At 36.8% G+C, this 72089-nt stretch overlaps 1 non-coding gene across 1 annotated transcript; it reads right to left on the bottom strand.

Annotated features, from left to right (window-relative positions):
- Window positions 1-42939: 42939 nt before the first annotated feature.
- On the bottom strand, window positions 42940-43046 carry LOC112654901 (U6 spliceosomal RNA). The gene has a single exon (XR_003133453.1). It is a non-coding gene; the product is annotated as a U6 spliceosomal RNA (small nuclear RNA).
- Window positions 43047-72089: the final 29043 nt, after the last annotated feature.

Here is a 72089-nt window from a genome sequence, read left to right as displayed (position 1 = left end):
CAGAAAGGAGTTCTTTCAAAAAAAAAAAAAAAAGCTAGCCTACAAATTTTAAAATAGAACAGATGGGCAGAAAAAAGTACATTATGACCAAGTGAGAAAAGAGAGAAATTTGCACACTGACTTTTGCAATTCCAGCGACACACTTAGTTGCACTTCTTATGATGGATTTCGTGAGATTTTCCTGTATCCTGATAGCCAGCACCCCCTCGCTAGAACCTCCTTCAGTGTTCTGTTCACTGAAACCAAATGACCTCTGCCCTTGAAATGGGTCTCCTTGGCCTTCTCCCTCAGATCATCTAGTCACCTAGAATCCTTGAGTTTAGTGTTTCTTACGTCCATTGTACTGTTGCCTTCATCCTTAGAGACTAGAGCCAGAGAACGCTAGCACTGGACAGGGCCTTTCTCTCACCCATGTTACCCCTCTCATTTTGCAAAGGCACAAACAGACCCATAGGACTGGAGCGACACAACATCCGTGAAAGATGACAGTGCCGTGGGTAGACATTTCAACCTTAGAATTGTTTACTCTGCCAACCGCATGACTATCTCATGGATATTTGACTTTTTTTCTGGAAAGCTAGTGTGTAGTGCAGTCCCTTCCTCACAGGCCTTGGGCCATCGGCAGAGGGGGTCACCCTCCACTGTTGGCAGCGCTGTGCCTCTGTCTGAGTCACCTCAGGGAGGTGGAGTCTCTCTGAGAGCTGCCTCCCTGCTTGTGATGCCATCACTTCCAAGCTGACGCATTGCTGGAGACTGTGCTGCTCTTAAAGCATTGCCTTTGTTGTCTTACTCTGTTGGCTTAGGGTGTGGTTGCTTGCCCTGAACAGCTTCTGTTTGGTGTGTGCTATTGTCGCTTCTGTCCCCCCACATGACTGGACTAGGAGAAATGAAGCTTACCGGTTGAACTGATCTTATTAGTTCTGTTCCCCCACGATCAGGATGTACTGATCCATTGGGTAAGGATGGTTAAGCTTGGTTATTATCTAAGACCTTTTGTTGAGTTTGGATTTAGTAAATAGTGAGCAAAGTGTCTGAATGTCTTTAGCATCATCAGTGTTTGAAGAGAACTATAGCACCAATTGGAAATAGGTTCTGTGTTTGGAACAAATATCCAGAGACCAGAGCATCCTGCCATCGGTGCCCCAGCAAGGCACTCTCATGGAAGGGGCTGTCCCGGACTCGTGACCACTTGGTGGGTCATCTCTAACGTCCCTCAATGTAGAATTGCGCCACCCCGACACTGAGCATTTGACCCATTATAATAAAGGGACATCTTAGTGAGGAGACTTGAGCACAAACCACCAAAACAGCCCTGTACCTGTGCCCCTGAGCAACGTGTGCCAACCGTAGGCACTTAAAGGAGCTAGAGGACCTGGGGGTGGCGCTCCCCATCATGGCTTCAGTTCAGTCACCAATATGGCTCCTGAAAGAGCCTCCAGGGGACTCCTGAAGGATGCCTACCACAGACCCCACTGAGGAACTGCCTGACTGCTGACGGGGGTCATCTGGCCTCAGCTCCTGCTACGGTGATTTGGTCAATACGTCATCTCGTACTCAGATCACATAAAACCGATCAGAGACAACTTGCATTCACATGAAATGTACAAAATTAGGCATCTACAGTTTTTCTTCAGGATTCTGGTAACTTAATTTCCCTCGTCAGGATACAGTACTGACATATCTGGACCACCTGGACATCCCACAGAACGTCACACTGGTTTGCTACCTTGACAACTCTGAGATAATGAAGCTGATGAGCAAGAAGCGGCTGGCAAACTAGGGAGCCCTGGTGAGCATGTACATTCTGGATGTAAGAATGAGAGATAAGCCAACCCCACAAGGATTTGAGGAGTAGCCCAACACATCATTTAATCACTAGCCATCTAGTGCCCAGGATCTGCAAGGACAGTTCATATCATTACTAATCTGTGAAGAACTAAAGCCTTACAGATTTGGTATCTATTATCGACCAGATTGGCAAAGTGAGAGTCTGCAGCTGAATGTCCCAACTGGCAGCAAGAGAAACCAATGCTTGCACCCTAAGTGGAACTAGTTATCAAGGAAACCAACCAGCCATTCGATGGTGAGTTGAATAAATCAGGTTGGTCCCTTTCAACCTGGAAAGAACAAAGACTTGCTTTAATAGAAATGAATATATATCATGAGGGAGATTTTTCAGTCCTGTTCACAGGACCTTACCAGTACAACTATCCAAGAGTGGATGTAGTGCCTAATCCTCTGGTACGGGATCCCACATAGCACTGGTCAGATCAGAAGACCTAGCAAAGGAAGCGTGGGAGTGGATCCGTGATCATATGACCCAATGGTTGTATCACATAGGTGCTTGAAAGAGCATTAGAAAGTACAATCAACTAGCCTAGAAGCCCTATTCTACGAAGAGCAGGCTTCAACCTCCAAGATGCATCTACACATTGCATCAACAACTCTATACAGTATCATGTAGGAAGAAGACTTACATCTGAGAACCAAGGAGTAGAGACATGGGAAGCTCCACTAATTATCAGCTTTCATGACCCACTGGGGTTTTTATGTCTCCCATCCCCACAAGCTCTACATGGCTGGAAGCCCTAATCCCCAAAGGGTGCAAAGTCTTGCCAAGGGAAAACAATGAGAATCCTATGGAGCTATAAGTTATGGTTGACACTTGGGCACTCAGGCTCTTTGTACCCAAAAACTGCAGGAAAGGAGGAGTCATAATCTTGACAGGAAGAACTGACAACAATCACTAAGAGGTAGTAGGGTTTCTGTCACACAGTGGCAGCAAGTGATCCACCTGGGTGTCTACTGCTACTCACATGTCCAATTGTAATGATAAATTAAAAAGGGCAGCAACCACAATGTGAAAAGGTTATGATAACCAAGGGTTCAGGGTCTTTGGGGATGGTCCAGATCATCATACCACCAAACAAACCATCAAGACCCTCAATGGTGGTCTGAGGAGGAGGTGAATCCACAATGGACAGCTGAGGAAGAAGATTATGGGTATTAGAAGGGGTTTCAAGACCAACTGCAATAGGAGGGCTATAGTTCATACTACTAACCTCCCTCTTCTGTGATTCCCTTAAAAAGAGAGGCCCCTGGGATGCCTGGGTGGCTCAGTGGTTGAGCATCTGCCTTTGGCTCAGGTTATGGTCCTGGGGTCCTCATTCTCCCTCTGCCTATGCCTCTGCCTCTCTCTGTGTGTCTTTCATGAATAAATAAATGAGATGATAAAAAAGAGAGAGAGAGAGGGGCCCCCTATAGTCCTGGACTAACTTCTCCCTCAAATGTCTTTGAGGAAGCCAAGACAATCAGTTCAAGAGATAGACTATTATGTACATGGAGATGTACCACTGCCCAGAACCCACACAAAAGAAAGACTTGTTGCTCCAACACATGTGTGTGTTAGTCTTTATGAATTTGTCTCAGCTTCGGAGAGCTGTGTAATTGAGGAAAGGGCATGATCTTCCCAGGGTGGCCCACTCCCATGACTGATCAGGAAGGAATTATGAAGGCCTGGCCCTTTCCTTACTGTAAGATGTCGCCTCATTACAAGTCACACATCCTTCAGAGTACCCTGTGGGGCTAGCTGAGGCCGTGTTGTATCTGTTCTTGTTTGACTTCTCTCTCTGCCCCGTGCTGTTTTCTCCATCTCCACCACAACCACGGAGGCCTTATAATAGGGTTTCCACTTCTAATGTCTATTTTTTTACATTCCTAACGATATTCCAGTAAAACTTCCTTTCCAAAATAGTCATCTTTTATGCAAAAGCCTGAAATTGCCACTTCGTGAAAGCCAACTATCAGAATTGGAATCCTCCTTTCTTAGGAGAGAATTTAAGATTTAATCTGTGGCTTAACTAGAAGACAATAAAACAAAGCACTGTCTATGGAAAAAAAAAATTTGACCGTGTCAAATGATAGGAAAATCCCATTATTTTTCCACTTGAGCTCAAGTTCTTATTTTATTTCACTTTTTAAAAGATTCGTATTTATTTATTTGAGAAAGAGAGCACAAAGGGAGAGTGAGAAGGAGAGGGAGAAGCAGACTCCCTGCCGAGCGGAGAGCCTGATGTGGGTCTTGGTCCTGAGATCTTGACCTGGGATCATGACCTGAGCTGAAGGCAGATGCTTAACTGACTGAGCCACCCAGGCATCCCTCAAATTCTTATTTTCAAAATCAGTCAATCAATAAATACAGTTTGCCTCTGGTAGGGATTTTGATTCCCCAAGGGAATATACTTCATTAGCAGTAAATTCAAAAAATTATTCAAAGGTAGCCAGGGTGTGATTACTGTCCTGGGAAATCATAATTCCTGGTTATTTACAATCTATTTATTGTATTTTTGTGTGGCAATATTGAATGTACTACAGTTGCATGCCTCCTAGAGTTTTTATGAGAGACAGATTGAAGATAAGTAGATTGCTATTTCAGTTTAGCTTTTGATTCTGTTTTCTTTTAAACTGATCTTGTGATGACAATAGCATTTCTCAAATGGCTGCAGTTAAATATTTACATATATTTGTTGTTTTTCCTCTCCCTGTAATCATGAAAAGACATCTATATATTTTATATATAAATTAAGTAGTTTCCACAAGGGCAGCCCCGGAGGCCCAAGTGGTTTAACGCTGCCTTCAGCCCAGGGCCTGATCCTGGGGTCCCGGGATCAAGTCCCACGTCAGGCTCCCTGCATGGAGCCTGCTCCTCCCTCTGCCTGTGTGTTTGTCTGTCTGTCTTTCTCTCTCTCTCTCTCTGTCTGTCATGAATAAATAAATAAAATCTTAAAAAAAAAGTAGTTTCCATAGAATCCAAAATTGATTAATGATTCATTTATTCTGTTTCAACAATATTTACTAGGTTCCCATGAGGTGTCAGACCCTTGGCCAGGTATTAGGGATGTAGTTGAATAAGATATGGGAATTCCCTTAAGGAAACTATTCCCAAAGAAAACATAGTGTGGTTTCTTAAATGGGTTTTACTCTTCTGCTTCCATCATTGTCTTAAATTCAGTCTGTCAGCATTAGGGACTGAACCGTGTCTCTCCAAAAAGTGTATGTTGAAGCTTTAATTCCCAACATGACTGTGTTTGGACACTGGGCATTTAAAGAGGCAATTAAAGTTAAATAAGCTCATAAGGCAAGGGCCCTGATTCAGCAGATTGGTGTCCCTAGAAGAGGAAGAAACACCAATAATGTGTGCACACAGAGAAAGGGGCCTTGTAAAGACAGAGAGGGTGGCCATCACAGGCTAAGGTGAGAGGCCTCCAGAGAAACTAAACCTGCCAGCACTTTGGTCTCAGTCATCCAGCCTCCAGAACTATGAGAAAAATTAACTTATGTTGTCTAAATCACCTCATTTGTGGTATTTTGTTAGGAAAGCCCCAGCCCACTAATACAGTCAGATAATCCTTTTTTTTTTTTTTTTGCAAATTGACCAATAATTTATCCTGGTAAGGTGTGATGATATGTGGTCATTTTACCACTAAGAACATCCTCGTTTTAAAGCATTGAAAATACAATCCCAGTCCCCCCAAAATATTTGACTTAAATATTCTTCTCCGTCACTTCCTTCTCTAGCACAGGTCACAGGGCAGCAGCAGGGAGGGAAAGAGGTGTGTTCAGTCTTCTGCTCCTCCTCTACCTGAGCCTCCACTTTGCTCTGATTCTTATGATCCATCTTGGGTTGGGGCCAGAAAAGGGGAGATGAAAGAGGGAGAAATGTTGCATGTCCCTTTCTATGGCATCCCATAGTTGAGGCCCTCTTTCCTGGTGCTGTAAGGAATGGCACTGCTGGGATCTTTGGAGCAACTCAGAACCTGCCCTGGGAACCTCCCACCTCCCTCGTCGTGGCCACTGGTGATGGGCTTTCACTCTGACCTCTGTCCACTTCTCTCATGCCTCTCCAAGCAGGCATGTTCTTGGACAGTGTTCTTTCAACAGGATCTGGTCCTTAACATTCTGTATAGGGTCACTTAACTCAGGCAAACTCACATACCTGGATCCACCCCTCTATGAATACATGGGCCCCTCTGCTCCGTCTATGGTCATCCCCTTCTCCCTCATGGACACCCCAGCCAGCAACCATCTTCAGAACCCACCCAATGAGATGCTGACATTGGGCTTTCTCCTCATCTGTGCCTCCAATCTCTGGGGAAATATTCCAGGTTCTTTCTGCCAAGAACCTTCACGCAGTACCAATAGCAGCACTGGGCAGACCCCCTTGTCTCTGCTGCTCATCAAGTCTCACCTGAAGAGTGAGATGTTAGCCAGTCCCTCATTATGCAGAACACCTATCTCTACAAGTGACTCTTGCTGCTGCCCAAACCTTATGTGACTTGAAGTGGTAGGTGAAGCACTTTCCTCTTCATAAGAAAGGGGGGGAATCGATATCATAGTGTTTCTACTCCAATGAATTTCCTTCAAAGACTCCCCAGAATGAATCTCTAACCTTCTCTGATATGAGTTGGAGATTTCACTCGGGGATCGCTAGCATAGGGACCATTTGGGCTGCCTCTTGGTAAGACCTGCGTAGACATGTCCAGAATCTCTCTTCAGAATGTGGATGTCCTTAACCCCTTCCCCCACCATTGTCTTCCATTTCTATGGCTTAACTAAAATTACATAATGAGAAGACCCATTTCACATCCTGCTACAATCTAGTTTCAAAAACCATCATACATTATTCTAACATAAAATGTAGCTATAATTCCATTTACACATATAATCTTTAAACTTTGTAGTCACCTTGAAAGAAGCAAGCGATGAAGGGAAGTGAGGCACATACTGAATTTATGATAATTTCTATGTACCAAAATCTTTATTTTAAAAATATCAGCTGTGGGAAGTTTTCAGGGAAATGTATATGCTTTTCCTTCATGCTATAGAATAATAAATATTTTTTAAGTAGCCATCTCTTAAGCTTTTTATTATTATTTTCTTTGTTTTACATCTCAAAAGGTCTCTCATCCTTTTCGTCTACTTAGGGCAATTGTTTTCCTCTCCTTTCCCTCAGTTCAGCTTTAATATGAATCTCATGTCCCCAAAGCCCTCCCTCCTTGTTCCCGCAGAAGGCAAGCACACTCTCAGCTGTGTCCTAAGAGTACCCCGTTAACGACTATGTGGAGCAACCAATCAAGACAATGGTTGCAGACAAGCTCTTAGATTTTTTTCTGACAGCGAAGGCTTCTGTTGTATGGAGCTCGGTTCCCCTCCGATAACCTAACTGAACCATTTCTTAGACTTCTGACCTCTGCCTTTATCCCAAAAATGAACCTCATGCAAAACAAAAAACAAAAAACAAAACAACAATAATAGAAAACACTTTCTCAAATCCTCCATCTTCCCAAGGAAAGGGCATAGTCCTTGTGCAGCCTTCCATGAACTTGGGAGAACACAGAAGAGAGAGCCAGGCTGTAGAGTGGGTCAGCTCTGGGAATTCCTAGTTATAGAAACTTAGGCAAATAGCCCAATCATCTGAGTCTCCTCACTTCCTTAGCCCTGAAAATGGGGATGATAACATCTACCTCTCTGTGTTGTGAGGATTAAATGGGATAATAAGTAAAGCTCCTCGATCATGGTATGTAAGTCATAAACATCTGGTTATTGACTTCAACCCCTCATAAAAATTGAGCTGTTCCTCACCTCGTAGGCAGATACAATTAAGGTGTAACACAGGTGTCTACTCACTAGTGTCCATTTCAGACTTCCCCAGGCTACCAACCCCTGGTTTCCTGTGCTTTGGCCCAGTCCAGGAATGAACCCTCTTGGCATTTCAGCAACCCAGCTGAGAACCCCAGATCTGCTCCTGAAGCAGTGGGAGTAGATTTGTAAAAGTTCTAAGTATGGAGCCAGAGGCTTGATGTTGAACCCTCTATCGCTTCTCAAAACGTTGTGTGTGAGAGTTAGTTGATTTCTATGAGCTCTTAGACCTCACCTGTGAATACAACATGGAGGGTACAGGTAATTAAACAATTACATATATACAGGGTATGATTAGTAGCACACACTAGCTTTGTAATCTCAGTAAATAATTTAACCTCTCTGGGCCTGTCTCTGTACCTATTAAATAAGGAAAGTGAACTTGATGATCTTGAGATTATTTTCTACGATAATATTTTATCATTACCCGAAAGGCTACTTTTATGAATACCTATTTTGCTTTGTAACTGTAAGCAAGCGAATGCCATTCGTGGTTTATTCAGATTATACAGCATTGCCTAGGTATTTTCTACTTTCAAAGATACAAGTTGGGATGCTCAGTTTAAATTTTTGGTTCATTTGATAGTAATTACTACTACTAAATTTTTTATGTATATGGTAATAGTATATACATTTTTAGTATAGAGTATATAAAGTTGGAAAATCTGCAAATACATGTTTCCACAAAAATTTGATGACTCAATTCAGTAAATACTTCTCTTTACTCTTTGTATCTTATCATTTGGGGAAAAAAATCTAGAGCACACTATTAATTGGATAGCAATTATTTCTAGTTTATCATTTAGAAATGTGTGGATATGATTTACTAGTTTATAGGGGGAAATTTTGCCACACAAATTAAGATTTCAAGTATGGAATATAGATATCTCTTCAAGATTCTGATTTCAATTATGTTGGATAAAGCCCTGACATGGGATTGCTGGATTTTATGGTAGTCCTGCTTTTAATCTGTTCAGGAGGTTCCATATGGTTTTTCATAGTAGCTCTACCATTCTATATTCCCACCAACAGTGTATAAGGATTCCTTTTTCTCCACATCCTCGCTAACATTCATCTTTTTCCTCCCAGTTTTATTAAGAAATAATTGACATACATCATATCTGAGTTTAAGGCATGCAGCGTGATGGTTTGATTTACATATTTTGTGACATGATTACCACAATGGGTTCAGCTAACATCCATCTTCTCATGTAGATACAATTTTTTTTTTAAAAAAAGAAGAAAAAAGGAAAAAATTTCTCTTTGTGATGAGAACTCTTAGGATTTACTCTTAACTTTCCCATATATCACAGAACAGTGTTAGTTATAGTCATGCTGGACATTGCATCTTTATTTCTCTTATTACTGGAAGTTAGTACTTTTTGATCACCTTCCTTCACCACCACCCTTCCCCCCGCCACCTCCGTCCCTTCATTATACCTTGCACTAATCTCCAGTGGGGGCTTCATCTCCTGTTCTATTTCTTTACCTCTCTCTGTACATAACGCTTTTACATTCATCACTTCGTGGTGCTACTGTTCTTCTTTGGCCCAGTTTTCAAAAACTTTGGTGATGTTTCAGACATTTACATTCTTCTTACGTCTCAAGAAAGCTAGACCCCTCAGGTTTTCAGTTACTACTTGCTGAAAGGAGTAGGAATCAATTAATAAAACACTAGATGGATCAGGGTATTTAGTGTTTGTAGCTCAATACTCTCTTTCTGTTGCACAGTGACCAGCAAGCAACTGATGCACTACTACAAAATGCATCTGTGGGAAGCAGGCCTGAGAAGTAAGTGTTTTGCTTCTTTGCTTTTTCATATACAGCTATAAATTGGGCATAAGGCAAGGGGATTACTTAAATCCTTTGCATTCCAGTATAACTGTTCTGCTCAGTAACACAGCAAAGGTTAAACATGGTTATAATATCCCTTTGGAAGAGGAGTTAGATGTTCAGATTTAAAATAAGACATAAAATGGAAAGGATGAGATGAAGTTACAAATAAAATGTATTATTGATAATAAACCTCCCTAAACAATCTAGAACATTGAAATGTATTCGTTTTGTCTTGAAGACTATTGAAATGAAGAACATTGGAAAATTTACATGGCTAATTCCAATTCCTTAAACAAAATTTTGACATGGCAAAGGGATATTTTTTCTTTTTGATATTGAGGTCATGAAATAGCTATATGAAGCCAAATAGTATATTGATTTTGTTAAAATAGATGGCAGACTTTTCAGAAAGAAATTAAAATTTAATTATCTGCTGTGGGATTATTACTGTAGAGTGGAAAAGTATTTTTTTTCTATTTATTCTTGAGTTTTTATTCATATACAGATCCAGAAACATGAACAAACACAGCTGTTCACCACATTAACCACAGACTTATTAGAGTAATGAGACATTTTCAAGCCAAATGTTATATTAGTAGAATGAGAAGTGTTGTGAAAATTGAGTTCCTTGAGCTGGATCGGAGATCTTTGGATTATGTGACAAGCTCTACTGGGAACACACAGTTTTCATGGAAAGATGTGAGAAATTAATTTCAACAGATACAGCGAGTTAATGTCAAACAAAATTTTTTAAAGGCAAACAAATTTTTGATCAACAGAACAAGGTGATAGAGGCAGAGCAGAAAAAACTTTTTAAATCAGGAACAAATAAGAAAATTGGATAAAAATGCAATTCCTTAAGTTCTTTTTTCTTGCCTTTTGCTTTTTTTTTTTACAGAAATCCATCAGTTTAGCTTTATTTTTAGTTACTAAAAATTTTAAATATTATTAGTCATTTGGGTATAAGATGTACTTAGTTATGATTACAGTGCTGTAAAATTTTTGAAATCCTGGCAATTTAGACTGTGTGGCAACAGCACATCACTATGGATTACTACATCCTGAGAAATTTTAATAAGGACATGAAAGGGAAATTTTTAGTTTCCTCACTAAATGAAACACAAAATTAAAATCACTCTACTCCATTTCTAATGATGGCCTTGTAGAACATTTTCTTCTTAGGGAGTTTAAAATGCTCATTTCTATATCTGGCCATGGAAGGTATTCTTTATATCCTCAAATATATATTATATATGTATATATAATATATAATTGTAATATATTACAATTATATATGATTGTATATAATTATATATAATATAATTATAATAATATATATTATAAAGTATAAATAAGGGGAAAGTAGTATTAATAATACTCCTTGGGCACCTGGCTGGCTCAGTCAGAAGAACTTGTGACTCTTGATCTCCAGGTTCAAGATTCCCGGTGGGTGTAGAGATTACTTAATAAGTAAATAAACCTAAATCAATCTTTAATTGATTAAAAAAAAAGTTAAAAAGAGAATGTTCCTCATATGGACATTTTTTTTGAATAGACGAGACTTTTAAAATTTAATTGACTGCAATGTAATTACTTGAAGCATAATACCTGGCATAAAGGAGGTATTTTGTATCTATTTATACCTATCTACTTTATATTTTATATGATATATACTTACACTGTAATATATACAAAAGGTACTTTTAATATATTTTTCAAATATATATTTTAATAATTTATATAAATAGAGAAAGCATCTTTGTGGTGACAATGCATTGAGATTGGGCAGTTATTTCAATGTGTTTTTTGTGTCACTATAAAATTGTCAAAATAACTGTGAATCTCATAAAGACAAGTTGTGTTGGTTTGCTATGCATCTCTGAAAGGACATGTGGATTTAGGGGGGGTTTGTCTCAAATTCTCTCAATCTTTTGATCTTTCTAAATCATTATTCAGATATTAGTTTATAACTCTTTAATTTAAAAACAAACTAAGGAAGGCCAAAATCCATATTAAATTGCAGCAGTTTTCAATGAAAACGTTCAGGGAAACACCTGCAGTCGAACATAAGAGGGAGGGCAGCCCGGGTGGCTCAGCGGTTTAGCACCACCTTCAGCCTGGGGTGTGATCCTGGAGACCCGGGATCGAGTCCCACGTTGGGTTCCCTGCATGGAGCCTACCTCTCTCTCTCTCTCTCTCTCTGCCATGAATAAATAAATAAAATCTTAAAAAAAAAAAAGAACATAAGAGGGAATAAAAGTGATCAACATGATGTAGTGTCTAGTATGGGCAAGGCAGGATGCTCCACCAAAATGACCTCATATACTCTTCACAGGTCTTTGAGGTAGACACTCTTCTTATTCTAAATGAGGAAATTATATCTTAGGGAGGCAAAATATCCAAAGTCACTCACTGAGGATTTAAACCTAGGTTTGTTCAGCTCCAGAGACAGCACTCACTCACATACTCCTTCAGAAATGAAAGATGCAATCCTTTAAAGGAAATCCCTTAAGGAAAATCCTTAAGATCTTTCATCTACAAGAGCCAAAAATAATTTTTCTAATTCATAGCTTTTCAAAGTTTCAATTCTTTACCTTGTCACCTTCCTTATTAGGGTTAGGGTGTGTTTTCAAACGTATTTGCTGTCTATTTTAAAATAAAAGAGAAAAGAAAGAAAAGAAAAATGTATTTTTAAAAACGTCTTCATGAATTTTTCCTCTTTTCACTTGTTCTAATTCCTTATCAAGAGAAAATGATTCAGCCTCTCTTGGCCTTGGAATTGACATAATGTGGAGTCCTGGGAAATAAATATCTATACCTCTGCTTCAAACTCTACAATGTTTTTTTGTTTGTTTTTGGCTTTTTTGTAGCAATGTACTATTGTTGAAAACCTAAACAGGAGATTAATATGTATGTAAAGAGTGTATCTAGGTTGATGTAACTATATATGTGTATATACATATTTTCTGTTGATCGCAGAGAATTATGTAGCTGAGATTTCTAAAAAATGTTATTTTCAGTTTTTCTCTTAGAACCAAAGATAATCCTTGGCTACACCGAAGGTTGTATTAAGAATTTCAAGGCCCTGAGTTCAGATAAAATTAATGGCTGCGCTTTAGTCACCTGACGAAGTTCATTACTTATAGCTAATGATTAGGTCAAACTCATGGAATTTGAAAGTCTTAGGTTTAACTTTTGGCTCTGCCTCTTACCAGCTGTGTGACTTTTGGTAAGTCATCAAACCATTACCCATCTGTAAAACTGTATAACATCATTTGCTGTAGGGGTGTTTTCATATTTAAGTGACATAATACAAGAAAATCACTCGACACTGTCCCTAAAATGTTGTGAGCACTCACTGCAAACCTGCTTCTGCAATTACATCCATCCCTTATCTTTTGTCCATCTCTTCTCACTGTCGTTATTATTTAAACATCCTGTAAACCCTCCCACCTGTAGCCCCAACATCTACATCTGATGTTGTAGGCTGGGCCCCAGAGGGGGTCCTGCAGGACCAGCCAAGAAGTCCCTGGCTGCATGCAGTATAGAAAACAAATGTGAGCCAGCAGGAGGCAAAAGCAGAGTATATTGAAGGCATAGAAAGAGTCCAGGTACAGAGCAACTGGGAGACTCAGAAAGAAAAGGAGGAGGTCTCATCTCGGTTTGGGGTTTTTCCTGAGTGCTCTATGTGTCCCTTCAGGAGAACTAGTTAGAACAAAGACACAGACCCAGGTGTTGTTCCTTCCATCCAAGCGACCTTAGGGTCGACATGTCTAACACTGGTGTTCTGGAAGGTGCTTATCACCTGGTCCTTCCTTAGATGTTTTCTATTCTAAAGAAATCATGAACTGCCTGTCCCATACAAGTAGCACAAGCACCATTTGCATTCTGAGGCATGTGTTAAGTGGGGGTGCAGGTCGTAGCCTGAATAGAAGCAGGAAAAGGAGCAAAATGCAGGTTTTTAGGGAGTCTTCCAGTTTTCCTCTCACATCTCCACCCCTTTCTAGGCCTGTGTGGCAATCTCTTATAATAAAGCTCATCATAAGTATCACTTAAAACGTGGTTTCTTTTTTTTCCCCCTCCCATTTTCTTTAGCAGACATTTCAATCAGGATTTCATCCCCATTTCCCTTCTGAAACACTAATGCCAAGGTTACCGGTGACCTTTATTTGACAGAAGCAATGACCAATTTTTAGTCCTCGTTTCACCGGACTAACAAGCCCTAATTAACAAATGTATTCTTTCCTTCTAAGAAATGACTTCTTTCCTTGGTTTTCCTCCTACCTCACTGGAAGCTCCTTCAGTCACCTTTCTGAATGTTGTACTTGGCCCTCAGATGCTTCTCGTCTCTATCTGTCCTTGTGGTCCTGAAACGTTAGGAGAATTGATGTGCTGACTGCTTCCATGGGCCATCTCATTTCCTGCCCTTTCTCTCTCTGTTTTCCTGTCTTCTCTGTCTACTCCTGCGTGTGTGTGTGTGTGTGGGTGTGTAGACCTCTGTTTTCTCTCACATCACATGTCTAGCTTTTCAGCACATCTTGTTTGTACTTTCAATATATATATATATATTCAGAATTCACCCACTTCTCACCACTTCAGATGCTCCCAAGCCACTGTTATCTCTTACAGGTCTCCTGAAATAGCTCTCTGCTTGTTTTCTCTGTTCAATGGTCAAGGCAATGAAAGAATGAAAAATAAGTAGCATTTCTCATTACTACGTTTTTATGTACTAACATCTAAGCCTAAAGATGGATAGTTTCCAATATCGTGGAAGCCTGTCCTCTGAACCTCTTGTGGGGTTATTTCTTCCTAGTTGTAAGTGACATTGATTTATTCATTGAATCAATAAACCCTTATCAAATACTTACTATGCAGGAAGATCTATACTCAGGAACAAAAAGATGAATAATTCACATTCCCTATCCTCTGGGACAATGGCCTCTAGTAGATGGTATAGGGATGGTTAGAGCATGCATAAAACATGAGACAGGAGGGCTTCATTTTTGTTTTGTTTTGTTTTGTTTTTAATGTCGATGAATGTGACTAAGACCTAAAGCTGCTGTATAAGACCCACTGCACCTGTGATTACAGATTATAACCTTTAGACATTGGTGATTCCGCTTTAAATATTCAACAGCATGTGAGAAATTCTGAAATGGTTGGAAGCAGCACAAACATTGTCAGCTTAGCTACAAGAGCACAATGTTGGATATTTGTTTGTTTAGTGAGGGGGTCATTTCCTGTGAGCAGGACACAGTCCCTAGGCTACAGAACACAGCCAGATCCAAAATCAGACCATTTGTACGGAGTGTTGGTCATCAGCAGACGACGTTGGCACTCAGTCAGGGACAGATAGCTAGTTAAACATCTTGCCCCTGAGGCAAATTGATAGCAATGGGAAGTAATACTTTCAGAGGCAGCAATTTCAAGCTCGGCAGGCAATGCCATGTTACTTATTTTCAAGGATGTAATTCAGAAGAAACGATTGTGCCATTTTAGATGCCACAACTTTGGTTTTCTTTATAAGCACTTCATTTCTTTTCATTGTATGAAACCTTTTCATTTTGTTAGTCAGTTCTTTGGGGTATTCCGATGTGGTATTTGGAGGCGGTGGTTTCTGCTGCACACTCACAATTAGGAGAATAAACAGCAGGTGCAGTAGAGCTTTGTGAACTGTCAAATCGGGTGTCTTAAGAAAATGGGAATGATTTCACTGAACACCAGCAACTGGTCTCTGTACCCTGGATGACTCACTGTATTCCCACTCCCGAGATATTATGTTGTTAGATGTGTCCCAAACAAATTTTAGGTTGGAAAACTAATTGACAGTTTAAGATGTTCAGTCTAGAAGTTAATAGTATGCTCTGTCATGTGTCAACTCAATTATTTTAACTTCTGAGGACAGCATAGTGGACGACTAATGATTTTCTGCTCACTTTCCATCCCTTTAGTTAATAAATCTATCTCCATTGTGCTTTCGATCATGTGATTCTGATAGAAGCTACTGTGGCTATGGATTGGTCCAGAAGGCAGTACCTGACCCAGGTTGACTCCTTATGATATTCCACTCCCTGACTACTATTATTTGCCCAAAGATGGCCAATTTATTCTATTTGTGCCGATAGGATTTTTAGAATTAACATTAGCCATCAAGCATATCCATTCTTTTTTAGAACCGAAGATTAGAGACATTAATAGGATCTTTGGTTTTCTTGCTTCTAAATCAGTGGAAGAAATCAGATCGATTGAATAAAGTGGATGCATGAAGAGCAGAGAGAGTGGACCGGGGCAATTTTCAAGTCCTTTGACCCTATGGCCCACAAACACCCTTACCCTTGACAAAAGTTGGTTACATATGTCAGTAAATCCTTTGTAGGAAAATGAGTTAGTTCAGGTGGGTTTCTGTGTTTGCAGTTAAAATACGATCGATAATATGGCAAAATGATTTTTTCTTATATTTGCATTCTTTCTCTACATTGAGATATAATCCTATGCTCCTCAGTGTTGTCCCAAAATACCCTTTATACATTTTGGAATTTTTTTTGAAAATTTGTCACATGCTTTTCCAATTTTAAATAGACCAAATAATAACCTTCATCTAGGCTGAAATGTGCCAAATGAAGCATACTTTTAAAATGTGGGTAAATAAAGTCAGACAATGTAGATGTCAGGCACACAGCTTACTTATTTTCATTGGTACATTTAAGACAATAACTTTAAGTAGAGGTGAAAACATGATCTGTCTAAATGCTCAATGTTCTAGACAACTTCTTAATTAGGCTGAAACCATTTATAAATGAAGTATCACTTAATAAACAAAACAGAAGACTACCATAAAAGAACAATATTTTTAGGTAGTACATCTGTGCCATGCTCTCATTAGTACTAGATATCTGGTATCATTTGTTTTGCTAATATGCACGTAGAATTAAAAATAGGGGATTTTCTAAAACTGAATTTTGTTTAAATATTAATCTCTATCAAAGATATTCAGGGTTTCTCAGAGAAACAGAACTACATGTATAGAGGAGCCCTCATCAACCTATCACCCACATGCATCTTCTTAAACCATACTTAATCTCTGAGTGAAGATAATAGCAAGGTCATAATTTCACTTAACATGATAAAATTAGCATGTATACAACTGAAAATGCACTAATCTTCCCCAGAAGAGGAACTAAAGTCCTTGAGTCATGTTTACGCTTCTTCTTGATATCCTGAAACCTAAATGCTATGATGCAAACTGATAAAACCTATAAAGTCAGGACAGCTGATGTTCCATGATAATGACTAAGAAAGGAAATAAAACAGATAATTTATGCATACATACAAATATCTTTGTAACAAAATAAGGAGGAAAAGCTCATAAAAAATTACAGTTCTCATTTCTATAAATGGTCATGTAGTTATAGCTCATAAATACCTTCTTCTACTACCCATTCTGTATTCCCTTTACCTTGAGCAAGCTTATCAATGGTTGTGATTCTTTACCTAGGAGGGCTACCCAAACCTTCATTCCTGAAGAGTCAGGGCCACTATTAGTCCTGCCTGGATTGAATTGTTGTATTCTATTAACCTTAATCACAGGGCATGATAGTACTAGGAGACAACCTAAGAGATCATCTGCATTCCAGACATAGTCTTTCTTACAACCATTGTAGAGACATACTCAAATTTCCCCTTGATAGTCAAAATCAGTTGCCCCAGCCAGCACAGCAAATCACTTTTTTGTCCGGTAATTCAGAGGCATGGGGGAGTCTAAATGGCCAGATGGCAGTTTTAATTTCTAGTCCAATGGAATCATTATTGTCTCTCCTGGTAGAAGCACTTCTCCCTCTAGAACTAAGACCTCTAGACCAGGAGGGCATGAATTGTGAGAACATGAAGCAAAAATTTTGCTGGTGGATCACTAGTGGTAAAAAGTGAGTGGTGTCACTCCCACTTCTACCTCTTGATTTCTGGACCTATGAATCTTGGTGGAAGATGCAGCAGCATATATTGGATGCTAACTCAGAGCTTATATAACCTTCGAGAGAATCTATGCCCAGCTCCATAAGGTATCACCACCTAGCTAGCACTGTACCTGAGACTTCAAAGGGCCACTCCACCATTTTATCAAGTTACCTGCTTCAGAATGGTGAGGAACATTTGCCAGATCAATAGCTACATATCAGGTACCAGGATTGTGTTCATTTGCTTGAGAAATGAAACCTGAAATGCATCTGCTACAGCAGCTGCAACTGAAGTCAAACACCTGGTTAAGCTTGTGACAATCTACTGTCATTCTCCAAGATCTATCTGACTTCTACAGAGGACAAACAGGGGAGCTCAATGGAGATGCAGTAGAATTCACCTCCCTGGCATCCTTCAAGTCCATAATGGTAAGTGTTGATTTTTCGCAATCCCTCCAAGGATTTAGTATTGCATTTAGTTTACTATTTTTTTAGGTAGAGGCAATTCTAATGGCTTCCACTTGGTCTTTTGCACAATAGCTCTCATTCCACAGTTCAGAGAACCTAGGTGGGGAGAATATGCATTGGAGAATATGCATTCCAATATGCATTGGAATGCATGGAATATACTCTATTCCAATTATGCATTCCAGAAATAGGGAAATAACCACAGATGGGTTCAAGGACTTACTAGGCCTACTATAAGGTGGACCTGAGTTAAAATTCCATTGATCACCTGACTTCATAAGCCCCTATTATAACTATTGGGCCTCAGTGTCATTTGGAGTACAATGACACTTGTAATTAGTGTTAGTATTCAGTAGTTCTCAAAGTGTCTGACTATTTCCTTTTCTTCAATGTACAATTAACCTTGTAAAAAAAAATGTAGGTCCCTTTGGAGAAGGCTGGGATAAAGATTAACAGTATAAATTTAGTAGTGTACTGGAGTTCTCCCAGGGGAACAGCCGTCCCTTCACTCAAGGGATTCTGGGTCTGTAAACTAGCTGAAGTCTGGGAATTGATTGAGGAGCCATGACTACATTTATCATTCAGGTTAGACTGTTCACTTGACCTATGAAATAAGATCAAATAAGGCTTTTGTATACTTTCTATTTAATTTCTAGAATCACAATGACCAATTCGCCAATGCCATAGTCTGTTCAAATCAGACTATTCTAATTGCTGCTTTGACCCTTCTGCCCAGTAGAGTAACCATGCCTGCCTTACCTTTGGCAATTGAGTGTCACCACTTGGCCCCTGTCACACTGGGAGTCAATTACTACCATTGTATTTAGGTTTCCCAAATCAGTGACTGTAGTTCCCACCATAAGATCTGGCTGACAGAGAAGCCAATCACAGAGCTCTGTGAGGATGCCAGGGCTCCCTGGGCAAATTTGTCTCACAATGAAAGTTATGTGTTCTGGACCATCCCAGGATGGGTGAGTAGGTCTTCAATGACAAATCCACTCTAACACATCTCCCCAAACCTTTGAATACCTTCCTGTACATTAAACAAAGGCAGGTCCTCCATTTCCAATTCACTTACCGTGGGCCACCTTTTGGTTCATGGTTTAGCCAACTAATCAAACTGTTAGACACACCCTTTCTTTTTTTACTCCTCAGGTTGTAACATTAAATGTAGAATCTCTGTTTTGTGAGCCTATATCAATAAATTTAGCCTGATCCAATTTCTGTTCTTTCCACCATTATCCTACACCCTTAGCATCCATTCCTACAAATATTTCCCAGATTTCTGTCTGTATAAATTTTTTAAATTCAAGTAGTTTCTTTGAAACCTACTCATGAGTCACACTTTGTACCTTACCTTTTAAGGGCCTGCTGGGACTTGAGACTAATCACAGGTGTAGGAGCAAAAAGAGGAGGTGGAGATGGGTCCTGAGGGGAATCAGCATTGTCTTCACTGGCAAATGGCTCAGGGGAGACCATTACCACTTCCTTAGGGAATGCAGGGTTAATATCCTCATATGGGGGTGGAGAGGCTACCAGTGGGTGTGTAAAGACCTCTTCCACTGACCAAGAAAAGACTTATCATATTTTGGTGCTCTAAGACTCCAGTTCATTAAGATTTTCCCACAATTCCCATCCGAGTTTATAGGATCTCATTTTTTTTTTTCCCAGTCAATACCCTCATTTTAACAGTGGACGCCCTGTGAGCCTGGGAGTTTATTTGGCTTTGTAATTCAGCCAGTTGTAAGATGAGACTCGGGCTTTGATTTTCAGGGGTGTCAGTCAGCCCTGCAGCTACTGTGTGTCCTCCAGAGTACACAGAGCTTTTATGTCATTTATGTAGCACTTGGGCTAATAATTCAAATTCCTGAGCTCATCCTTTTCTTTCACTATTTTGTTCAGTGCTATCGACCTTATTATATTTGTTTATTTTCCAAAATTATTTGGAAGTGTCATATGTATATTCTCCCAGCTTCTTGCTTTTTTTTTCTTAAGATTTTATTTATTTATTCATGAGAGACACACAGAGAGAGGGGCAGAGACCCAGGCAGAGGGAGAAGCAGACTCCATGCAGGGAACTCTTTATAAGAGCTTTCATCCAAAAGGATGTTTTAATTGCTTCTCACTATAGGCTGATGATCCCACTTGAAATAATAAGGTAATTTTAATCGCCTTCTCTTTTTTGGTACCTCTCCTGTAACAGCTAAATTTTTGCATTTTCTATCATAGACATTTTTGAACATATGTGGGACTCAATCCCTGGACTCCAAGATCATGCCCTGCACTGAAGGCAGATGCCCAACCACCAAGCCACCCAGGCGTCCCAGCTTCTTGCTTTTTATAAGTGGTTCATTAGGAATATCCAACAGGGATAGTTTGCATATCTCTATTACCAGGTCATGTCAGATACCAGTGCTCTCTTTATTAGTAGGAATAGAGGCAATATCATCTTCAAATATAATCAGATTAGAAGGCCAATTCCAGAGCCACAGAACTAATTCAGAAAACTCATCCCTAAAATTCTGTTCTCTACAACCACTTTCCTTACCAAAATCGATGTCAGGGTTCTTTATATAGAGAACAAAAGTACGTAATATGTATATTACAGGCTTGTCAATATGGAGATCGAAAGGTCCTTACTCTGTTGTCTACAAACTGGAGACCCAGGAAAGCTTAGCTTATAGTTCTAATTTAAATTTATTAAACTGGGACTAGGAGAACTGATGGTGTAAATCCCAATCCAAGTCCAAAGGCTAGGAATGCTGGTGGTGTAAGTCCCAGTGCAAGAGCAGATGCTGATGTCTAAGCTCACACTGCCAGGTAGAAAAAGAGTTCTCCCTTTCTCCTCTTTTTCATTCTATTCAGACTCTGAACAGATTGGATGATAGCCATTCACGTTGGGGTGGATACCCTGCTTTGCTCAGTCTACCAATTCAAATGCCAATCTCTCCTTGAAACACCTGCACGGATGCAGCCAAAATGTTTAACTAGATATCTGTGTATTCCATGGCCCAGTCAAGGTGATGCATAAAATTAACCACCACAGTAAATGTCAGTGAATTCATCCAAAAGGATGTTTTAATTGCTTCTCACTATAGGCTGATGATCCCACTTGAAATAATAAGGTAATTTTAATCGCCTTCTCTTTTTTGGTACCTCTCCTGGAACAGCTAAATTTTTGCGTTTTCTATCATAGACATTTTTGAACATATTTCACTTTTTCTTTCTTGACCATAGAGTCTTTAGGGTAGAATCCAGGTTCGTATTCCTACAGATGAGGAAAAAAGTTCTATAAATAAGTGTATAATAGACATTCGGCAAATGAAGAAATCTTAGACTTACACAACGTATTTAGCAAGTAAAGCATATTCAAATTTAATCAGAGGGTTCAGATGGGAAACAAGACCTGCTTATAATTGTGTTTACCACAGAGTAGGGTTCTGTGTGTGCATGCGTGCGTGTGTTGGAGAGAAGAACAGGCATTGGGCTATGTCAATAAAAAAGAGTAACAGAAACAAAAATAAATGTTAACATGAAATAAATGAATTTTTTCTCTTCTTCTTTTAGTCCTCTGTGGCTTAATAATTAAGTACACTGGGATTAATCTTCTGTGTGAGTTCTCCTCTATCACCTCTACTCTAGGTGATAGAAGTATAGTATCACCTATAATCACCCAGGGAAACTGTTAATGCACAAAACATTTTAGAACTGTCTTTGCAATTAATACCTTCCAAATTTGTACCACTTTTTAAAAAGCCTTAATCATCATTTTTCTTTTTTAGAATAGAACTGATTTTTTTTGGAAAATATAAAAAGTCAGTATTATTTTATGTTTTTCCAAAAAGACTAATATTAGCCAAGGAATGATAAATCTTTCAAGCTAAGCAATATCATTTAGGGTAAAAAAAAAAAATAAGGTACGGCTAAACACAAGTTAGATTTCTTTATATGGCTTGCAAAATGCTCAAAGGAGATAAAAAATGAGACTTCAAAAATGTTGTGATTAAGGGCAGTCACTGGGAGATGTGCTTACAGTTTGTGTGTTTTGGATATTTATTGGATACTTATGTTACAGTTTATTTTTTTAGCTATGTACCTCACATACTTTCAAGTAGAATTTGAAACACTGATTTTATGTATCTTTGTTTTTAATATTTAAGCATTATCAGAGCAAAATGTTTATGTTCCACTGACATTTTACTTTAATTTTCTTCTCCTGTGTTCTAACCAAAAGATTTCCTATCATGAAAATATATCCTACAATTAGTAGACTGAGAATTAGCTCCTAAAAATCTCTCCTCCGATGGCAGTTTTTCCTTCCTTGAGATAGTCCCAGATTGCTGATTTAGTCAAGTCAAAATTGTTTTGCTTTTTAATATCATGCAAGTGCTCTCTCAGAGATGTTTTCAGAACTCCCTGAGGGAGGCCCACAATTTCCTAGGGCAATTTATGCTGTAAAGGGACATCGAGGAGATGTTGCTTGTTTTCTCAGGGTATGATAGGATTAATGGTATTTCCTGATTTTATTCTAAAAGCCAAAAATACTGCTGCTGTGTCTGGAAAATATCTGCTTTTTTTTTTTTTTTTAATTTACTCCTTTGGGTTTTTGCTAAAATAATAAGCTAAACTGCTTCAAGGTGTACAGTATGTGCAGAACATAGAAGAGCTTTATATTTCTTCCAGAAAACCACATAGAAATTCTGAACTAATTTTATGTTGTAAATAAGGGGTTATAGATAATATTTATAACTTAAATACACTTAATTTAGAGACACAGGCTTAGTTATCATCTACTATCCTTCTACCAGTTGCGACCAGAAACAGCAGTGTGTCCCCTCATCCTCTTGCATGCCTCTGAGAATAAGATCTTGTCACATTTAAGTCCCCAGAAGTGGATAATTGGAAGAGACTCATAGAAAGCTTTAGGTAGACTATTTGGATTATAAGAAACAGAACAAAAAAAAAAAAAAAAAAAAGAAACAGAACAGACGTGCAGTCTACAAGCATACCTCGTATCTCATTTTATTGCGCTTCACTTTATTGCGTTTATAGTGTATTTTTTACAAATAAAAAGTTCAAGACTTGAGTGAAAGAAGTAACTGGAGCTGTAGTGGAAATAGCAAGAGAGCCAGAGTTAGAAGGGGAGCCCCAACATGTGACTGAATTTCTGAAAACTCATGATCAAACTTGAACGGATGTGGTTCAAACAAAGTGGTTACTTGAGATGAATCTACTCCAGGTGCAGATGCTGTGAAGGTTGTCGAAATAATGACAAAGGATTTAGAATATGACACAAACTTAGTTGATAAGGCATGAGCAGGGTTTCAAGAGGACTGACTCTAATCTTGAAAGAAGTTCTACATGAGTAAAATGCATCACAACGCTACGGAGAAACTGTTCATGAAATGAACTGTCAATCAGTGTAGCAAACTTCATTGCTGTCTTATTTTAAGCAATTTCCACAGCCACCCTGACCTTTAGCAACCACCGCCCTGATCGGTCGGCAGGACATCAGCATGGAGAAAGGACCCTCCACCAGCAAAAAGATTACAATTTGCTGAAAGCCCAGATGACTGTTAGCGCTTTGAGCAATAAAGTGCCTTTAAGTGAAGGTATGTGCATTTTTTTAGACATACATTAATGCCATTACACACTTAATAGACTGTAGGGTAGTGGAAACATCACCTTTGCATTCACTGGGAAACCAAAAAAAAAAATTCATTCTGACTTGCTTCATGGTGGTATTTACTTTATTGTGGTGGTCTGGCCTGAACTCCACAGTATCTCTGAGGAATGAACTTCTAAAAGAAGTTTGTAGAACTTCTCCAATTTTCTAGAATTAGAAAGCGTCAGCCTTGGTAAATGCTCTTGTTTTCTTTCCCATTCTCTTTGAAGGCTGTCATGGGCTCCATTTTTCCCTCCTGCTGATTGGCTTCCTCAACTTATTTATATAATTTGCTCTTATAAGTATATTTGAGGGGCGCCTGGGTGGCTTAGTTGGTTAGTTGGTTAATCCAATTCTTGATTTTAGCTCAGGTCATGATCTCAGGGTCATGGGATGGAACCCCAAGCCAGGCTCCACATTCAGCAGGGGGTCTGCTTGAGATTCTTTTTTTTTTTTTTTTTTTTTTTTTTTTTAAATTTTTATTTATTTATTTATGATAGTCACACAGAGAGAGAGAGAGGCAGAGACATAGGCAGAGGGAGAAGCAGGCTCCATGCACCAGGAGCCCGATGTGGGATTTGATCCCGGGTCTCCAGGATTGCGCCCTGGGCCAAAGGCAGGCGCCAAACCACTGCGCCACCCAGGGATCCCTCTGCTTGAGATTCTATCCCTCTGCTCCTCTCCTGACTTTCTCTCTCTCTCTCTTTCTCTCTCAAACTAATAGATCTTTTTAACTGTATTTGGGACTTGCCCTTCTAGCTCCAGCTTTCTCTCTTAACCAAATTGATTGTCTGGAATCGCTTAGCTGACATTCCAAGGGAGGGAACCTGGGTCAGTTCGTATTTTAGAGCCAAGCTGTAGATTACAATTAGCCATGGATGAAGGGACTGGGTATGGGGAGTCCTATGTGAGAATATGTCTGCCTCTCATCTGCTCCTGCAGCGGGGATTGTGTGCTGAGTAGCTTCTCTTAGAAGCAATAACAGATAGCTCTGTCATAGAAACAAACGCAACACAAAGTATTAGTATCTATCAAGTCATATGGGATGCTGCCATTTAAAAATTATAGTCACCCAATCATTAAGGGTACACAGATTTTTGACTACAATAAATCCAAATAATTTTAAGTAATGTTAAAAATGAATTTAAATAGATAGTGAGGTGAAATAACAATGGGTCTAAAAAATATGGAAATGAAACAAAGATGTGTCTAATGAACAGTGAGGAAGCTACTGAAATAGGTATTTACTGTTTTAACAAGAAATCTGTAATTGTAAATCTTAATGTCATATATGTTTTTAAAAGAAAACCAAATAAATGCAATAGATGCATGGCTTTAAAATTTGAAATGCAGCCTTACAGTTTAAGCTAGGAGTTTTTGGGTCAAACTTTAGAGTCATATTTGCTTCATCTCTTTTCTTATATCCAAGGAATCACAAGTTTATATTAATTCTCCTTTTCCAATACTATTCTTTTATCAGGACTTCGGGTCATATAGACTTTGAATTGTTCTTCTGTATTTACCTGGAATATTTTCTTTTATCTTCTTCAGAGACATTAAAAGGTTAAACATTTATATTCATAAGTACTATGGGAAAGCAAACTATATAAAGTAGAACTAACAAAGTTACTAAAGAACATAGTGCAATTTCAAGTGATTTTAGAGACAAGGAGATATTAACTAAATTTGAGAAATCTTTATACTAGATACATTAATATAATTATTTTTCAAAGGTGGATAACTTTGCCATAATTAATGTGCTGAAATTATTTTAACTGTCCATTCATGTACATTATGCACATTTTCAAGGTGGGTAACGATCATGATTGATGTGCTGAGATGATTTTTAACTGCATATTATGTACCTTTTCTCAGATCCCTTAATATGATTAGATTTAAATTTAAATGGTTTTACTATATTAATTTTATTTATAAGCCAAAATTATCGACATTTAAATGAAAAGGTTTAAAACTACAGAGGGCTTAACTGAGATTTTGCTGGAACATTTCCTCAAAGTGGTTAGTTAATACACGTTTATCAGGATTACCTTAGATGCCTGCTAAAATGTGACTTCCTGAGTTTCCACTTTAATATACATAAAATTGACTCTATTAAAGATGGAACTCCTATGAAACTATGTTCATAGCGAGGTCCATATGGTCCACTTCTTATATACATTAAAATTTAAGAATCACATATTTTAACATGAAACACATCTTGACCTGACCTTTAACATTGTTCAATACATCCAAAACATTTTTAAAAATTCTCAGTGTGGCAGCCCTGCATTCATGAATTGTTTTTGTTTTTGTTTTGTTTTTTTATTTGGATGAAAACTACTTCAATTGATAGACATTATTCAGGTAAATATTTGGATATCTTTACTTCTCTGCTAAGGTAATAATTACTTCCAAACAAGTGACTGACAAAGTAACTAAACCTCCTAACCCTACAAAACTCTCAGGACCCCCTGAACATGGTTGATTTTAAGACTCAATACAAATTCTGTATCTTTGCTCAGCTGACCTTTTGTTTTTAACCCAGTTGCTAAGAATGTAGTTAGATGACATTTTCAAATAGATTGAAGGCTTTATATTTCCTTTCCCTTCACCACCACCTCCTAGGTCTGCGTAAAAATTACACACATGTGGACACACACACGCTCATTCTTACATACAAAAACACATATATTTCTTTTTTAATTGATGAATTCATGCTTTTGGAAAATAAGTGATTACATAGATTTAAATTTCCTTAGCCACTAAGATACCTCGCAGGTATTATTATATTTGCCAATTTATGGATGGGTGTAATTTTATTTTCTATGATCTTTCAAAATTTTTCTATGCTGGATAATCTTCAAATGAACATTTTAAATTTCCCTAAAAAAAATACCTAAGTTTTGTCAAAATTAATTTTGAAATTTTCCTTCTTAATATTGTTGATTCTTCCCCTTCAGCTAAAGTACTTATAATATTTTTAGACTTACAAGCAAGTTTAAAAAGTAAGGTATTGAGACAACTGGGTGGCTCACCCGTTGACTGTCTGCTTTCAGCCCAGGGTGTGACCCCAGGGTCCTGGGATCAAGTCCCACGTCAGGTTCCCTGCATGGAGCCTGTTTCTCCCTCTGCCTGTGTCTCTGCCTCTCTCTCTCTCTCTCTGTCTCTCATGAATAAATAAATAAAATCTTTAAACAATAAAAAATAAAGATAAATAAAAAGTAAGGTATGTTAGAGTATCCTTGGTTTTTACTTTCTTTTTTTTTTACTAAGATAACCTAGTTCTTTTTCCATGGATTACTTGATTTTGTACTATTTTACCATATTAAGATTGTACCTCAATCAGTATAATTTCTTTCTCTCTTAAATTTTGTATTTGATAAAATATTCCAGTAAATAAATTCTACTTAGAAGTTCTAATATTTTTCCACTGATACTGTCTTTTGACTGACTGATTTAATGCTGCAATTGTCAAATGTTTTGGTTTCAGGACTATTTTACATTCAAAAATTTTTGAGAACCCTAGTGAACTTTTGTTTATGATGGTTATATCTATCTGTATTACCCACATCATAAATTTAAACTGAAAACAAGATAAAATATTTATTTACTTAAAATATCAACAAGCCTATTACAATTTAATAGTTAAAAGTTTCATTAAAAATTTTAACTTTCAAACCAAAATTTATTGAGAAGTGGTATTATTTCACATTTGCAAATCACTTTAATATCTGGCTTAAGAAAAGACAGCTGGATTCTCACATCTGCTTCTGTGTTTAAGCTGTTGTGACATCATATGACATCTAGTCTGTAAAATTCCACTGTACTTCTGCAAAAGATATGAAAGTAAAAATGGCAAATAATAAGTTAAAATGATTACAAACATTGTTTTGACTTTAAATACCCCCCAAAAAGCTCTTGGGAACGCCTAGGACTGCACTTTTGAGTACTGCTGTTCTGGAGAAACACGCATGGGGTCTTAGCATCTTTCATCGACCTAGAATGAGAAGATCTAGGGAAAGCCATCTCCATCTTTTCTATACTCTATGCATTTCACTGGCACCATAACATATAACTCTTTCTATAGAGAGATCTCTTGGGTCCCTTTACAGATGTTTAGTTAATAAAAGTCCCAAGGGACCTCATAAGTAAAATAACCTGAGGTGGTCAATTATTTTGCCATATGTTTTTAAGAAAATATTTTAAATGTGGGATCTCCATGTTGTGTAATTGTAAAATGAAGTGTTTGTACTAAGTGCTCTTGATTTTCCTTTAAAGGAATAACTTTTTGATTCCGTCACTTTGACTCCACAGGAGAAACAACTGCCATGAAGCAAATGCTATCATAAAGAACATTGATAGAACTATTTAATCTTAGGTAACTTAATTAGTCTTAACTATATTTGGTGTGGTAGGCTCATTTCATTTTTTTCATACTTTATTTTTTATTGAATTGTAAAAGCCATATTTTTGAAGGACCATTGACAAAGAATAATTTGTACAGAGGACAATCACGGAAGAAAAAGTCCTAGAAATCTTTTTTTGAGGATGATTTAATTCTATTCACTTATCAATTTACCTTTATTAAATATAGGTATAATGCATTTTGATATAAAAATCCAAGCAGTAAAAAAGGACAAAAAAGTAAAAGCTAATGTATTTTTCTCCATTAGCTTTCCATTTTCCAGATATATTCAATCCTTAATTTATTGTATATTCTTAGAAAAATTATTAATGCATTGGAGGTCCCATACATATACACACATACCTGTTCTCTCTCTCCCCTAATCTATACCTTTACCTACTTTCCCATTTAAATCTCTTTCTTTGAACACTTTCTATATGAAAAGATTGCTAGTTATTGATGATACAGTTGTAAGCAAAATATATTCTAACTTTTTTTCTTATAATACTAAATTTTACAGGCACTTGGAGGTGAGATAGGTGCATAAGAAAGAGAAGACTTCTAGAATTGTACACGGAGGAACTTGGTGGACCTGCTCTCCATAGAAACAATTTTTAAAAATGGAAAAATGGCCAAACAACTAAAATCAACCATTTCATAACCCTGAAAATTATACAAGCCATAGAACAGACTAAAAATCTTCTATCCGTGAGAAATTACTGAACCTTCAGAAGATAGCAGGACTTATAGTGCTTTGACTTTGAGTTATTCCCATCACTTCTCCATCCCTAGTTCAGTGGTGTGGGGGCTTATGAAAAGCCAGCAGTCTTGCATCCAAAGGTAGGGACTGATTTCTTTTAGAGTTATTTTAAAAACCCCATCCCTAAGGCACAGTCAATATTTTGTCTGCACCAACAGCTTCTTGGAAAATATCCATTCCTGGGGTGTTGTGCCTATTTGATTTGACTCAGAACTCAGCATAGTGCAAAAAGTTCTATCCCTGGGGCCTAGCAGTCTGAAAGTAATAGCAATCTACTGCCAACATCAAAGCTGCCTAAGGCTGTTATTTCAGTTGGGAAAACAAGAGCTTGGTTAAAACTTTAAAGGCAAGTTCTAGAGAACTAAATGACCATTGGGGACTTTGAAAAGCTTTAACAGATTCCTGGGATCAAGAAAGTTGCACTCTTACAGGACTCTGTATATGCCCAGGAAAGACCTTGAAAAAGAAAAGGTCCCAGTCACTCACCTCTGTCTGAATGTAAGGCCCCATGTAAATGTGAAATGAAGTTATAAGCTGCGTAAATTTGAAGGAAGGCCTATCACACAAATCCCCTTGGCAAAGAGTGGTAGGCATACAGGCAAGCATGTAAAGAATTCTAACTAATCATTGCTTGACTACTAAATTATACTGATCTTGGGCTGAACCCTAGGATGACAGCTTAAAAATAAGAATAAGAATTTAACAAATGGTAGTTGAGAACTCAGTGGCCACATACTGCAAGGAAAAGAAAATCTACAGAATTAGTCAGGAAAGATCCTTTAAAAAATTAGAAACAAGAAAAACAATAGCAATAGCACAAACAAACCTTGGGGGGTGAGAAAGGAATCTGGTATCAGATTGTTACAATATGATACCTACAATGACCAGTTTTTAACCAAAAATTATGAGATTAAAAAAAAAGTATGTTACATACATAGGAAAAAAGGCAGCCTACAGAAAATGTCACTGAGGAGGCCCAGGCATTGTCTTTAATAGACAAGGTCTTAAAAGCAGCTATTTTAAATATGTTCAAGAAACTAAAGGACACCATGACTAAAGAATTAAAGAAAATTACAACAGGGCACCTGGGTGGCTCAGTGGTTGAGCATCTACCTTTGGGTCAGGTCATGATCCAGGGGTCCTGGGATCGAGTTCCGTAACTGGCTCCCCACAGTGACTTCTCATGGAGACCATAAGGCAGATAAATGGCAACTTTAAAGTAGTGAAAAGAAAAAATCTACTAACCAAGAATTCTCTATTCGGCAACTCTCCTTCAAAATGAGGGAGAAATTAAGACATTCCCAGATAAACAAAAATGGAGAAAACTCATTGTTAGAAGATCTGCCCTACAAGAAATACCAAAGGGAGTCCTTTGGGCTGAAATAAAGAGTCACTAAATGATGACCTGAATTCACATGAAGAAATGAAGAGTACTGGTAAAGATAACTACACAGATAAATACAAAAGACAGTATCAGTATGTTTTTGTTTGTATTTCCTTTCTTCTCTGTGATTTAAAAGATAATTCATAAGGCAATAATTATAAAATTATGTTGGTGGCTTGTAATGTATGAAGATACAATAGCACAAAATCTAGAGGTAGGTATATTGGAGAAAAGTTTTTGTATAATATTGAAATTAAGTTAGTATTAATCTGAAATAAATGATTTTACAATAAGATGCTGATTGTAATCCCTAGGTAACTACTAAGAAAATAAGATAGGGAGCCATGTATTTGAGGTCAGCCATTTTTTGAAAAGTCATCCATCATATAAAGGAGAGATCGCACTCTGGATCACAGAAGAAGAACTGGGTGTTTGCAGTTCAAGGAAAGCAGGTATAGCTCCAATTGCTTGTTAATGAAATGGGATGGTTATTTAAAAAATGAAGTTGATATCAGCATAAATTTAATAGTAAGAAAGGCTGGATGATATAATATGTTAAAAAAAAGAAAAATCACAGGCCCAAAATGGAGTCACTGATGCCATGGCCATGCCACCAAAGTGGGGCTCAATGCCTAATTGTACTTTCACCCTCCCCCAGAAATGTAGTCTTAATTGATCTGTCAAGAATTTTCTGGTCAGCACCAATGAAATAGTCTGTCACAAAGGCCTCTCTATCCCTTCAAGGAAGACAAAGTAAACCACCAAATAAGATCCTTTGATCCCCAAAGAAAGGTGACCTCACCCAAAATAATATATTTTTTTTCCCCTTTCTTATGACTTCCTTGCCCTGCCTTTAAAAATCTTTCTCTTTCTGGAGCCTTTTGGAGCTATCCTCTACTTGCTAGATGGAATGCTGCTTGATTTGTGAGTTGATTAATAAAGCCAATTAGACCTTTAAAGTTCACTTGGTTGAATTTTTGTTATTTAACAATTATTATTTTGATTTGGAAATAAGAATTCTAATGTTGATTTTTTTATACTTAAGATTTAATGAAGATTAAAGAGAATGTGAGTAGGACCTCATTGAGACTAGTTTTGACATTTAAAATAAATCAGAAAAAAATCCTCACAAATATTAAATCCATGTTTACTTACCTTTCTTTAATGTTTGGAATATAAATTTGTTCTAGCCACCTTATCCTTTACACAGAATTTAACTTAGTTTAGTTTAATTGCTTTATTATTTCCAATTATATTACTCTGTAAAGGCATAGTCTTAGGCTTCCCTTCAGCACAATGTTAGGGAATCTCTGTGGTTTTTTCTTATCTTGGTTCCTTTGTTTTCTTGATCTTAGGTGAGAACTTTCTTATTTTATTCCCTACTTTGATGGAACATTTCCTCTTGAGCTTTCTGAGACACACTGAATGATAAGTGTTTTTGTTGTTGCTGAGATTTTTCATGTGTGAAAATGTCTTTGATCTTCTTTTACTTTAAATTAATAATTTGGCTTAGTATAGAGTTCTAATTTGGAAATAATTTTTCCTTAGATTTTGAAGATATCTTTCTATTGCCCGCTAGCTTTTGTTGCTGCTATTAACAAATCTAGTGCTATTAATAATTTTAATTTTGTTCTAAAACCTAATTTTTCCTTTTTGAAGATATTCAAGATCTCTTTGCCCTAGTGTTCTGAAAATTCGCAGTGATATCTATTGGTTTGGTTCTCATTTCATCCATTTGCAGGACAATTAGTGGATCTTTCCTATCTGGAAATTGAAGTAATTCTGAAAATGTTTCTTGCATTATTTCATTATCGATTTCTTCTCCATTTTTGATGTTATCTTATTTTGACACTGTTGTGATGTATATTTGGTACCACCTTCAATTTTAAAAAAGCACTCTCATAATTTTCTTGTCGTTGTCTTTTTAATACATTTCTGAGGGATTTCCTCAACTTTATTTTCCAAGGATTTTGTCAAATTTTAAATTTTTTTGGTTTCGGCAATCAAATTTTTAATACCTAGCACTATTGTCTTATTCTCTAAATGCCTGGTTTTTTGTTTTAAATCACATCTATCTTGTTCTTGTTTAGTGAGGTTAAATAACTTTCCTTATCTCCTTAAAAGTGATATATATTCGTATATATATTTGAAATTTTTCTCTTCCTTCTTAATTCTTGTTTTTCCAATTGCTTATTTTCATTTTGTTCTCTACACAGGATGCAATAGGCTTTCTTCAAATATCTGGTAATATTTCATTTTTTTTTGCTTATATATAAGAGTGGGACAGTTAAAAGCTGATTGGAAGCACTGTATGTATAATGAGTCTTTATCAAAAGGTAATCAGGCTGCATAGTTCATTGACTATCCTTCAATGTCATTATCTTTCGATGCTGTTATCCTGGTCTGGTCAGATTCTTATCTCTGATTTTCTGTGAGAGCTGGAACAAGCCTGGTGGTCAGAGGTCTTCTGGTTATCTAGTGTGATAATAAGCCTGGAGCACGCTTCGTTCCCTTGGTAACCCCTCTGTATTTTTATGCTCAACTATGGCTGGTAGCTTGTGGTGCTGGGACACTCTGTTTGAATCTTGCTAGAAGGTAACGCTTCAGCCTTCTGCCTCAGTAGGAGGTGGAAGAAGTTTTTCAGACACACAGAGTTGGAAAAATATTTAAGAATGAAAATGTTCCTAAAGTCCTTAACCTGTTTTTCGTTGTCTCATTCCAGAGGTAGCTGGTGGTGAATCCCTTGAGGGTGTCATGGTACCAGTAGGTTAATTTTGGCTCTTCCACAGAGGGGGCTTGCAAGATAGCACTCTCGCATCAGGAGTCTACTTTGTTTTCCTGCCACCAAAATGTTATTGTTGCTGTCCCCTTTTTTATTTAATGTGTATGTTTGTGAGTTTATGGTTTCTTTTTTTTAAAAAATCCATTTTTAATGATTTTTGGATGGTGGGAGGAAGTAAAAGCTACTGTGAGCATTCAATCCACTAATTTTTAATCAAAAGCCAAGGGATTGTCTGCTTCTGTTTTGTTTTTCTTTAGAAATGTAACTAATGTAAATAAGCTAAAGTTTATGTAATTGGATTAGAGAAGGAGATTATGAGATGAATAAATTGCTTATTTAAATTGAAGTTTTAAAAAACTTCTTATCATTATAAGTAACCTTATAATAAATACAATGTAACTAAAACTTTGTTTTTATTGCTGTACATACAGCAGGCACCATTCCAAGAAATTTATAGTCTTGACTTACTTACTTTTCACAAAAGTTTTTGTGGTATAAGCTACTGTAATTTCTCTACCTCTGTCTCTCTTTTTACAAATGAAGAAATTTAAGCCCTTGTTCTTCATTATTGTTTTTTTTATGGTTTATGTTTAACAGGTCTATAATAAAGAATCTTATAAATGAGGTGTGTAACTAAGGTAACGTTACCAACAAACGAAGTATATATATCAGCTTAAACACAATAAATGTTTATTTCTTGCTTATATAAGGTCTATAACAAATGCTGCTAAATTGCAGGCCGCTCTCTTCCAAGTAGTGATTCATGGCTCAGGTGCCTCTGGCTTTATGCCTTGCTATGTTCAAGCTGTACTTTCAAGGTTTCTGTGCTTGCTACATCAAGTTGGAGGAATGGGTTAAAGACAGTGGAGAAGGCACAATTCTTCCTCAAGGATCTTTTTTTTTTTTTTTTTTTTTTTTTTTTTTTTTTTTAATTTTATTTATTTATTTATGATAGTCACAGAGAGAGAGAGAGAGAGAGGCAGAGACATAGGCAGAGGGAGAAGCAGGCTCCATGCACCAGGAGCCCGACGTGGGATTCGATCCCGGGTCTCCAGGATCGCGCCCTGGGCCAAAGGCAGGCGCCAAACCGCTGCGCCACCCAGGGATCCCTTCCTCAAGGATCTTAACCACGGATGTGACACATTCTATTGTCATATTCTATTGACATATTCTATTGTTGAGAGATTCTTACTTGCCCAAACTTGATTTTGAGGAATTGTGGAAAATGTATTCTTTCTTGCTCTGTGCCAGAAAGAATAGATAGATATGCTTGTTGGACTCCTAACCAAACCGCCACAATTTGCCCTCCAGTATCCATACATCTCTTCTTCCACGTCTAATCAGGAAATGGCAGGACTAGTTTTAATTGACCCATGCCAATCCATTGGTAATACCAAGCTACTTTCTCTGGTATGGAAAAGTAACACTGGCTTCTACTGTCAGAAAATGTTTGTTAAACTCTTTAATATTTACACTTTAATTTACTAAATTTTATAAAATGCATTTCAAATGTTTTTCTGCAAAGGCTTCAGGGCCTTCGAGAGGCAACACCAAGGCTCTGTGATTAGACTCTATGGGTTGAATCCTGGCTCCACTGTTTACATCTGTGTGACAGATGCAAAGACCTAGTCTCCCATGCACCTATACGCTAGCAGAGACAGTACCTATCTCACGGTGGTGTTGTGAGGAAGAATGAATTAACATTCAAATGCACAACACCTATAAATGCTAACTATTACTACTCACTTTTAGTAATTCTCAGTAACTCACATAGTGTATTAGGACCAAGGAGGGACGCCTGGGTGGCTCAGTGGCTGAGCATCTGCTTTTGGCCCAGGGCATGATCCTGGAGTCCCGGGATCGAGTCCCACGTCGGGCTCTCTGCATGGAGCCTGCTTCTTCCTCTGCCTGGGTCTCTGCCTCTCTCTCTCTCTCTCTCTCTCTCTCTGTGTGTCTCTTATGAATAAATAAATAAAATCTTTCCAAAAAAAAAATCCTACTGATTTCAGATTTATTGATGAGCTTGTAGGAAGAGACTACACTGCCAATAATCCGTGTATGAGTGAGTGAGTGAGTGAGTGAGTGAGTGAGTGAGTGAGTCTATATAGAAAATTTGAACAGATGGAGGTAGAATGTTGCAAGAGCTTTGACATGATGGCTTCTTCCTTTTATCATATGTTCTTAAGTAAGATGCAGCGTTATCTGGCTTAGAGAGGGATGGAAGTTGGGGATAAGGGCTTAATGATGAATATTTGTTACAGATTCCTTCCCTATATGTATTTTACTCCTATGTCCTCTTAATCTCTTGTGCCCTAGGAGAGAAAAAAAGGCTTGCAGATTCCTACTTAATCTTTTTTACCCCTAAACTCTACTGATGGATGACTACAAATCTGGGGCCCACTGGTCCTTGGGTTATGAGCCCCTGGCTAATAAACCCTGTCCCTGGAGAAATTTTTGATGAAAGCACCAAGGTTGTATTATTCCTATTTAGTCTGATCCTCTAAAGTTCAGGGTTGATGACAGATTGACTATTCAGAGGACTAATTGAAGTACTGAATAAGGACAGAACTTTAAGAACTGAATTTGATTGGAGGTGGATTCTTGATTTATGCGAAAATACATAAGAAGTGTACACCAATTAAGCTGAACCCAATCTCTCTAGAGAAAGTTTTATGTGGTCACAGGAAAGCAAAAGTCAAAGTTATATACATGCTATTTCACAATAATTTATAATTGTCTATTTAAAATTTGGTTCGGGGACGTCTGGGTGGCTCAGTCACTTTGGCTTCTGCCTTAAGCTCAGGTTATGATCCCCAGGGTCCTGAGATAGGGCCTCATGTCTGGCTCCCTGCTCAGTGGGGAGCCTGCTTCTCCCTCTCCCTTTGCAGCTACCCTTGCTGAGCTCTCTCTGTAAAATAAATAAAGTCTTTAAAAAACAACAAACAAAAAAACCAAAAAAGCACATTTTAAAAAAATAGAAAATCGGTTCTGTCTTTGAAAGGTTTTAATCAAGTAATATAGCAACGGTCACCCCTCTACTTTACTATTTATAGGTGTTTTCTGGATATTGCCCTCAGAATTGCTTGGTTTATATCTACCTTCCTTTTCATTCTCATTGTCGCTACTTTCGATAGAATGCTGCAGTGTTTAAGAAACTGAACTTTGGGTGAGAGGTGAATTCACATCCTGGCTCAGCTAAATTTTGACAGTGTGTTAGGGAAATTATCTGACATTTCTGAACACTAATTCTCTCTTCTGTAAAAAGGGGATAATATTAAACTCATAGGATTGTTGAGACAAAATGGAATTATGTGTACAAAATAATTATCTCCAATTGGTAAATCCCCATTAGCTAATCTTCAAAAAGTATCTTTTGATTAAGGTACTCTCTTGAATAAAAACCCCATTGCCTGTGGAATAGAGTCAAACTTTTTTTGCCCAGAATTAAAATGAATCTCTTCTTTGAATAGAAATTACATTTCATCCTTATTTCCAAATTTTATCCCGTGCTTGGTAAAGTTGAGTATTATTCTCCTGCCTTTGCTTTGCTCTTCTCTCTTAAATGCTTCTCTCCTGACTCTATTTGAAGGTACACTGTAAACCCTCAAAACCCAGCTTCGACTCTATTTCCCCCAACAATAAATTGCCTTCCAGCCTGATGTGTACTTTCCTTTGCATCTTATAAAATTGCATATTGCTTGTTTATGTGTCTTCTTTTTACTACACAAGTTTAATCTTAGTCTCTCAATGTCTGGTATTACGCACTTCATATAGTAGAGATAATTTAACATTTGTTAATTTCCTAGATAATTTAACTTTATGATTTGTTAGATAAACAAATGAGCAAATACATAAAAAAATAAATATACCATGCGGAATGTCTTTATTGGCCTCTATGTTATCTTCATAAACTTAATTACTCAAGGAAGAAAAAAGAAACCTTGATTCATCTAAAATATTTGCAGGCTCAAAGCTGTTGACTTAACCTCAGAATATCTAGAATCAGTTTTCTGTTACATGGACTGAGAGAATCGCAGAGTCTCAGAGCCAGACGCGTGATTCCCTTTTGGAGACTCATCACCAAGAAGTTACTCAGCTTCTTCTTAATCATTTTTACTTCGGAGGAAATCCCTAGTGAATACAGCCTAGTCTACTTATAAGCCAATATAATTACTGGAGAATTTGATTTTTCTTTTGTTGAAACATTTTTTTTAACGACTTTCCCTCACCAATCTTCATTTATTCAAGGTCTGTCTTGCGCTGGGTACTGCACATACTACTGTACATAAAATATCCCATTGAGAGTAGTCACATGATCACTTCTAAGATCAACATATCTGAAACTTCCTTCCCTGCTTGCACTGTTGGTGTGCCATTTGTAAGCCTGGTAAGGAGTCTACTCACAAAGAAGAATGGTAGAAAATGAAATTTGAGTAATTGTGCTTTTGGTTAAGTCAATATACCGCAGGTGAAACAGAACTGCCTTATCCCTTGATAATTGTTGCTCTTATTTTGAATATAAGTAAAAATTGTTTCTAATGTTTCCTTTCCATGCCCTGTTTCATTCTCTGCTGTTTCTTTGCGTCATCAGCTTTGCATCTGCTCCCGTCTTTCCATTTGCTGTCTGTGACCCTTTATTTCGGAATTCTTCCCAGTAAGAGCATATTATTTCCATACGTTTCCTCTTCATCCGAATCACTTGCTTGTCTTGGCAGAGTTTCTGCTTGGAAGTTTTCAAATGATGGCCTGCATTGTGAGGTTTGCCTGTGTACTCTTACTTGACTTTACTATAGACTTTCTTTTGGCACCGAATGCTTGCTAAGCACTTTATTTATGTTATCAGTTATTTTACTAAAAGTGATAAATGTAAAATTAAAATGTACAAAAATATGTGAAGTAAAATATAAGTTCATATCTTATTCTGGTTTCTCAATTTCCTTCCTTAGAAGCAAACATGTTTCTTTTTTATCCTTCTAGAATTTTGAAGGAAATTAATGAGCCACCAAACATGAAAGAAGATTTCACTCTTCTTTATGGCTGAGTAGTATCCCATTGTGTATATATACACACATAACTCATCTTCTTTATCCATTCGTCTATTGATGGACACTTAGATTGTTTTCATAGCTGGGCTATTGTAAATAATGCTGTGATGAACATACGAGTACATATATATTTTTTTCAAATTAGTGTCTTTGGATCATTTGGATAAATACTCAGAAGTGGAATAGCTGGATCATATGGTAGATCCTTTCTTAATTTTTTGAGGAATCTCCATACTGTTTTCGGTAGTGACTGCATCAATTTGCACTCCCACCAACAATGTACAAAGGTTCCCTTTTCTTTACATTTTCTACAACACTTGTTATTTCTTGTCTTTTTGAAAATGACCATTTCAACAAGTGTGAAGTGATAACTCATCGTGGTTTTGATTTGCATTTCCCCAATAACTAGTGAGCTTGAGTGTCTTTCCATGTGCCTGTTGGCCGTCTGTATGTCCTCTTTGAAAAAAAATGTCAAAAAAAAAAAAAAAAGAAAAAAAAAGAAAAAAAATGTCTGTCCATTTTTTAATCAAGTTTTTTTTTTTAATTTATTTTTTATTGGTGTTCAATTTACTAACATACAGAATAACACCCAGTGCCCGTCACCCATTCACTCCCACCCCCCGCCCTCCTCCCCTTCTACCACCCCTAGTTCGTTTCCCAGAGTTAGCAGTCTTTACGTTCTGTCTCCCTTTCTGATATTTCCCACATATTTCTTCTCCCTTCCCTTATATTCCCTTTCACTATTATTTATATTCCCCAAATGAATGAGAACATATAATGTTTGTCCTTCTCCGACTGACTTACTTCACTCAGCATAATACCCTCCAGTTCCATCCACGTTGAAGCAAATGGTGGGTATTTGTCATTTCTAATAGCTGAGGAATATTCCATTGTATACATAAACCACATCTTCTTTATCCATTCATCTTTCGTTGGACACTGAGGCTCCTTCCACAGTTTGGCTATCGTGGCCATTGCTGCTATAAACATCGGGGTGCAGGTGTCCCGGCGTTTCATTGCATTTGTATCTTTGGGGTAAATCCCCAACAGTGCAATTGCTGGGTCGTAGGGCAGGTATATTTTTAACTGTTTGAGGAACCTCCACACAGTTTTCCAGAGTGGCTGCACCAGTTCACATTCCCACCAACAGTGTAAGAGGGTTCCCTTTTCTCCGCATCCTCTCCAACATTTGTTGTTTCCTGCCTTGTTAATTTTCCCCATTCTCACTGGTGTGAGGTGGTATCTCATTGTAGTTTTGATTTGTATTTCCCTGATGGCAAGTGATGCAGAACATTTTCTCATATGCATGTTGGCCATGTCTATGTCTTCCTCTGTGAGATTTCTGTTCATGTCTTTTGGCCATTTCATGATTGGATTGTTTGTTTCTTTGGTGTTGACTTTAAGAAGTTCTTTATAGATCTTGGAAACTAGCCCTTTATCTGATATATCATTTGCAAATATCTTCTCCCATTCTGTAGGTTGTCTTTGAGTTTTGTTGACTGTATCCTTTGCTGTGCAAAAGCTTCTTATCTTGAAGAAGTCCCAATAGTTCATTTTTGCTTTTGTTTCTTTTGCCTTCGTGGATGTATCTTGCAAGAAGTTACTATGGCCGAGTTCAAAAAGGGTGTTGCCTGTGTTCTTCTCTAGGATTTTGATGGAATCTTGTCTCACATTTAGATCTTTCATCCATTTTGAGTTTATCTTTGTGTATGGTGAAAGAGAGTGGTCTAGTTTCATTCTTCTGCATGTGGATGTCCAATTTTCCCAGCACCATTTATTGAAGAGACTGTCTTTCTTCCAATGGATAGTCTTTCCTCCTTTATCGAATATTAGTTGCCCATAAAGTTCAGGGTCCACTTCTGGATTCTCTATTCTGTTCCACTGATCTATGTGTCTGTTTTTGTGCCAGTACCACGCTGTCTTGATGACCACAGCTTTGTAGTACAACCTGAAATCTGGCATTGTGATGCCCCCAGATATGGTTTTCTTTTTTAAAATTCCCCTGGCTATTCGGGGTCTTTTCTGATTCCACACAAATCTTAAAATAATTTGTTCTAACTCTCTGAAGAAAGTCTATGGTATTTTGATAGGGATTGCATTAAACGTGTATATTGCCCTGGGTAACATTGACATTTTCACAATATTAATTCTGCCAATCCATGAGCATGGAATATTTTTCCATCTCTTTGTGTCTTCCTCAATTTCTTTCAGAAGTGTTCTATAGTTTTGAGGGTATAGATCCTTTACCTCTTTGGTTAGGTTTATTCCTAGGTATCTTATGCTTTTGGGTGCAATTGTAAATGGGATTGACTCCTTAATTTCTCTTTCTTCAGTCTCATTGTTAGTGTATAGAAATGCCACTGACTTCTGGGCATTGATTTTGTATCCTGCCACGCTACCGAATTGCTGTATGAGTTCTAGCAATCTTGGGGTGGAGACTTTTGGGTTTTCTATGTAGAGTATCATGTCATCGGCGAAGAGGGAGAGTTTGACTTCTTCTTTGCCAATTTGAATGCCTTTAATGTCTTTTTGTTGTCTGATTGCTGAGGCTAGGACTTCCAGTACTATGTTGAACAGCAGTGGTGAGAGTGGACATCCCTGTCTTGTTCCTGATCTTAGGGGAAAGGCTCCTAGTGCTTCCCCATTGAGAATGATATTTGCTGTGGGCTTTTCATAGATGGCTTTTAAGATGTCGAGGAATGTTCCCTCTATCCCTACACTCTGAAGAGTTTTGATCAGGAATGGATGCTGTATTTTGTCAAATGCTTTCTCTGCATCCAATGAGAGGATCATATGGTTCTTGGTTTTTCTCTTGCTGATATGATGAATCACATTGATTGTTTTACGGGTGTTGAACCAGCCTTGTGTCCCAGGGATAAATCCTACTTGGTCATGGTGAATAATTTTCTTAATGTACTGTTGGATCCTATTGGCCAGTATCTTGTTGAGAATTTTTGCATCCATGTTCATCAGGGATATTGGTCTGTAATTCTCCTTTTTGGTGGGGTCTTTGTCTGGCTTTGGAATTAAGGTGATGCTGGCTTCATAGAACGAATTTGGAAGTACTCCATCTCTTTCTATCTTTCCAAACAGCTTTAGGAGAATAGGTATGATTTCTTCTTTAAACGTTTGATAAAATTCCCCTGGGAAGCCATCTGGCCCTGGACTCTTGTGTCTTGGGAGGTTTTTGATGACTGCTTCAATTTCCTCCCTGGTTATTGGCCTGTTCAGGTTTTCTCTTTCTTCCTGTTCCAGTTTTGGTAGTTTGTGGCTTTCCAGGAATGCGTCCATTTCTCCTAGATTGCCTAATTTATTGGCGTATAGCTGTTCATAATATGTTTTTAAAATCGTTTGTATTTCCTTGGTGTTGGTAGTGATCTCTCCTTTCTCATTCATGATTTTATTAATTTGAGTCTTCTCTCTCCTCTTTTTAATAAGGCTGGCTAATGGTTTATCTATCTTATTAATTCTTTCAAAGAACCAACTCCTGGTTCTGTTGATCTGTTCCACAGTTCTTCTGGTCTCGATTTCGTTGAGTTCTGCTCGAATCTTTATTAGTTCCCTTCTTCTCTTGGGTGTAGGATCTATTTGCTGTTTTTTCTCTAGCTCCTTTATGTGTAAGGTTAGCTTTTGTATTTGAGTTCTTTCCAGTTTTTGAATGGATGCTTGTATTGCGATGTATTTCCCCCTTAGGACTGCTTTTGCTGCATCCCAAAGATTTTGAACGGTTGTATCTTCATTCTCATTAGTTTCCATGAATCTTTTTAATTCTTCCTTAATTTCCTGGTTGACCCTTTTATCTTTTAGCAGGATGGTCCTTAACCTCCACGTGCTTGAGGTCCTTCCAAACTTCTTGTTGTGATTTAGTTCTAATTTCAAGGCATTATGGTCTGAGAATATGCAGGGGACAATCCCAATCTTTTGGTATCGGTTCAGACCCGATTTGTGACCCAGTATGTGGTCTATTCTGGAGAAAGTTCCATGTGCGCTTGAGAAGAATGTGTATTCAGTTGAGTTTGGATGTAAAGTTCTGTAGATATCTGTGAAATCCATCTGGTCCAGTGTATCATTTAAAGCTCTCGTTTCTTTGGAGATGTTGTGCTTAGAAGACCTATCGAGTATAGAAAGAGCTAGATTGAAGTCACCAAGTATAAGTGTATTATTATCTAAGTATTTCTTCACTTTGGTTAATAATTGATTGATATATTTGGCAGCTCCCACATTTGGAGCATATATATTGAGGATTGTTAAGTCCTCTTGTTGAATAGATCCTTTAAGTATGATATAGTGTCCCTCTTCATCTCTCACTACAGTCTTTGGGGTAAATTTTAGTTTATCTGATATAAGGATGGCTACCCCTGCTTTCTTTTGAGGACCATTCGAATGGTAAATGGTTCTCCAACCTTTTATTTTCAGGCTGTAGGTGTCCTTCTGTCTAAAATGAGTCTCTTGTAGACAGCAAATAGATGGGTCCTGCTTTTTTATCCAGTCTGAAACCCTGCGCCTTTTGATGGGGTCATTAAGCCCGTTCACATTCAGAGTTACTATTGAGAGATATGAGTTTAGTGTCATCATGATATCTATTCAGTCTTTGTTTTTGTGGAATGTTCCACTGAACTTCTTCTTAAAGGGGAATTTTAAGAGTCCCCCTTAAAATTTCTTGCAGAGCTGGTTTGGAGGTCACATATTCTTTTAGTTGCTGCCTGTCTTGGAAGCTCTTTATCTCTCCTTCCATTTTGAATGAGAGCCTTGCTGGATAAAGTATTCTTGGTTGCATGTTCTTCTCCTTTAGGACCCTGAATATATCCTGCCAGCCCTTTCTGGCCTGCCAGGTCTCTGTGGATAGGTCTGCTGTTACCCTAATACTCCTCCCCATAAAAGTCAGGGATTTCTTGTCTCTTGCTGCTTTAAGGATCTTCTCCTTATCTTTGGAATTTGCAAGCTTAAAATATGGAACGCTTCACGAATTTGCGTGTCATCCTTGCGCAGGGGCCATGCTAATCTTCTCTGTATCGTTCCAATTTTAGTATATGTGCTGCCGAAGCGAGCACAAGTTTTTTGTTTTTTATTGTTAGTTTTGTGAGTTCTTTAAATATTTTTGGGCATTAACCCATTATCAGATATATTATTTGCAAAGATCGCCTTTTTTCTGATTATCATTTCCTGTTCATCCAGTTTTTAGATCTTCTCATGTAAATTTGTTGTGTTTAAGGAGGTGAATTCAGGGTTTTCCTAGGCTGCTGTCTTGAACCCCAGTCTCTGCTATAAATTTTTTAAAATTATCTTTTAAAAAAAAAGATTTTATTTATTTGACAGAGAGAGAGAGAGTGAGTGAGCAAGCGAGAGAGAGAGACAACGGGCAGGGAGAGGGGTTAAGGGAGAGGGAGACACAGACTCCCCGCTGAATAGGGAGCCTGGGCTCAATCCCAGGACCCTGAGCAGAAGGCAGATGCTTAACCAACTGAGCTGCCCAGGCGCCCCTAGAATCTATCTTTACAAAAGTTTTAAATACATGTTATTACTCAGATCATTTTTATATATAATACAGATCACAAAAATGGACCAGTTATGACTCAGAAAATTTTTCCTGTTATTTTATCATTAACAAGAGCCCCCCTGGCTGAAAAAGCAATTCTGTGTATTAGTGTTGTTTTGAGACCAAGTGCAACAGGCACAACCCTTTTTTTTTTTAACCTACCTATGCATGTAAGCTGTTTTGAACTTTTGATTTATATAATTAACCTTCACTAACTAGATTTTGATTAGGCACAGAAACATTAGTTGCATCTAAAGACTCCTTGCCTGAACTGCCTATTGGAGAAAAAGAGCAAATCAATTTTTGCATACACATCAGTCATAAGAATCATATCACTAATGTACCTTGAGAATTTGATTCCTTCAATATGGAAGATGTAGCAAAAGTTAATGATCGCTTCCTTATGTACTGAGGGGAGTGCAAGATCATGAGATCATGAAGGTCAATATGTGAGACATAAAAAAAAATCACCTGTGCAATGATTCTCCATATTATTGCACCTAAAAAGGAAGTTAAAGTTGTTCATGAGTTTTCCAAATAATGAATATGAGGTATAGTGTGCTGATATTAATTTGTATATCTCCTCAAGTGCTTGGTTAATAGCTAGCAGAAACTTAAAGAAAAGAGATAGTTTTAGGACAAATTTCCTATATACGAGTATATGTATGTAGTACACACATATACATGTATGTGTATATATATATGCATCTATATCTCATATCTACTTTATTAATTACATTATTTAGGTTTTTTATATAATTACATAAATTTTATTCACTTCATATTTGAAGGACTGAAAAATTTGAACTAACTCTCCTATGTCTAGTGTATGTCTTCTTACTTATTGATTACAGTTTCATGAACTTCTGCTGTTATATCCTCATAGGAATTGTTTCTGTCGATATTGTCAGCTGACCTTCTGGTTTCTAACATTTTTAAACAAATGCACGTCATCTGATACCATAATTTTGACCTCTGCTTACTTTTCATTGGTATGTACCTATGTTATTGTTGCTTCTCCTTTAAAAAACTTTGTGTGGATAACTTTGTCTCAGGGGTATCTCACAGCAGTACGTGGGCTTTTTGTTTGATTTAATAATAATATTTTTAGTAGATTAATTCAATTCATTTACATTTATACTAATGGCAGGAATTTTGATCCTAGTTCTGCAATATTATTTTGTTATGTTATCTATGATTATAATCCTTTATTTTTCTCTTGGTATCACACAGGCCCTTCTCCAGGTACTTCATACTACAATTGAAACATGCATCTTTTCTCTCTTCATGTTCAAGTTCCCTATCACTGCTCATTTGTGTGCTCTGCTTTCTCTTGATTGCAGTGACACCTAATGTCAGAATCAGAGAGTATCTTTAGCTCAGTCCCCCAAGTGATGGCCTCTTCATGTTATAGCTCATGTTCTCAGCAGACAGAAGTCCTTAGAATAACCTGCTTGGCCATGAAAAACACGACAAAAATGGAGTTAAAATTTTGTTTAAAATAAAAACGGAACTAGTACTTAAAGCTATTTGAACCATAAGTTTTCAAAACTGATTCCTGAGAGATGTCTTCTCTTTACAACATTTGTATATTTTTGGAAAATATCTTATACAATACATCAGTCCATCTCATTGTTAAATAATCTTCCTACTTCGTTTCTGGGCTTCATGGGCTCATATGAATAATAGGTACAGTAAGAAATAAGGGAACTAATGTTTACTGGGAATTCATCGAACATCATTTTTATTTTTTTAAAGATTTTATTTATTTATTCATGAGAGACACACAGAGAGAGAGAGAGGCAGAGACACAGGCAGAGAGAGAAGCAGGCTCCATGCTGGGAGCCCAATGTGGGACTCGATACCGGGTCTCCAAGATCACGCCCTGGGCCGAAGGCAGGCGCTCAACTGCTGAGCCACCCAGGTGTCCCTCAAACATCTTTTTTATATTCATCTTTTTATGTGTTCCAAAAAGAGAGGGCAACTGACCTTGTACTCTCTATCTCATCTCCAGTAAGTTCGAGAGAGCCTGGTCCAGAGTAGGACCACATGTGTGGGAAGGAGCTGTTCACGTTCTGTCTCTTTTCCTGCTCTCGTCATTTCATCCTCAGAACACCTCTGTAAGATGAACAATATCATTTCTTTATATTAGTAACTTGTCTGCGATAACTCTTTTTAAAGTCTTATTATTTGTATGTGGATCTAATTTTACAACTGCATTGTAAATTGCATAGTCTCCTGGTGTTTGTACCTATACTATTTAAATAGAATATCTTTGGATTGCTATCTACTTTCTTTGGGTACCATCTACCTGTAATATGAAAAGTGATTCAAATTAGCATTTGTCACCCTGCTTTCATTTATTCAAGCCTCTGATTTTACTCAGTAAATAGAGTAGTCCCCACTTCTCCATGGTTTTGCTTTCCCTGGTTTCAGTTAACCCAAGGTCAACTGCAGTCGGGAAACAAAAGGATCCTCCTCCTCCTGGCCTATGGTCAGAAGGGCGATGGTAGTCTCATGCTCCATCACAGTGCCTATGTCCTTCACCTCACTTCCTCTCATCACGTAGGCATTTTATTATTGCACATCATCACAAGAAGAAGGGTAGGTACAGTACAGTAAGATATTTTGAGAGACCGTATTCACATAACTTTTGTTATATTATTTTAATTGTTTTATTTTATTATTATTTATTGTTGTTAATCTCATGCTGTGCCTAATTTATAAATTTAACTTGATCTTAGGTATGTACACATAAGAAAAAAACATAATATGTATAAGATTGGGTACTTCAGGCATCCATTGGGGGTCTTGGTACATATCTCTCATGGATAAGGGGGGATTACCACAATATTTTCTTATGGCCTTTTTATCTTTTTGTAATTATGTTTATACTTTTAATGTCTTATTAGAGAGTATTATATCATATCCATCAAATTTCAAATACTACAGATGAGGCAATCAACTGATTTCCTCCATCTATCAATTTTTGTTAAATATATACTCTCTATACTTTCAAGCAATATCGTATTTACATTCTCTTTTGTCACTCTAATCCTCACATTAAAAAAAAAAAACCTCCTAGTTCTACAATTAAATACATTAAAAACTGATTGCCATTTTTGCCCTTAAACTTCCTATTTTATCTCTTGGCTGATTGAAACTCATTCTTTAATAGTTTCCCAGAGAGGTTCATGGGAACACTAAGTGGATATTATAACATTTACAAGTACTGGTCTCTTTATTCATATGCTTTGTTCACACTCCCTTGGAGGACCCTTCATCGGTTGCATAACTGCAATATTTGTGTTGAATATTGCTAAGAGATATCTGAAGCCAGTCTAAATTTTTCCCAATAAATGATGTGAAGATTGTTCATGAATATCGACATGCTTCTTTATTTTTAAGATATGATTACTTTATAGGATAACTCTCAGTCTTTACTTTTCTAGATCATTTTTCTTTGGGACAAAAATTACAGAAGCAAAGGAAATCAAAAGAGACCAGTTTATTCAGCACTCTACCAATAAATTTGAAAACCTAGATGACATTGATATAAGTCAAGTATAGTTTACACAAACTGACTTCCACAGAGAAGGAAAATTACCAGATTAATTTTTATGTATCTAGAAGAGGTTATCTTGAAGAAGACCTTCAAGAGTCAGATGACATAGTGGACAGTTTCTGTGTGTGGAACAGGTGAGAAGGGACGAATTCAAGCCATTGACTTGAGAAACTTGAAAGTGAACAGGCAATGGGGAGGGTATTGTTCAGCAGGGAAAGCCTCCATGAAAGCATTGTCTAAGCAAGAAGCAGAGTCAATATTTGAACATAAGAGATGCTCGTGGCCTCAGTGCCAGCCTTCAACAATTTCATCAGTCAAGGAAGAATTTTTTTCTCTCCTCTGTTTCCTCCACATTCCTTCCTATCCACCTTCCTCCCCCAGCTTCAACCCCAAAGTAGCCAATGGTAACATGGATGTAGGAGTGGAATAGAACAGTGAGATGGAAATGATTAAAGAATCCAACCAATCCAAGAGTCTTTTCCTCTTCGCAAGTTTCAGAGCCTCAGTCAGGTCAGACTAGGGAGAGAGAGCACTTTAAATTGAATTAGAGATTGAACAGTTGACATTAGCTTTGATGGAACTTTTTAATATCTGAAATTGAGCTCAGTTTTTAATACCATAAATTTCCTGAAGAGAATATGGAATCTTCCAAGATTTCCCTTAGAGATGGGGAAGAATGATCGAAAGAGTAAGTATAAAGACAGCAGAGGGAAAGAATAAAATTACTTTGTGCTTGTACGCGAATGCCTTCATTCAACTGATTGCATATTTACGGTGTTAAGATATACAATACAGTATATTCTTTATCTAAACATATGCATGCAGTAAAAAGTATGAAGACGTGGTTGAAAAATAAACACCAAACTCAGTATTTTGCTTACCATCATGCTCACAGTAGAGAATACTATCAAAGAGGAGTGAATAAGAGGTGCCAAACATATTCGTAATATTTCATTTCTTAATCTGGGTGATAGATACACAAGTGTTCATCCTATTATTCTCATTCTTTTGTTGCTGAAATAGTTCACAATAAAACAAAGCAAAATAAAAGGAAAATGGACATTTCTTTTTCTGCTCTTCCAAGGCATGTGATGAAAGAGGAGAAGTATATAAGCAATATCTCTTTTTTCTTGAGCATATGTTGATTATAAGCTATTTTTCTGGAAAAATTTATCTCCTGAAAGTGTTTAGTGCTCATGTCTTACAAAAGATAATATAGCTGGGGTGTTCCTCACCTGCATGGGATTTCTACAGAATTGGATCAGTTTGATCTAAAGCAGTGTATGCAAGTAGCTCTAACTTCCCACAGAATGTTTGTATTTATACCCAAATCAAGTTGTCTTACTGTTAACGCATCGTCCATTTACTGTTACGGCATTTTGTAATCTCATTTTAACATCTTGAACCTAGCTAGCTTCAAGGACCAGCTGTTGGAAGATCAAGGTCTACTCTACCTGCTATGTCTTTCTGATTTTCCATTTCAGTCTCACATCTGAAGGAAATTCTCCCTCCCTTTCCATCACATCTTGATATATATGCCATATCTCCCGAATCTGGAGTACGATAAGGCTCATGTCCTAATTCAGTTTTAAACTATTCTTTCTGAGAAGCCCTCCAACGTGCTTTTCCTCTCATAACTTAAAGTATGGCATATATTCTACATTTTCATAGACCCTTCAAACAATACTTTTCTATATTTGGTGAAAGCATATTGATCATTTTTCCAAAATGTAATACTAAACAGATAAAAAATTTGCTTTACTTATATAAATATTATTTTCACACACAGAGTGTTCGATGACTGTCTACGAGAAGTCCTGACTCTGTAGCAGAGCATATCAAGCCATTTGTTTTCTGAACCTAACCAATCATTTGGCCTAACAGCCTATTTCTTCCAAATTACACCTTCATCTAGTTATGCTAAATTACCTGGTTTCCTATATAGACTCAAACTCTCATTCTACCAGATTTGAACATGCAGTTCCATCTTTTTCCAAGACAATTCATGTTATTTATGTCATTCTTTGTGAAAGTGTTCAGAACCACAAGTTTTAGAATTTAATTGATTTGATGCACATTATTGCTATATATCAGTTACTGTACTAGGCATTAAATATGGTCTGCACATACACAGTTCTTCCCTTCAAAACAGAATGTGATATGGAGACACATACATGTGATACTAATAGTATATTAGTGTTGTAAAAAGTAACTATATGGGTAATAAAAAGAAAGGGACCAATTATATTGCATAACGTGCTAATTGCTAGTATGGATCTCCTTTGACAGTGAGTTCTAGCTTACTCATTTCTGTATTTTCAAAGTTGGAGTTGTTGTAGGGATTCAGTAAATGAATAGTAAGCTATTGTCCATATTCCTGACAAAATAGGTTAAAGGGTCCACCCATCTATTTTACAAGAAGCATGATCAAAACAAATGAAAAATTAATACCTATGTTGTTCATCTGTTTGGCATTTTTACTGTTTTGTTAAGATATTAATGTAATTTGTGCTTTTTGTTTTAACTTCTCTGCTCATTAGGTAGAAATATCTCTTTTTTCTTGAGCAGAAGTTGATTATAAGCTATTTTTCTGGAAAAGCTTTATATAGTCTATTTGATCATACCATTAAGAAAGCCCCACTGACTTTTTTTCATGCAGTAATTGAATCCTCCTGCCCCCAGCTTTTTGTTTTGTTTTAGTTTATTAAATGCAAACTAAAGCTTTATATACAGCATATTATATTTCCTAGGTGTGTCTGTCAATGGGAAGTCTGAGCATATCTATATAATTAAACCCCACAGCACAAATGCTATAGATCTGAGGAGGAAATGAATTGTCTATAACCAGAAGCAAGTCGTTCTTTAGCAGCAGTTATAAAAACAAGCAAAATCAATCTTATCAGGACCTGTGATAGCTCCACAATATCTCTAAGCAAGATTTTTGATCTCGTTAAACATTTTCTGCTTTAATAAGAATATGTCAATTTTTGTGTATATATTTGTGCTGGGCAGTGTGAGGATCCAGAAAAACATATTTAAATGTTCTGGGTCCTGCTCTTACAGCCCAGGGTTCATTTTCAGGATCCAAATACCAAATGGTAGTATTTCTTCAGCTTAGGATATTCCAGGAAACTTCTGACATGGTTTTATACATTTTAAGTGCCAAACATGAATAACATTTTCTTTAACAAACTCTCACATCTTTTGAATAACAAGGTGAGCTAATTAAATTAAGCAGAGACAAGGATAAATTTCTAGAGGATGATATTCTCTCCTGCCTGGTGATGAGGGGTATGAAAAAGATAGGACCTGAAGCTCTCTTTTTTGTGGATAATAATCAATCTTTTTTTTTTTTTTTTTTTGAAAACTAGGACTGACCCTTCCCCTTAGGGCAGTTACCCTATTGCAAATTCTTTCCCTTCTAGGCTGACCTCGATATTAGTTTTTGTCTGATTTCACATGTGTGGAAATTTTATGGAAAAACCCAATGTGACTTTTGATTGTGTTGAAACAATTCATGAAACTAACCAGAATCTCACTGATGCATCAGAAGCACTGTTGCTGGGAGGTTAAGGTCTCCCTTCTATGGGCATCCAAGAACTTAAGAACACTTGATTTACTGACATGAGATCTCATTAATGTTACCTCGAATTAAAGGACTTATTGGCAAAAGGAGATGCACTAATATGTGCATGCCCACAAGATCCAAGATCCTAGCATATCCCATATCATTTAGAAGCAGCTGACTTGAAAAATTATAGATTATTTATTCATGAACAATATCTATGAAAGTAGGGTGATAACATTGATAAATATGACTTGTTTTAGAAGCCAATGTCTTCTAGAATTTCACTTTCCTGTGTTTTGCAGTTATATTTAATGTCATTTAAAATCTCTAATCCCCAAAAACCATATATTCTCTAAGATTTTATTCTTTCCATTGGCAGTTTTTCTTACTACATTTTCCCCTAATATAACCTCTGAGATTAGTTCGGGCCTTCTTAGATGTTTATTTTCTCCATGGCGTTATTCTAGCCAGCTGCTGGGAGTAAATTAGAATGCAGTCTGTGAGGGTGGTAAGAATAGAAAAGGTTTGAGGCATTTTGAAGTATAAATAATAGGTCTTAAGCTGTTGAGATATGGAGAACTGAAGTGTATAAAGAGGACTTTTAATTTGCAACCTATAAAATCAAACTGACCAGAAACCAAAAAGGATTAAAACTACCTATAGATTTTAGGGACGCCTGGGTGGCTCAGCGGTTAAGCGTCTGCCTTTGGCTCAGGTCGTGATCCCGGGGTCCTAGGATTGGGTCTTGGGATCCCGTCCTGCATCAGGCTCCCTCTGCCTATGTCTCTGCCTCTATCTGTGTCTCTCATGAATAAACAAATAAAAATCTTTTTTTTAAAAGTACATATAGGTTTTAGAAACCAAAAGAAGAATATGCCTTGGATTTTTTTCATGATGACTTTGGAAACTTCATTTTGGAATATTCCTCTAACTGAAGAATTATTATCCAAGCTAAATTCTTGATTAAAAAAACAATTTGTTTTCATTCATCTTCAAAGGCACATTATTTTATAATGGCATAGAAACTAATTAATTTATGTACAAACATTCCAGGCAAATGAGATTGTTTGGCAGTCTCTGAATTCTTTTCCCATCATCCTAGGCAAAGGGGTTGGGGCTCTCCATAACTACTATGCTGATAATTCATTTTGTCCTGTCTTGCCAAACACAGAGTGTGATAACCCTTCTTCAGATAGGGGTGCACTATTAAAGATTTCACCATGAAAGCGAAACCTATCAAGAAAAAGAGCAGGAACAGAAGTCATCTGTGTGGACCTGCAGGCAATTCTAATTGCAAAGCATGCTAATGTATGCAAACTTCATTACAGACACACCAGGCATCTGTTGTACTTCCAGGATAGCATAGAAACTCTCCAATAAACAAAGCTCTTGGAGAGAATATAGGCTTCTGATTATTCTAAAATACTGCCTTTTACCATCAACAAAGATGACAGCCTTGTTCATAAAATTAAACATATTTCTGTCTCATGCTCCCTTTCCTTTAGTAGGGAGTCTACTAGGTGTCTGAGGAATTAATTTGTCTTGGCATGTTTTCTTAGAGGAGGAAGTGAGTTTTGACTGTGTACCCCTCTATGACATTGGATGACACTGGTTGAACACTCATCTGTTCCAAATGTGGAAGGAACATTTGATCGGGAAGTCAAGATGAGTTCATATCCTGGCCTCAATATTTACCAGTCTGATGACTGTGGCCACATGCAATTCTGTTCTTTGAATTTCAATGTCTTCGTTTGTGAAATGGAGATCTTATTGTCTGTACCATCTCTCTTATGGTTATAATGTTGGGAAAATCAAATAAAATTACAGATGCAAAAGAGTTTTGCAAGTCACAATTGCTACATATGTATTAGATATTTCATTTTTGCCTGATAAAATATTGTATTCTGAGTTTTTAAGTAGTAGATGTGACTTGGGGGTAGAGGATCCAGGGTCTCAAATAGTCAAATTAAATGTAGTTATATCAACCAAATTTTTATGCAATACCTCAAAATTGTGAGTAGAAGAGGGAAAAAAAGAAAACTGAATAATCTGATCTCGTTCTTGCTATCCTTTTGAACAAAAGTGGGTTTGGGTTATGGTTTGCTGCTAGCATGGGCTGTTATTTGGGGAGCAGAACAGCCTGGTAAGTATGATACAGTTTGAATTGGAAGGGGTGGCTGCCCATTGCTCTTGGGTGGTGTATGAGAAGCCAGTTGGGTCAGTTGGTTGGTTCATCCACCTGATTAGATGCAGACCTGATACCAGAAAAGGGAAGCAGTGTCTTCACTGGGAAATCTTAAATAGAAGAGAAAGGGACTAAGTTTATTTTATTTTATTTTTTTCTTAAATGGAACTGAGGTAAGAATACAGAAAACAAATGTAAGCAACATTGACAGAGCTGGCAACTAAGATTGAAAGGTGGACAAACGAGAACATTTAGTAAAGTGGTTCAAGGAACTGGTAACGTAATTGATCAGATAGTTGGCAAGCTGTCGTGGAGGATGGCCACCTAAAGTGAGCTATTTTGTTCTACTGAGTATTGACATGTCTGAGTTCCTCAAAAACAGAGTGAATCAAAGGCTGTGTTCTAGTAGTTTATTTAGAAATGTACTCCCAGAGTATGGATTTGAGAAATAGAGAAGTAAACAGGGAGAGAGAAAAAAAATCATATAAAATTGCACAATCAAGTTGTTTACCCTAAAAATGACTAGTGTTTGATTCTGCATAATCTTCCTTCTAAGGAGACTTGTGAAATGTAGGTGTGGATTGTCTTCCTGTAGGAACAAAAAAATAGGAAATTTTTATCCATAATCCCCTGTCCTCCCTCAGTAAGGGTACTCCAGGACTGTAACTCCCCCATATATGAGGGAACAGAGAGGAAGCCCACACGGCTAGAGAAATCCTGAGGGCAGGAGGCAGCAGCTGCTGAAACAGGCCCAAGTCCGGACCTGTCAAGTTGTATTTGTTTGAAGTAAATGGAAGCTTGTGCGGAGTGGTCGCCACAGGTATGATGGGAATAAAAGATGGAATTGAGATGAGATGAAGCCACATTTCATGGTACAGAAGGGAAACCATTAGTAAAGACACAATAATTTTTTTCTAACAAGACATTGAAGAATTTGAGAATAAGTCAAGTTGGGGCTATTACCACAAATTCTAATTAAAATGTGTAATGTTGTTTATGTGCTCTTGCATTTTTATTAAATGAGTAGGGATCTTTTATTTTTGACTAAGAAGAGAACAGAAATCAAAAGTAGTAATTGGTCTACTGAACGGATAAGAGATTCAAGTCTGAACTATCGGGAGTTGAATCTTCTTCGATTTAATTTGAGTCTGTATTTTTGGAGAAGAGAAGGAAAGCCGTCTTTCAGAAAGAAATCAAATTAATAATTTTATAGAGTGTGTTGTATTCCTTCCATCTGCTGGAGTGTATATATATGCAGTTTTCTTTTCTTTAAAGATTATTGTTTATTTATTTGAGAGAGAGAAAGAGAACAAGCATGGAGGGGAGGAGCAGAGGGAGAGGGAGAAGCAGGCTCTCCAACAAGCAGGGAGTCCAATGCAGGGTTCGATCCCAGGACCTTGAGATCATGACTTCAGCCAAAGGCAGAAGCTTAGCCGACTGAGCCACCCAGGCGCGCTCCAATATGCAGTTTCCTTTCTTTCTTTCTTTCTTTCTTTCTTTCTTTCTTTCTTTCTTTCTTTCTTTCTTTCTTTCTTTCTTTCTTCTTTCTTTCTTTTCTTTCTTCTTTCTCTTTCTCTTTCTTTCTTTCTTTCTTTCTTTCTTTCTTTCTTTCTTTCTCTTTCTTTCTTCTTTCTAGATTTTATTTATTTATTTATTTATTTATTTATTTATTTATTTATTTTTAAGATTTATTTATTTATGCATGAGAAACACAGGGAGAGAGAGAGGCAGAGACACAGGCAGAGGGAGAAGCAGGCTCCATGCAGGGAGCAGATGCGGGACTTGATTCCAGGTCTCCAGGATCACGCCCTGGGTGGAAGGCCTACCCTTAACCACTGAGCCACCCAAGCACCCCTGATATGCAGTTTTCTAAAAATAAAACTTTTTACTTTCATTAGGGAATGTTCCTTATTTTGCATGTTTTGAAGTCAGAATGGTGAGGATAAATTAACTCCTATGAATAAAATGATGATTAAATAATTACGAGGTTTCAATCACTTAGGAGAAACCGTAAGATTCTAATATGATGCTGGATGCTTCATTTAGCAATCAGGAGGAGTACATTGGCACTTCTAAATTTTGTGTATTGCATATACACTCATTCCTGTCAAAGGCCTCAAGGATGTATCACTAAGCTCCTGTCAAGTTGCTCCTTCTGCTACTTGCCTTTCATATGTCACTATCAACCAATTTTCCTTCTTTTATTAAAGATCAGCTTGGATTTCTCAAGCCACATGGGAATGGTGTCTCTTGCTGTCGATTTCTGTGTTCACACCATTTATACTTCTCTCCTTTTTCTTTTCTTTTTTTTTTTACTTCTCTCCTTTTTCAAAAATGTGTGTGTCTGCTTGTGTGTTTATGCAAATTTCCTTATCTCTGTTCTCAACTCTAAGCACTTAACCCCATACATACCTTACTCTTACTGCATATGCTTCTTCCAGTTCTTTCTTACTGATTTTTATCATCCACCAAGACATGTCTCTCTATTTTAAATAGGTCATGAAATTTTTAGAAATTACAAGAGCATTTATTTAATGTGAAAATGTTGACTCTTACAAATTCCAGTTTCTGTTCACGCTGTACCTTCCTGCGTTTAAGAAATTACTCCCTTAAGAGCACAAAATTGGCTGTCTGTCTTATGAAAGTGTTTGTTTGCCTTGCTCACAAGGGAGGTGAAAAGAAGTAAATAAAGCAGAATGTTAAGCTGTATTATTTTACTAAAAATATGTAATTCTAACATGTAAAAGATTAAGTAATGATACTATGACTTTGGAAAAAAAAAATTTTCATTCTAAACAAAGATAATATCAGCTAGTTGTCCCCTCTGCCTAACACAGAAGACAGTAGTAATAACTATCATTAGTAGGTGCTATGATCATTGCATCCATAATCTAACTCAACACATTATCTACATGTGTCAATATGAGAAAAGTATTATATAAGTTTAATCCATAATTTAAAATGTTGCCATGATGAAAGTTCCAGAACCTGATGGCTGCATCCATAAATTCTATAAAACACTATAAAATACTTAGAGGAATTAGTATCAATTTTACCCAAAATTTTACTTTCAGACATTAGATTAGATGAGTGGAGAGAAAGCATCATTTTCCAGCTCACTTTGTGAAATCCAGTGATTTCATTTCTAGTTACCTACTCCATGGCAATATATTCATATCAACACAGAAGACAGTAAAAAGAATGCTCCCAAGGGCCTAAAACTGGAGGGAAAAATTCAAGATCTCATTAAAAATAGAGTAAATAATAGAATAATGGAATAGGTAATTGTAGTACATTGTTACAGTAAAGTAAATGGTAATGAGAAGAAACAAATGGCAGCTACACACATTACCATCTACTGATGGCAATGGTCATGCAGAGTGGGAAAAGCCAGCCACACATTTTGTTTGACTCCATTTATGTAAAGTTCAAAGACAAGCAAAATGACATATATATTTATATGTATGTATGTATGTGTGTGTGTGTGCGTGTGTGTATATATATTCTTATTTCTGGCTATTCTGGTATTCTTTTTACTTTGTCTCAAAATGTTTATATATCATCATCTATGAAGATTATTCTTCTATGAAGAATATTTTTACTGCATATAGAATACTAATTTGACAGATTACTATCTTCAATATATTGAAGATATCCCATTATTTTCTGGATTTCTTCTGCTTCTCTGGAAGTAATTTGTCTATGTTTCTTTTCCCTGAACTACTATTTTAAGATTTTTCCCTGTCTTTGGGATTCAATAAATGATGTAATTAAGACAGCATGTACAATGTTAGTAAGGGAGTATGAGTGAATGTGTGCATGTGTGAGTGTGAGTATGTGTGAGTATCTGAAGTGTTTTGTTTGTTTTGTTTTTATTGGTTCTATAGGGGTTCATAGCACTACTTGAATATGTAGCCTGCATTTTCTAATCAGTTTTGGAAATTTTTTAGCTATTTGATCTTGAAATAGTGCTTTAGGCCCATTTGTTATCTCCTCTCATTTTGAGATAAACTAAGCCATGCTAGAATATTTTCTCGTATCCTAACACAAAGTTTCTAAAACCCTTGTAATGTTCTAAGTGATAAGAACTCCAAGAGATTCTTGTTCTAATATTGGGTTTTTGACCTTGGTTCCTGACACAGAGCCCATAAATCCCTTGAATTTCCTGGGTGATAGGAGTGTGTTTTGTTTCCATGAGGCAATTCTTAGTGGGCTCCTAGATGCCTTCTGAAAGGGGGTGGTCACCAGAAACACCAAGCTATGATTAGAAACTTGAAACTTTCAGCCCCACCTCCTTTCTCCAGGGAGAAGAGAGGGGCTGGAAACAGAGTTAATGACTTACCACACCTGTGTGATGAAGCCTCCATAAAAACCCAATAGTATGGGGGTTCAGAGAGCTCCAGGCTAATGAACATATTCCCATACTGGGAGGGTGGCACACCTGAATTCCATGGGGACAGAACCTCCTAAATTCAAGTTCCTTCCAGACCTTGCCCTGTGTATCTCTTTATCTGACAACACATCTATATCTTTTATCATACAATAAACTGATAAATCTAAGTGTTCTATTGAGTTCTGTCAGCTATTCCAGCAAATAAATCCAAGAGGGCAGGCATGGGAACCTTCAATTTGTCGCCAAGTTAGGTAGACGTGGTGGACAATCTGAGGACCTACTGCTTGAATTAGCAACTGAAGTGAGAGGCAGTTAAGAGTGGATTGAGCCTTAACCTGTCACGCCTGCACTAAATCCAGTTAGCGTCAGGACTGAATGGAGTTGTAGGGTACCCAGCAAGTGCCACAGAGAATTGCTTGGTATGGGAAAAAGCTCCACATACCTGGTGTCAGATATATTGTGAGTGTAGTAGCATGAGAGTAAAGGAGGAACAGGAGGAATGGGTCTTTCCAACTCATCACAATAAAAACGAAAGCTGTTTTCTCATCACATTAGAGTCAAAGTATTCTTGAAATGCTATTTATATTCTTCACTACTTTGAAATTATGCTATGTCTTTAATGTAGGACCAAGAAGCTCATATATTACTATACCACATTTAAAAAATATGTTAGGGGCACCTGGGTGGCTCAGCTGATTAAACTTCGAACTCTTGGTTTAAGTTCAGGTCATGGTCTCGGGATCGTGAGATGGAGCCCTGCTTCAGGTCTGACGTCAGCACGGAGTCTGCTTGAGATCCTCTCTCTCCCTCTCCCTCTGCCCTTCCCTCTGCTTGCGTGCTTTCTCTCTCTAAAATAAATAAATAAATCCTTTAAAAATGTATATATTTCATATTAATTTTGTATTTAATATAATTTTTATATTTCACATATTTTAATGCATTTTAAACATCACTATGAAATGAGTTCTGTAGGCTTCCCCAGGCTGTCACAGGGTATATCACTTAAAGGTCAGTCAAGGTCAAAACCACTCAGTGATTTGAATAGGGAAAGTTTAATATAAATAATTACTAATACTAATAAGATATTAGAGCACTGAAGGATTGGTAAGGAATAAATAAAATTCTAAAAAAATAGTAATAACCAACCAACCAACTAATTCTAGGACCGAGATAGAGTCCCAAGGAAGAAGTGAATCTCAGAGTCCCTCCTGCCCTTCATTTCTAGCCCAGAGATGAAATCTAGACTTCGCTGGATGGCACACAGCTGACACTCACAAGATGATGAAATTCACAGAGACTACAAAGTTATACAAGGGAGTTCTGGGGGAGTCTGTCTATTAGAAGATGATGTGTAGGCTATTGACACTCCACTGTGAGGCCAGTGGGGTAGTAGGTGAAGCCATTCATAAGTGATACCAAACCGGTAGCGCTTTACTACAAAATTGTCCAAGGGGATAGTTCCCCAAGGTGATAGGAAGCATTCATGGGAGGTGCTGAGCCAGTGACACTCAGGTAGGTGCCAGGGAATCCATTAATGACCGGCCATGGTCACTGGGCCATGCTAGTGCTGGACACTACAGAAGCCACACATGCTCCAGGATCTAAGCACTCGAAAAGCCCCACGTGCTGCTTCAGGAAATTTATTAGAGGAGCACCCCATGCAGGACGAGAAACTCCTTTCTTCTCCGGTAGTCTCTATTGACAAACCTTCATATTTTGCTATCTGGTAAATGAAAATATTTACAGTATCTAGGCCCAATATTACAGGCCAGGCATCGAAGACTGGATTTGAAACTGAGAGGCAGTAACCGATAAAGGGTACAAAGGGATTTGTGACCCTCAAAGGCTAAATGTCTCTAGCGGAGATATAATCTCCTATTATATATTTGTTTAATTTTTCTGCTTGATTATGGTTTGTCTTTTTCACCACAAATTATACTTAAGTTGATACTTATTCTGATCCCCATCATTTTTAATCTGATATATTAAGGTATAATTTATATACAATAAAAATAATCAATTTTAAGTGGGCAATTTGATAGCTACTTGCTTTTTATTGTCTTTAATAATTTATGTGCATAAAATTCACCAATTATAAATATACAATTTAACGATTTTGTCAGATGTATGCAGTTGGGTAGCTAATAGTACAATCAAGGTGTAGAATAATTTGATCAAACAGAAAGGCTGATTTGTAGTCATTTCTTTGCCTCTATCTCCAACCATCAGTGACCTGTTTTCTGCCACCTTAGTTTTGCCTTTTCTAGAATTTTAAATAAATATAATTGTAGATTGTGTACTTTTTAATATACACGTACTTTCATTTAGCATAAGGTCAATGACTTTATTTATGTTGTGTCAGTTGTGGGGTTTTTTAAAATCTTGAATAGTATTCCATTGTGTGGATATAACACATCTTGTTTTTCTATGCATTTGTTGATGCACTTTTGTGTTGTTTCTAGTTTGGTGTTAAATCTGACTGAAGCTTTCTATTTCATTGCGCTCAGATAAATATCTAGGAATGGAATTACACTGTCATATGGTAAGTATATGTTTCACATTATTAAAAACTGGCAAGATTTTAAAAATGGCTTTGCCATTTCGCATTCTCACATCAATGTATGTGTTTCAGTTGCTCTACACAGTATTGCCAGTCATTACAATTTTACCCATCCTACTAGGTATGTAGTGATACCTCCCTGAGATTTTAATTTGCCTTCATCTAATGCCTAATGATACTTAGTATCTTTTCAGCTGTGTATTTGGCATTCTTTGGTGAAATGACTAAACATTTTGCTCATTTTGTTGTGAGTTATTTGTCTTATGGAGTTGTAAAACTTCAACATATATTCTGAGTAAAAGTAACATATATATTTTATATATCTTGCCTCACTATGTGTATTGCCTTCTAAGTTTCTTAGCTGCATTTTTTGAAGAGTATATATTTAAAAATTTAGTTGTTTTCCAATTTAACAATTTTCTAAGTGCTTTTTGTATCCTAAGAAATATTTGCCTAACACATCTTGTTTTTCTATGCATTTGTTGATGCACTTCTGAGTTGTTTCTAGTTTGGGGTTGTTAAATCTGACTGAAGCTTTCTATTTCATTGCACTCAGATAAATATCTAGGAATGGAATTACACTGTCATATGGTAAGTATGTTTCACATTATTAAAAACTGGCAAGATTTTAAAAATGGCTTTGCCATTTTGCATTCTCACATCAATGTATGTGAGTTTCAGTTGCTCTACACAGTATTGCCAGTCATTACAATTTCAATTTGTCCTTTATACACCTTACTCACATCTCTTTTTGTATAATCCTCATGTCCCTGATCGCCTTCCTTGGATTTTATATCTTGCTCTTATTTTCCAAAAATGTCCTCTGTCTCTTTTATTAAACTTTTCTCAGCAATATGCTTTTCTTCAGAATCTTCGGGATAACTTTCCCCATCTTTTTTTTCTTCATAAGAATTTGTTTTAAAAAGGTAGATGCATTCCTAAGGAAATTTTATGTTTACAGAAAAATTGAGTATAAAGTACAGAGTTCACATATACTCCCCCTCACCCCTATTTCTCTCTTTTATTAACATATTATATTCGTATGATAGGTTATCATTGATGAGCCAATATTGATTCATTACTATTAACCAAAATACATAGTTTATATTAGTGCTCACTGTGTGAATGAGGCAGAAATGTATGGAACCTTTGTTAAAATATGAATCTATTAGACAGACAAATTATACCCTTCCTGAAAAGGAAAAATTGTGGTAATGATGAATTATTTGTATGTTAAAAGATGAATGGGAGGGATAAATGATTGAGCCTTATAGCTTCAATTTCACTGTGAAGTGATAGATAAGGTACTCTGCTGAGAAACACAAATCAAAGAGGGGCAAAAGCATATTTTAAAGTAAAAGTATACATAAAATAAATAATGAATATCTATTTTCATGTTTTAAAGACCTTTTAGCTAAATGGGTCTTTTTATATCATTGCTCACCTTAATAAAATTGCATTTACAAAAACTCTACTGACATACCCTACTGAGACAGAAAATTAAAATAGTACCTTGTTGAGAACTACTAGTGTCTCCCCTGTCTGAGGATGGTTCTAACTGTGAGTAATCCTGGATCTAATTCTCAGGTGCCTAGGGGAAACTTCAAAGGTTAGGTAAGTGCTGAATTTCATTCACAGTAAGAGGGAGGTATGTTTGAAAAATGGTTCAGCTCTTTGGAGGTCTTTGCCCAGTCCAGTTTTGTTATTTTCTTCTACAACGTACTGAAAAAAAAAAAGTTTATGCCATATTCTCTCTGAGTTTCTAGGGAAGACAAGATCATTATAAATTTCATCTTTCTCAAATATAAGTAAGAGTTAATCTGTGAATTCTAGAATTGATGAAAATACCATAGCACATATTTTTTATAATATTTTACAATTTAATTATGATACTACTTATAGTCAGTAAAGAAGTTCTCTCAAAAACTAGGACTAAATTAACCATAAGTCGTGTGTTGGATATCTTTAAATCAGCACTCTTAATTTTATCAAAAATGAAGATTTTATAAATTATTCCTTTAGTGTAATTTTATTGACTTGGAAAGTAGTCAAGGTATTTTCATATTGACACTGGGGGGAAAAATCTACCTAATTAAATTTCTCAGAAATTTTTATTTCTTTCCTATTATATTGACCAAGGATGTAAAGTCATATGTCTTCAAAATAATTAGAATTGTAGTATACATTAAAATAGTTACTCTTCTAAATATTAAAATTACCAGTATTTCTTAATTTTTATCTGCTTTCCTTATGACTCTAAAGAACTCTCCGGTCTGCTTGTTTTAATTTCTTTCAGAATTTCCATGCCCAATATGTGGTTTTATTGTAACTAATTCCTCTTGGGACACCCGGGTGGCTCAGCAGTAGAGTGTTTGCCTTTGGCTCAGGGCATGGTTCCAGGCCCCTGGGGATTGAGACCCACATCAGGCTCTCTGTGAGGAGCCTGTTTCTCCCTCTGCCTATGTTTCTGCCTCTCTGTGTGTGTCTCTCATGAATAAATAAACAAAATCTTTGAGAAAAATAATAATTCTTCCTAACACTTATCACTATTTTTTAAATCTCTTACGTGGAAAGTTCCATGAAAGCATTTATTAGACATGTTGTCAAGGGAAAAATTCAGAGAAAACAATAAAAAGACATACAGTAGCCAAAGTTTGGAAAGAGGCTTAAGATATATGTACACACAAAAACTGGTATTTTAAATAAATATGGTAAAAAGAGATTAGTTTTCAGGAATAAGCTTCAATGGCTCTATCAGATATGGAGGACGTGGGATAGGGATAAAAGTAGAAAAGGGACAGGAGTCAAAGGACCTTTGTAAGACATTGAATTTTCCAGTTCAGTTTCGTTAGCCTGTAATCAGTAACAGACCTAAATATGCTGCTTGTTTCCATTAACATTAGCCAGTTTCCTTACTTCCAAGGCAATGTTCACAATCAGGGGACATTTGGCAATGACTGGAGACATTCTCGGTTGTCACAACTAGAAGTAGGGGACTGCTACTGGTATCCGATGGGCAGAAGCTGGAATGATACTAAACACCTTACAATGACCAGGACAGGCCCAGGCCACCATAACAAAGAATTATCCAGACCAAAATGTCAGTAGTGCCAAGGTTGAGAAACACTGCTCTAAGGCAAAATGGGAACATTTCTTCTACTTCATACCCCTCATGCTATCTTTTGCAGAAATCCTCCTCCTCCCCCTTGATGTACCTTGATGTTCATTTTACATTGATTTCACTTATAAACAAATGGCATGGGGTAATAGGATGATAAACATTGAGGAGAGTGACAGTGACTATAAAATTGAGATGTTATTGAAGTTAATTTTTAATATCTTTATTGGAAAAATATACTTCCAAAATGTAATGTTTCCAAAATTTGAAATGTATTACATTTGTTTCCACCTAATTCTACCTCATTTTAGTCTAATAATATATTTTCTCTGCACAATGATACTTTTCAATTCATTTTCTGGCTTGAGATGCATTTTTTCTCTTTAGAACTTGGTTCAGGATAGATGATTTGTTAAATGCTAATTTGCCATTTATGTCTCTGGAAAAAGCATTTTTGACCCTAAAATTTCCGGCATCCATATTCCAGGACAAATGATACCAATTCCTTCCTGCTTAAAAAGAACTATAAAATCTGAATTAAACCACCAAATGTCATTAGTACTAAGATGATTTATCAGGCTGTGTAAAGAGCATTCTTGAAGCAAGAGCAGAGGGATGCGCTATGGGGATTTGTTTATTTCCCAGCCATGATGCAGAGCTCTTATCAGAATAAAATCATGTCTTTAGATCCAGTGATTATATAGCACAAGTAATATCACAAAGCCCATGAAGTAGACCAGCTCACTTATAGGAGGTATCTGATATTCCTGGGAGTAGATTGGGTTGCTATATCAGCTTGAACACTAGCTGTTGGACTCATTTTTTTACATAAAATAGGGATTAGGTTTATTATTGATTCAACCTATATCTGTAGTATTGGCTTAAACCAAATTAAACTTTATAGTTATATTAATGTCAATTTTGACTTTATTTTTTAGTTAGATTTTTCATGGTTTGTTTAAAGAAATTATACACAGTCACAGATATATATGTTAACTACGATCCTGAAATGGAGTAAAAAGCTACATAGCATAGTCATAAAGTGACTGGATTTCTCTGCCGGACAAATTGACATTTGATTTTCTGCCCCACAACTTAATAGTTGGGTAACCTTAGGAAAACATTCTCACTTTCCAGGTCTGGCACATGACAGTAGTCATTGATATTTATAGCTGATCATGTTTTGTGCGTTTTTCCCAGAAGTAAAGAATTTATATAATTAAACATAAGTGGTTCAGATAATTTGTATTTTCCAATTTTTCTGTCTCAATCTTTCTCCCTCTCTCTTTTTCCCTGTTTCCCTCCTCCCTGCTCTTTCTGCATGCGCACACACACACAAGCTGATGTATATAAAGTTTTTATACACATATGAGTATTACACTTTGACCTGGTAATAATTTTATAAGGATTAAATTAGACAGTGCATGTATAGTGCTACATTCTTTGTCTTGGAAATATCAATAGTTCAGTGATTTTCAGTCATTATTATTGACAAATGCCAAATAGATCATACTGAAACGATTTTTAAAAAATAACTTATTATAAGTAACTCACTTAAGAATAGCAAATATCTATTTTTATTAATAATAATCTTCATTCCTCTAAGGCTTGTATGTGGTTTTTAAAAATTATATTATAGAATCTTAGATTTTAAGGCATCTTTGGTGTCATTTTGTCTCATCTACTTTTTGAGATGAAGAAACAGAGCTAAAGATTTTTCAGAATATCCCAGAATTGTCTTTGAAGCAATCTCTGTTTATATTTGATCAAAGTGATCTACTCCCCTTTCATTGAGAAGTCAAGAGGGATTGTCTCCCTTGAGATGCTTTTGGAGGAAAAATTGGAAACATCAGTTTGGAATTACTGAATTAAAGTGAAATAATACAATACAATGAGGAGCATGTTCATTTCCACATTTGTCCAAACTTTTAAATGAATGATAAAATGCTTAGAGAAGGTTTTTAATACCTCAATCATTTGCAAGAAACAAGTTGTCCTTTATTTGCTCCCTTTCAATTTGATTTGTGTTTTCCCTTCAATTTAAAATAGATTTGCATAAGTTGACTAACTAGTAAAAGCAATGCTGACTGAGAAAAAGACTGCCTACTCCATAGACTGAGTAATCATAATTTAGAGTTTTAGTGGGTAATGAAAATTAAAACAAATCCGGACTGGTTTTAGGACAAATTAAAGCATGGCTTGGTTGACAGTTTCTAATTTGCAACCTAAATGTTTCTTCATGATTTATGTCTTCCCAAATGTAAATTTGCTCATCTATTTTTACATATTCAAAATGGTTATAATTATTTATATAATGAAAAATTTGCTCATTGTTACAGTCAATCATCTACATACACTCTTGCAGAAATAGGGACTTAAAACCAGCATTTTATTATTCTACATGCTTGTTTCTTGTAGCTTGTTAGGTTAAATATATCTACAAATACATCGTTGTCATTGCTGTCTTAGTAATCGTCATAATAATTTATAAATTAGTGTGCAAATGTTTGATGTTGGGAAATGGGGACTAGGTACACTGACCAACTTTCCTGCAGAAGCAAAACATTTATTATAAACAATCTCATGAGTTTGAGCTGACACCATGAGAGTTACACCAAGGGAATACCGATGAGCTGATCTTTGCAGGTGTAATTACGTTCAGGGTTGTGAGGGGCGCCTAGGTGGTTCAGTTGTTTGACTTCGATTCAAGTCATGATCTCATGGTCATGGGATCAGAGCCCGCTGTAGGATTCTGCACTCACCATGGAGTCTGCTTGAGATTCTCTCTCTCCTTCTCCCTCAAACTCCTCCTGACTGCACCTTCTCTTCCTCTCAAAATAAATAAATAAAATCTTTAAAAAAAAAGTTAAGGATTTTGATATGAGAAAAGCATCTTGGATTATCTGGGTAGGCCCTAAATCCAATGACAAAACCTTATAAGAAACATTTGGAAGAAAGAGAGAAAAAGAGAAGCAATGTGATCACAGAGGCAGAAGTGAGAAATGATGTGGCCACAAGCTAAAGAATGCCTGTCATTGCCAGAAGCTGGAAGAGGTAAGAACAGAATGTCCCCTCCAATCTTTAGAAGGAACCTCAACTTCAGATTTACAGCCTCCAGAATTGTGGGAGAATAAATGTCTGTTGTTTTAAGCCACTAAATCTGTGGCAATTTGTTAGAGCAGCCCTAAACAACTAAACAAAGCTGAATAACCTGTATTATTAAACTTGAAAGTGGATTAATAAATACTTTTGATGACAGAGTATGCCACGAAGTAGCGAAGCTCACTGATTTTGTGTTTGGACATTCTATTCATGTAAACAGTTCGTTGACACCTTCCTTCTGCTTCAATGCAATGGATTGACTTATCATTTTCCTGGTCACAAAGAAGCATAAGCTAGGAAGTTGCTTGAAAACACAGTGAAGCTCTTAAAATGAACTAGAAATGTGTTAGAGCAGGTGGTAGGTAAGCAACAAAGAATGTGGGTTCCCGGCAGCCATATTTCTGAGGAGCAAGTTTTTGTTTATTTGTACCCCCTTTTGTTTCTCTATATTCTTGCCACATTAGAAATCCTTCCTAGGGAGTGAAACTTCCTTAATCAGATGCCAAGATGGATGGCACGATCCAGTTTGTCAATTCTTTGCCTTGGCTCCTGACACCACATAGTGGCAGAGGATGAATGCAAATCTTGTTTCCTCCTTCAACCAGTAGCGCATTTTTCTCCTTGGTCTCCCTCTTGCTGGCAACTCACGCCCTCATTCCCTGTATCTTCGTTCACTTAAAGCAGAATGCAATCAAATTCGCCTCAAATGTGATTTTTTTTCACATTTGCTACACGTCTGCTAATATTCTTCTCATCTCAGCAAGAGCCATAACATGCTTATAAGGTCTAACATTTTTTGAATTTAATATCATAGACTCAGCAAGTTGTGCTGACATTTTAATGACATCATAAAGTAATTTATATTATAATCTAAGATAGCATGCTATTTTTGGAGTATTTTCTTACTTTGCCTGTCATAAATGTAGCAATTAACCAAACCATAATTGTTTATGATGCTTAGAAGATTGAATGGGAAAATTGCTTTCAATTTACAATGACTTGGCATTATGTGACTTATGTCACCATTAATGGGTTTATTATCAAACTAAATTGATTATATCTCCTAATATACACTTCAAAGTTCCCATCTCCCAGCCACACTGGAAATTGGTGGGCACCACAGCATATACTGTATTTTTGTTGATTCAAATTGTGAATCTATGGTCTTTCAACAGATGCTTTGCCTGATGACTGAAACTAGTCTTGGCTCTACCAACTGGCTGCTAATTTTTATTTTTCAAAGTGAGGATTCTGAAGAAATGCAACTACCAACGCAAGAAAGGCTGCTGTAACTTCCTGAGGCAAGCTGGCAAAAATGGCAGCTGATCTATATATTCTGTTTATACACATGATAAAAAAAAATCACTACTTTGTCTTTGGTTTTCTTTTTCACGCAAATAAATACATCCAATGTTGTTGACTGTACAATGCACTTAAGACAAATAAGATTTAATAATTAATTGATCCAATTTAAGTATTACTAGAAATAATTTGGCATAGTGCTGCAGAGTCTGAGCTTCCATGTTGTAAAGATCTTGGTTTAAATCCTGGATGTGCCACTTAGTACCCTTGTGCTCTCAACCTAAGTTATTTAAATTTTAAAGCAGAGTTTTTTCATCTGTAAAATGTAAAATTCCACTGATGTTATGCTATTAGATCTTATAGGAGTTAAGTGGTTAATAACCTATAAATGCAGTGCTCTGTTCAGTTCCTGTAAGTGCTCAGTTAGTGCTCACTGGTGGTATTTAGTTTGATAATCCAGACAAGAGGCTTTCATATGTCATAACAGGACATTTCAGCTTTTGAATTTGTATATATAATATTTATTTATATTAAATAATTTATATTTAATTCAATTTAATTATTTAACATAAATAAATATATACATATATATTTATGACTTATATGATATATACATATATATCATAAAACTGAAAGCAATAGGACTTCAAAGGACCTACCTGATAGCTTTATCTTAGCTATCAGTTATCTTCTGAGATTCAGAGTGATTAAATGGTATGCTTAGCATCACACACCTGATTAGAGGCAGTATTGAGACTAGAATCAAGCTTCCCAACTTCTTTGAAAACGTATTCGCCTAAACACTTGTTGGTTTATTCTGAACACCCTCTTTCCATCCAGGTTTGCCAAATTTTGCAAATAAAAAGACAGTGTGCTCAGCTAAATTTGAATTTCATATAAACATCATCAAATCATTTTTTTAGTTTGAGTATGCTCCACAAAATACTTAGGACATACTTAAGTATAAAAATATGTGATCATAAATAATACTAAATGCTATGCAATACTAAATAATACTAAAATATAATAATAAACAAATTAAACGTTACAATCTTTACACTTTACTAAAAATGATTTATTGTCTGTCCGAGATTCAAATTGAACTGAGTATCCTGTATTTCTTCTGACAATCTAATTGTCATCACTAGTGTTCTGTAAACAGGTTTAAGTTTTATATTCATTTTATCTATTCTTGGTGATCCTTGTTCACTTTGCAGCCATCTAAATTATCTTCAAAATAGATGAGGATAAAGCACAGTCATAAATTGTGATAGATCTTCATAAACCCTGCATGAAGTCCAATCTCATACTTCTCTGCTATTGTCTCATTTTCACCACCAAAAAGTTGTTTCTTCTTCTTCTTGATATTTTCCATGGCCAGAATCTAAGTAGAGTGGAGTAGGCTACACAAGGTTGTCTTATAAGTACAGATATATTTGGACTTTATGATCTAAATGATTTTTCTGGTTAGGAAAAATCCAGGTTAGGAAAACACTAATGATTAGCTTCAAAACTTAAGTCCAAATGATCTCTTTTAGTTTGGACCTCACTGTTTTCCTGGAACTCACTTCAATGTACCATTCTTCCTACTAAACTCAAGTATGGAAACCCTGAAGTGGGTACAGCCAATTGATCATTAAGTAGACCAGGTGGAAGCAGCTTGCTGCCAAATAGCTTGCCCCCATCTCCTTCTAGGATGCTTATGACTCTAGTGTGTCATCATCATCCAACTCTGAATGCCTCCTGCAATCAGAGGTCACCACAGGAGAGAGCCCTCGGGAATGTACTGCCACATCAACTGATGTATGCCTGATAGTGTGGCTTGCATTGCTTCTAAGACTCATCAAATAGCTCCTGAACTTCCCTTATTCTGAAGGTTTAATTCAAGGACTCTTAGGACAAATTGCTTTCTTGTGTTAAATGAGAATTTTTACCCACTCAGGGAGAAGGAGCTGGGTAGGGAGCCATTAGTATGAGGATTCACACAGCTGCATTAATAGAGTTGTTTGTCTCAGATTTTCCACAGCATTTTTCATTTGTTTCACATGGTCATGGAGCTTATAAATAGTGAAGAGAAAAATGAATGCGTTTGCATTCAGAATTGGTCTTTTCATTCAAGAGAAAGGATTAGTTTTATTCGCATGTTATCATAACAGTCATTGCTCTGCCTTAGCATCTGAGCAAATGCACTGTAAGTTGTAAAATTGCATCTTATCGGATCTGTGAAGCCATTGATAATGCTGCAATCTCTCATACAAAAACAGTAAACTCTACAAGGCAGCTGTTACTCAGCTGAATTCCAGAAATTCTGATTTCATACAATTGTATTGGGCAAAATGCTTATGATTTCAGGCTAAACAGCATAGACATCATATTGAGAAGCAGCATGAGTATTGAGGAAGGAAACGCAGTTGTGGGACTCTACTTGTACCACAAACTAATTGTACTTACTTGGTCAAGTCTCTTTAATCTATTAGGTTTCAGTTTTCTTCACTTATAAGTAGTGATTGTAGGCTAATAATATTATTATGCTAGGGGCGCCTCGTGCCTCGGTAGGTTAAATGTCTGACTCTTGATTTCAGTTCAAGTCATGATCTCAGGGTTCTGAGAAGGAGCCCTGTGTGGGCTCTGTGGTCAGTGGGAGTCTGATTGAAATGATCTCTTCCTCTCCTTCAGCCTCTCTCCCTGGCTCATGCTCTCTCTCTCTCTCTTTCTCTCTCAAATAAATAAATATTTAAAAATAATAATGCTATTTTATGCTAGTCTCAGAGAATATACGGGAATCATGCTTCATTCCTCTTTCTTGTTTTCTATCACAGTTTGCCTAAAATCTGTCAGCAAATTATGTTGCTTATTATTAAAATATATTCTGACTCTTTTTTGGCCAACTTCACTGCTGTCATTGTGATACAAGCATCCTCGCCTCATTCCTGAATTGCTGTATTAGACTCTCATTGGTTTTCCTTGTTACACCCTTACCAAAACCCTCCCTTTAAAGATATGAATCAGATCACGTCACTCCTATGCTCCCTCGCTAGTAGTTTCCCATCACATTCAGAGCGAAAGCCAAGATCCTTACAATGGTCTAGCAACTAAACGGCTTGTGCCAGTCCTCTGTTGATTCCTGGGCCTTCGCTTCCTTCCATTCTTTCTCTCGCATCTTCTTCCCAAAGAAGAAAATAAAATTAACCATGATGAGAAGACACCTGAGGATTTATTAAAAATATTAATTTTTGATTATTATTTTCTTAGGAAAAAAGTTAGTGTTCAAAAAACCATCCAATTGCCTTCATGGAACTTCAGTCTTCTTACTCCTGTGATCTTCACCTACTTCTTCATTCAGTCACACCAGGCACAACTCACCTTTTGTACCTTGTTAAAAAAGGATCTAGATTCTGAGCTTTTAAGAAAAAAACTCTCCTTTTTCCTTCAGTATTTCTCATACACATGTCATTATTAAATTTTCTCTTTGATATTTGGCTTTTGAATCCCTCCTATTCACAGACTGTCAGTTCCTTTTTACTTTTACTTTCCTACCTTACTAACATAGACCTGCACATTAATGATATTCTAATTTCTTAATACTTTGTTCTTCTAGCACAACAGACTTGTCAATCTGCCCTGAGTAAAATATGCCTTTGAACTTCATTCTTCCATTTCTGAGTTGCCAACATTGCTGGAGGAAAGAAAGCCTTACTGTTAGGTTTCAAAACAAATTGAAATGCCATATTCAATTTTCTTTACACAGACCAGCAATCTTTTCACTCGGTCAGTATCAAATTCTTTACAGCGACTGTCAATATTTTCTATTCTCGCTAGAATTATAGATGACTCCATCCTTCCGTGAAGACCCTAACCAAAAATTTTGACAAGAGTGTCAGTATCTGGAGTAGACGTCATCAGGGAAGAGTAATTGAGAGGTACATGATGATTTGCTCTTTTTGGAATACAGTTGGCTAAGTTGTTTAGATCAACTCTACCATAAAAAGAAACTTCCAAAAATGTGGATAATACATTAGAAGAAAAAAAGCATCAAAGGGCTCCTTTGAAAGAGTGAAAGGGTGATAAGGTGAGCACTGAGTCCACCTGTATGTGACTTCAAGGTAAAAAGGAAAAAGTACTGAACTATAACCACAAGACAGCTCTCTCTCGGATTTGCAGCTTAAATTATATGGTTCAAAAATGCTGAAGCCATGAATGCAGTTCAAATTGGTTCAAGAGCATTAATGAGTTTCCTCAGTGTGAGGCTACCTCTCAGTGTGAGGCTGTGAATCAGGAGGGATATATGGAGGCATTTTGGCAATATTTTATGTCTGGCAATGTTCTTTGTCTTGAGTTGGGGGTGGTTGTTTGCTTTAAAATAATCATTTAAAGTATACATGCATTTTAAAATATATATATGTATGATCACTTTATTATCATGTGAAAAATGTGTTCTGGATTATTTTCTTTGTTATTGAAAGATATAGGATGGGTATTTTCTTTTGGAGAGTTTTGAAAGGAAGCGTTGTTAGTGAAAAGAAGTTTCAGGAAAGCTGAACAGGTGAATAAAGTCAGTTTGTCAACAAATGAAAATAATGATCTTGCTTTTATAGGTGAGGGGTACCTGATGACACAGTACTAAGGTTTCGAAGAAAGACATATTAGAGCCAATTAGTCAAGGGTTAAGATAAACAATGTAGATTTGGGAGTATAGTGTTGTTTCTAAAAAGTATAAGATATTTCTATGAAGACCAACAATTGGGGATTGTATGGCCGAAGGAGG

This window comes from Canis lupus, chromosome 15, assembly GCF_003254725.2.
Source record: "Canis lupus dingo isolate Sandy chromosome 15, ASM325472v2, whole genome shotgun sequence".
Lineage (NCBI taxonomy): Eukaryota > Metazoa > Chordata > Mammalia > Carnivora > Canidae > Canis > Canis lupus.
This window is presented reverse-complemented; position numbering and strand designations above follow the sequence as displayed.